The sequence below is a fragment of the Lycium ferocissimum genome, chromosome 5 (genome assembly GCF_029784015.1).
Source record: "Lycium ferocissimum isolate CSIRO_LF1 chromosome 5, AGI_CSIRO_Lferr_CH_V1, whole genome shotgun sequence".
NCBI lineage: Eukaryota > Viridiplantae > Streptophyta > Magnoliopsida > Solanales > Solanaceae > Lycium > Lycium ferocissimum.
This window is the reverse complement of record NC_081346.1, coordinates 64,628,554-64,700,642: the sequence shown is the minus strand read 5'-3', so window position 1 is coordinate 64,700,642 and position 72,089 is coordinate 64,628,554. Positions and strand designations below refer to the sequence as shown.

Here is a 72,089-nt window from a genome sequence, read left to right as displayed (position 1 = left end):
AATAAAAGTAACATAATTGACGGAAAGAGAATTGAAGAAAGAAACCAAACGTCGGTTGCTTGGAGATGGTGGTTGAGGAAAAGTTTACATTGCAGGAGAAAATAGCTAAAAGTACAAGAAGACAACTTCATAATTTTGATAAGATGAACTTTAGGCCATTGACCTGAAGTTTAAACATAGTTCAAATTTCTGGCCATTGGTCTGAAGTTCAAACTGCAATAATTGAACTTCAAGCCACTGGCCTAAAGTTTGAACAACACTACTATTTCAAGTTTGAATCACAATTGAAGAAGAAGCGCAATAATGAAGTGGTTAAAATATAAATACATTTTTGAGAGTAAATATAATTGAGTATTTATGGTACATTTGCAATTATGGTAAGATAGGAATTATAGTTCTATTAGAATAGAGTTACTTTATTAGACTAGGAGAAGGAAAACCTTACTTCTATATAAGGAAGTCATTATGATGAATACCAGAAATCGGTGATACCAGCAAAGGAATCGCTAGTGAAGAAAACAAAACCCAAAGAAAAATAATCTCTCCCTACGACATTACGTCGAATGATAACTCTAGAATTGTACTGACATAAGTCCAATTGAAGGGTGAAAATTATGGAGAATGGGCTAGATCCATGAGGACAACCCTAAGAGAAAGAAAGAAGTTCGACTTCATCGACGGTAATCAAGAAATCGGACGAAGAGTTGCCGAACTTGGAAGATTGGTGGACTATAAACTCACTGTTGGTGTCGTAGATTCGCAACACCATAGAACCAACGCTTTGCTCAACAATTTCACACAAAGAGGAAGCGAAAGAATTATGGACGAGCATCCGAGAGCAATTCGCTATTATTAACAGCCCTCAGATGCAACAACTAAAGGCGGAACTTGCAGAGTGAAAGCAGAAGGGAAGGACCATAGCGGATTACTATGGAAAGCTCACTAAGCTGTGGGATGAATTGGCGAATTATGGACAGATTCCAACTTATACGTGCGGGAAGTGCATGTGCAATCTAGGAACGGTCCTAGGAGCCAAAAGAGAAGAAGAAAAAGTGCATCTTTTCCTCATGGGATTGTATAAGACAACATATGGTATGGTGAGGTCAAACACAAGAACTGTTGCCATCACTGAACAAGGTCTATTCAAAGGTGGTGCAAGAAGAACGTGTGAGAGAAATCACACAGAAAACGAAGGACCGGAGTGAAATCTTGGCTTTTGCTGTACAAGGAAGAAATCCTTATTGTGACCTAGTTAAAAGGAAAAATGACGGTACATTATTTACACATTGCAAGAGATTCGGACACGTTGTAGAAGGATGTTTTCGACTCATTGGTTATCCGGATTGGTAGCTAGGAAATCAAAAAGGAGACGAGAAAATAGGAGGAAGAAGACGAGGACAGCAACAACAACAGAGGGGTGGACCTAGATCCGATCGTGGAAGAGGCAACTACTGGGCTAACACCGTGGTTGTCAAAAAAGGAACTCAAGCGAAGACAGGACCGGTGAACACAGGTGGGACATGACCTTACAATTTAATCGACAAGATCCGGAAGACTGTGATTCAGGTGTTGAATTCCCAAGGAATAAATTCAAATGGAAAGATGGAGAGTAAGACCGAAAATTCATCATGGATATTGACTCTGGAGCTACCAATCGTATGACAGGTAATCCGGAGGAACTAAATGATCAGTGGGACATTCTTAAGTGTCCGAATGGAAGTAGCTCAGTGGCCACGAGAGAAGGAACAACTAGGCTGAATGACAGGATATGGTTAAAGAATGTCCATTATGTTACGGATTTGATATGCAATTTAATTTCTGTATCATAACTAGTTGATTATTTAGACTGTGATGTGACATTTAATAGAATCATTTCTGTTATACCGGACTCCACCATAAGGAACTGATTGGAAAGGGTGAGCGTCGAGGTGGACATTACTACATTTGGAATGTGCCATTGATACGAGCTATGAAGGCAGAGGCAGTTGATTGGTTCAGCTTTGGCACAAACGGTTGGGTCATCCTTCAGCACAAGTAACGAAGTTTATTACGACATTAGACTTAAAAGAGAGTGGTGATAGATTGGATAGAGAATGTGATGTATGCTAACGGGCAAAGCAAACGAGAAGTGTCTTTCCTTTAAGTGATAATATTGCTTCAGATACTTTTGAGATGATTCATCGATTTAAGGGACCATATAGAAAACGTTCCTCTTGTGGTGTTTCATATTTTTTTTTAACTATTATTGATTTCAGGGTCATCTTCCGATCAAATTCTGGGGAGAATGTGTTTTGATTGCGGGGTATTTGATCAATAGAACACCGTCTTCAATTTTGAATGGAAAAACCCCCTATGAATTTTTTTACAGGAATGCGCCCTGGTATGATCACTTAAGGTTGATAGGGTCACTATGCTACACACACACAAAAAGGGAAAAACGAGAGACAAGTTTGAGAGTCAGAGTCGTAGGTGTGTTTTGTCACGACCCAACCCCGTAGGCCGTGACTAATGTCCGAGTTGGACACTCATACGCACTTAACACTCAGAATTGGCATACTATCACGCATAATCATACATAATCACATATGGCCTCAGATTGTCGCAAAATAGCAAACATATGTCGTAATGTACAGAATCTCATAACATACACAAAGGCAAGCCAACTAGGCTGCCGCGGCGGGTGGACCGCCCAAAACACATAACACACACACACACATAGCCGGTACGTAACCGTATCCGCGTACATGTCCACGTACCCTAAACAGTAGTAACAAAATCATATGACGGGACAGGGCCCCGTCGTACCCCTGAATAAATATGTACATATGCATCAGAAAAGTATATATACCAAATACGGGCTCCGGACGAAGGAGCGCTCTCAAAAGCAGAGTAGATGCCCTAGGCGGGTGGGTCTTCAAACTGAGCGTCGGTACCTGCGGGCATGAAACGCAGCCCCCGAAGGAAGGGGGTCAGTACGCCATATGTGATTATGTATGATTATGCGTGATAGTATGCCAATTCTGAGTGTTAAGTGCGTATGAGTGTCCAACTCGGACATTAGTCACGGCCTACGGGGTTGGGTCGTGACATGTTTTCTTGGGATACCCTACGGAAAGAAGGGTTGGAGATTGTATGACTTAGATAACGACAAATATTTGGTCTCAAGAGATGTGGTTTTCTACGAGACTACGTTCCCCTTCGCTGTAAGATTAGGCAACTTGACAGATAGTATGGAAGCAATACCAAACGGAGGAGAATCTTCCGAACAAAGTTGTGTTAACATAGATGAAACGGAGAGAGGAATAAACCAACATACTTCAAAGAAGGCAGGACTGATAATATAGGTACGAACAAAACTTAGAGGGACAGAGTACGGACACCGGATTCGAACCTATGGATCAACAGGATTTAGACCTGATAGAGGCCGGTGCGATAGAGATAACATGGAGGAAGTACAGTCGAAAAGTATCCGTACCAATGAAAAGCACCCGGACGAACAACTGGGTCGAGGTAAACGTCAAAAGCATGAATCAATCCGGTTCATATAATTTTTTCTCGCAACATTAAAGGTTCCTTGCGGAAATTACCATAGGAACCAAACCAAAAACCTTTTCGGAGGCAATGGAAAATAGCCATACGTTAAGAGATCCAAGCGTTGGAGGATAGTGGAACATGGATGCTAGAAACTTTACCACCAGATAAGAAAGCACTCGGATGTAGATGAGTATACAAAATTAAGTACAACTCTGACGGAACAATCGATCGATATAAAGCTCGTTTGGTTAGCTTCGGAAATAAATAGGAGGAATTAATTGATTACAATAAAACTTTTGCTCTGGTTGCTAAGGTAGTAACTGTTCGGACCTTCATGGCTGTTACAGCTGCGCGAAACTGAGAGTTACGTCAGATGGATGTGCATAATGCTTTCTTACACGGAGAGCTTACGGAGGAATTTTATATGAAATTACCACCGGGATTCCATGCTCTTAATTCGGGGCAAGTATGTCGACTTCGGAAATCTTTGTATAGTTTGAAGCAAGCTCCATGGTGTTGGTTTGCGAAATTATCAAGTGCTTTGATGAAATATGGGTTCAAACAGTCGTACTCGATTATTCTATATTCATTGTGTGCCGGAAGGTATTTAACTTAACGTCTTAGTCTATGTGGATGACTTGATTATCTCCGGAAAATACCGTAGTGCCATTGAACGATTCAAAGACGATCTCTGCACCTATTTTCACATGAAGGGTTTGAGCTCTCTAAAGGACTTTTTGGGAGTTGAAGTTGCATATGGACCAACTGAGTTGTTTCTTTGTTAACGAAAATATGCCTTGGATATAATCTCTGATTCCGGTTTACTGGGAGCTAAACCAGTCAATACTCCTATGGAACAGAATTACGGTTTAGAATTGGCCAAATGAGCCACTTTAAGTGATCCGAAACTGTCACAACCCAACCCCGTAGGCCGTGACTAGTGCCGGTCAGCACCCATACCACTCATTAACTTGATTCGGCATACAAGCGACTCGTACATATATAAAGATCGGACGTGGTTCGAACTGTATCGCATACAAACATATACGCACGAACGCTGACTTCAAAGGTGAAAGCCGTAATATACATAACATATCGAAGCATACATACACGCGGCCGACAAGGCACGCTGTGTGACGCCCCCGAACACAGCTCAAACGAACACAACGGACGATGCCTAATCACAACCCACATATATGTCTACAGACCTCTAAGAGTGACAACATAATCATATGACGGGACAGGGCCCCGCCGTACCCCTGAATATACATAAGTATATACAATGAAAGTGTCTGTACCAAAATGTGGGCTCCAAGGGAGCACTCCAAAAGCAACAGAGTAGGTGTCTAGACCTGGCGGTCGCCCAAATCGGGCGTCTCGCACGGGCATGAAACGCGACCCCCGAAAAGGGGGTCGGTGCGAAATATATGTAAGTATGCAAGCACGAAATACAAGACGAGGTCATAACGAAGTAAGAGGTACGAAAGTAAGCATAATAACCCCGAGAATGCGTTGCTTGCATCCGAAATACAAATCACACATAAGAGGTACGAACGGAAACATGATAATTAGAATGCCAAAATGTTCACCCCCGAAAACACAAATCATGCGTATCAATGTCATGTATCATATACTTCATAATGGGCCGAGTGACATAAGCAAATAATCCTCATATACATATCGTACCCGGCCCTCTAATGAGGGACTCGGTAAATAGAATCATCATGTCATCACATCATCGTATCATCACATCATCATGTCATCACATATCATGTCATCACACATCATATCATATATCACATGTGGTCCGTAATGGGACCCGGCGGACAGAATGTGGTCGCCACTCCATCTTTGGCGCCACAACACATCGTACTTCGAATATTGCATATCTCCGAACACATCATACTCCGTATCACATCATACTTTGTCATCATACTTCGTATCACATCATATTTAGTATCACATCGTACTTCGTAAAACACGTCATACTTCGAATATAGCATAGTGCGCACGATAACATAACCGGCCCGGAGTCGGCGAAAGATGTAGCAATAGTATGCACGAAGCGAGTCGTGAGAATCATATGCAATTTTAAACATTTACAAAGACTCAACGGAATAATCAAAACAAACTATCATTTAAAGGCCAAGACAATAGTCAAATCAAGTCTCTTCCGAATGTCACTCGGGAACATATCAAATAGAACATTTAGGAATCATAGTTACATATCAAAATCATATAAATAAGAATTCTCATTTCAACCTCAACAGATAAGTAAGTAATCATACTCGTGGGGTCGGGATGATAAGCATATTAAGTTCTTTCAAAAAGTCGTTAAAGCTATACAAAGGAAAGTCGCGGGACCGACGGACGAGCGTCAACCCAATCCGGGCCCGCCTACGAAAGTTAAAGTCATTATACGCTATGAATCAATTACGAGCATATCAAGGCAATCCCGGTTCTGTCTATGAAAGTTACGGACACTTTTAGACATAGATCTTTAGGAACAAAACCGTTTGTACAACATTTCAAATCCAATCAAATCAAAGACATACGGACCATATTTCTACTACATTGAGAATACCAACATCAAGAAATGAATAGGAGTCGTAGGCACACTCGGATCATAGGAATAGAGTTACCCGAGGCTCGTGTCATAGCCTACTTATAACTAAGACATGCCAAAAGAAGGAAAGGATAAGCTTTACATACCTCGTCCGCTCTCAAAGCTAGTCCAAACTCAAAACTCGGGCTCCCCAAGATCTACAATAACGTCATTAAATACCAAACATTAGCTAAAGATACTTAGAATTCAATCCCAAGCTAGCACTTAATTCTACGAAATTTGGGCGGCATTTCCTCTGTAGTCCAACAAACCCCGAGAACTCAGCTCGGCCAAATCTTCAACAACAATACCAACAACCATACTAACAACATCAACAATCAATTCAAAACGCATTCTAACATTAAATACTCTTTTCCATATAGTTCATCAACATTCCAATTATGTTCAATTCAACTACGTACATTCGAACCAACATCAACGCTTACTTGTTCAAGTACTAATCCGAGAGCATTCAAACAAGATTCAAGAACACTTTAAACAACCCACACCATATTCAAGACAACCAACCAATAACCAACTTTACCCGAAAACCACCCCAAACCCGAGAACAACACAGACCACACATTCCTCTATCCCGATTCATGAATTACACCAACAATCCACACTTTAACTATGTCATTCTCATAAACATAAAAACTACATTAAAAACATTAACTTCCAAATCAGCCCGCAACTACAACATCAACTTGAATCATTAAACTCGTCATTATCAACATAGAATCAGCATAACAACAACAACCAAAACTCTAAATAAAATTAATTCATTCCTTGCCATACGCTGAGAGGCTATATTCGGCTACACCACCCCAAACTAAATTCATGATTTTCATTCATTTCAACACGCTACAATAACCAAACATGCTAAATAGAATTAATTCATCACTCCTACACAACACACACACCTACACGGCCACACCCATCCACACCTCCACTTCACATGCAATATTTCATGAGTTTCATCCATTTTTACATACTACAACATACACAAATCATCCATAACATGTAAAACAAGGTTAAACCTTACCTTTTCCTTCAACTTCACAACTTAGCTAGGGTTTGCAAACGACAAAACGAATGGTTTAACGACTCTAACAACTATCTCACGTTAAAGAGGACCCTTCAATTAGTGGGTTTGCTAGAAGGAAATATTTTTGTGATGAAGATTTTTGGTCTTCAATTTTCTCACCATGGCGAATGGTCTGTATTCTTCTCCAAGTTTCTTGATTTTTTCTCAGTGTAGAAGATGAAAAGAATATCTTGCTAGTCATCGAAGCGTATACATATATGAATTATACAAGTGTCCACTTGCCCACACATGGGTTGGATCAATTAAGTTAGGCCAGACCATGTGTGGGAGACCCGCGCGAGCCACATAGCGACCCACATGGCAGTTTTCATGAATTTTCAACTTCTAAGCTTAATTCACTTTTTAGCCCCAAATTTCCTTAATATTTCATGCCACAAAATTATAAGCAACTTATGCCTTAAAACAAAATCGTGGTTAAAAGTCTCGACTTCGCATCCCGGAATAGTCTTGTCCCTAACTTATCATGGTTAACCCGGATTGTCCCAATGTACAAATACGGGATATAACAGAAACCATACCGACGTTTGGTCAGTAGACTAATATACCTCTGTTTCACGAGACCTGAGTTGTCGTATTGCATGCATGTTCTGTCCCAATTCATGCAGCAACCAAAGGAAGCACACTGAAACGCGACTCTCCATGTAGTGCGGTACTTAAAGAAGAACCCAGGTTAAGGCATTGTGATGAGAAAAGATTGTGATCTGCAGTTGTACGGATGGTGTGATTTGGACTGGGCCGGATGCCTGTTGACTCGAAAATCACTTACAGGTTAGTTTATCTCCTTCGGTAATTCACCCATGTCATGGAAAATAAAGAAGCAACATATTATCTCCCGCTCGTCAGCATAGGCCGAATACTGATCGATGGCAATGATTGTTTGTGAATTGATATGGTTAAAGGAAATTTTGCATAGTTTGAGCGTTGAACACCAGTCTCCAGTTAAAATGTACTATGACAGTCAAACAACTTTGTACATTGCACGAAATCCGGTATTTCATGAATGGACTAAACTTATAGAAGTGGACTATCACATATGTCCAGGATGCACTTAGATCCGGTATAATGTTCCCAGTCATGTATCAATCATCAAACAATTAGCAAACATGTTTACAAAAAGCTTTGGGAAATCGCAGCACAAATATTTACTTGGCAAGTTGGGCATTCGAGACCCTCATGTTTCAACTTGAGAGGAGGTATCGAGAGTAAATATATAAAATTATTTATGGTACAATTGTAATTATAGTAATATAGGAATTATAGTTTTACTAGAATAGGGTTACCTTATTTTACTAGGAGAAGGAAGACCTTATTTCTATATAAGGAGGTCATTATGATAAATACAAAGCAGAAAGAATTCTTCCATTATTCTTGTCTCTCTAAATTCTCGTCTCTGTCTTTGATTTTAACATACATAATAAATAGTGGTTGTGACTTTTTGGGCCAAACTATTAATAGCATATACATTTGTAGACTAAACTATTAACGGAGGATATTTTTGTTCAATTTTGCACATTTTGACCCTTTTCCATATTTTCTTATATGGGAGATTAGATTAATAGAACCAGATTAAGCCAATATTGTTAAACAAACAACAAAAAGGAGATTTAAGTGTATAATTATTGTTCGGAGAAAAATAGGGAGCATTCCATTACCGGAAACCGGAAAGAATGCCACAATTCAGAACACAAGAGTTAGAACTAATTTTAATATTTGGTGTGAACTCAGCTGTTAATTTACTTTACTTTTTGAAATAAAGGCTTTACATATTCACGGATTACATATTATACTTTAATATATTAAACTTTATGTCCAATGAGGTACAACTTTTTAATCAGAAGGATGGAGTACATACTACCTTACCTGAATTGCGAGTCAAAAAATCTATAGTCCTTTTGAAATAGCACATCGATTTACTGAAATAAAGTTGTCATGTTCGTAAAATAATACTATCAAGTACACTGTGTCACTGTTTTCTAAATTAAATTTGTTTACAAAGATCTAAAAAGTTATAGAGAGAGTAAATAGAAAGCATAATAATGTTGGGCATAATGTATTCGAAAAATATAAAGTATGCAGTAAAAACAATTTTGACGCCCTTGGTTCTGCTTACGTAAAAATCAATTGAAGAGCAACTGTTTTGACTTGATAAGAACAAGAATGAACCAAATTTCGAATATGCATATTCCATTACCAGCTAAGTAGGGAAGAGTAGAATAGTATATTCAAGTTTAGGTGCATGATCCTAGAGACGCAATGGAATCGTAGGTGGGGAAGTTTCAGAAATATATAACAATTAAAAATATTTATCAGTGACTAGCCAAACAATCCTAATTATAAGTGGCTAGACTAACAATCTTATTTAATTGTTAGTTTTTTAGTGTGGTTGGAATTCATTGAAAATACCTTGGCGAAATTATATACAAATTTTGAGGAAGATTGACGGCGATTTGGATTGATCTGGAGTCAAAATTAATATTTGAGATCGGCTCGGAAAGAATCATTGCGATTTGTCAAGCGTATATCTTGTATGTATATCGAATTTTCATGGATATATCATAGATACAGATAATATACAGGAGTTATATTGATATATTGAGAAGATATATAATGACATATAAACAGGAAACATAGATATACATGGTGATATACACCGATACACATAGCTTCAATCTTTTTTTCGATGTACCCACTCAAAATTTCTACTATCCAGTATCAACTCTCCAAATTAACCTCATTTGAGCTTAAAATTTAGTATAAGCTTCACACAAGTATTAGCAACCAGATTTTAAACACCGATGTTGAATTACAACACTTTTCTAATTTTACATTTATAGATTTGAGCTCGACAATGGTGGTTTTTAAGGTCTTCTTCCAAATTCGATAATCATAATGGGTATCTGATGGTGTTTCAGTGATTGAAAATGGCGATAATATTAATGGTGGTGTTATTGTGGTGTTACTACTACGTGGTGGAGGAACGATGGGGAGGATATTCAAAAGTAATAAAAAATAGTTGCATATTCAAAAGTCATTGAAAAAATAGCCATATTTTAACATCCAGGATAAAATTTCAACGCTTAAAAAAAGATAAAGATCAATTTTTTCGGCTTTTTACTTTTTTCAAACTCTAAACTATTGTCATTGAATTTAACTTGTTAGAATTTCGAACTTCAGTATTTCTTTGATGAACTTTAACATTTTTTTCATCAATTCAAGCCTTTTTTTTTGTGAACTTCAGCATTTTTTTCATGAAGCCTATCATTTTATTTTATTTTTGAATCCTAGCATTTTATGAACCCATGCGCAATATGTTGGAGTTTTTTCTATTTTAGTTTAGGGTAATCTTATTCAAGATTTTATATCCGCATTAAAAAATAATTAGTTTCACAAACTCTGGCTATTTTACTATAATTATAAGACCAAAAATTGTTAACACACGCTATTTTTTCTTTGATAGAATAAGTACTTTTTCTTTCTTTGCCACGTGATCATTTAGGGAGATAACAGTTTCACTCTGAATAAAAATAGAGTTTAAGTTTGGTGCATTATCAGTGTATAAAATATTTTACACCATCAGTAACTTTGACCTGCTATAGCAGGATATCAAATTTTTCTTAATTTTCTTTTTTTTACTCCTTTTTTTTTTTTTTTTGGTAAAAGAAATTAAACACTATTCTTTTCTCTCTCTCTCTCTCTCTCTCTCTCTCTCTCTCTCTCTCTCTCTCTCTCTCTCTCTTCTCTTTACCCTCGTAAACAGTCCAACCACCATATCTGCATCTCTTTCTCCTCCTTCCAAACACACATACAAATTCATTTTTGTTTTTGTCACGATCCATTTTAGGACCGCGCGGGCACCTACCTTTCCCACCTCGGTAGGCGAACCCTCCATCGAATAGCACATTAATCAAGTAAAGACAATTTGAATATTCCAAAAACTAAGTACAATTAACATAGGAAATCAATTGCCTAATAAACTCCAATATTGAAAATATTTACAACTGTTAATAGATAAGACTCTTTTCAAGTTCCCACGACCTAGTCTAGACTAGCACAAGAGCGACTAAATGATACGGATTACGACAGCACTATAAGACCCAATCCTCCGTCTCGGAATGAAGTGGGAGGAGGCCTCCAGATTAGGCACTGCACATCTCCGATCATGTTGCAATCAATCACACAAACATTCTACACCCGAAAAGGTGTAGCAAGAGCAGTATCAGTACAATCAACGAATACTGAGTAAGTATCATAGGCCGACAATGATTAGAGGCACATATCAGTAAAAAGAAGTCACAAATAAACATGATCAGCAACTAAATCAAGTACCACCATCTATTTACCGCACAATGTGATACCAATACCCTTAACTCATTCACCTCCCGCTAATAACCACAAACCAGATCCACAACAATATCACAACAATCATATATCATTAATACCATTCTTTTCTAGTCTACGAGTTGACTCTTCACTATGAAATCTTTAGTCTACATCCCTTAGAGGCCAAACACACCACTGATCCAACGAGCGAACCACAAGATAATCCAGCCAGTAAAAGTCACGGATAATCGAAGACAAGTACACATCATCGCCTAAGTGGCATCTCATCCCAATAATGTCAAGTCTCAATAAATTAATCCAAATCCAACATCACAGGTAAACACCAAATCCTCTCAAGCAAGCCATAAATGCAATGCAATGCAAGATGTATCAATGCAATCAAACTCTATCACATATGAATTCTATGTAAGAAACCATGAATAATGATACCTATATTGACTATATTCTATTCGGGTAAAAAAAAATCCACTCTTGAATTTAGACAAAAAAAGGGGTCTCAAGGGCAAAACGAAAATTTTATGACCAAAATACCAAATTCCATACCAAAAGGTCAAAACCCATTACTTTAATGATAGGAATACTCAATTAATTCTCAAAATCATCATTTATATGAAAATCTCCAAATTTGGGTCTAAGAACCCTAACTTTGATTCATGAATTCCAACTCTAGCATGGAAGATTATTGGTTAACAAGCCTAGATGTATCATTATCTAGCAAAAATAGCAACATTAACATCATATATTCACAATCTAGGAAGCTAATTCATTTTGAGAACCTTTTCAAGAAAACCCCCATAAATCCTCTTTGATTCTATGAGTTCTATGGTCATATTGATGATTAGAAGGTGAAACTAAGTAAGTGTGAGGTTAAGAACTTTACCTTAGGATGAAATTCACCTTTCTAGCTTCGAAGTCGCCTCTTCTATGCCTTAGAACGAACTTATAATAGATGGGAAATGTTTAAGGGTTTATGAAATAAAAAGGGTATTTTGGTACAGTTATGCCGCTATAGCGGCCATCGTGCCACCCCAACGGTACTGCACCAGCGATGCTCAGACCGCTATGGCGGTCTAACTAGAATTCAACTTTCCTTTTCCGCACGATGGTCACAGTGCCGCTACGGCGGGCACGACTTCCCGAGAAATTTTCCCAAGTTTCACCATTTGATCTGATTTCCCAACTAGTTCCCGAGGCCATCTACTCACATACCATACACATAGACACACATAAGATCACGCTACGAACGCGTCCGTGGCCTCGGAATTTCCAACGGAGCTCTCGTTGACCGAGTCAACTTTGGGTCAACTCGTTTTCACTTTAAGCCTATATTTCACAAAAGTTGCCCGAATCCCGATCTAGACACCTCGGGAAGCGTGCCAACGGTTCCCTCGGGTCAAAATGAGTTAATCACTGCTCGACAAAGGGCGTAAATATCGAAAAGGCTATAACAACCAAACGGGTCGTTACATCAGATACCAATTAAACAATCGCTCGTCCTCGAGCGAAGAACGAGAGTAGGACAAGCTTACGGTAACCAAGGAAATCATATCACAGAGCAAACCCAAATCACAACTCGTTCGCACTTAGCCAAAAGACCCAATTACAATACCTCTAAAACAAATACGAATCTCGTATACATAAATCAAATAGCACGAACCTTTAGACATAACTAAATCATAAAACACTCAGAATTGGTAAGATATTCCGAGCTAGCTAATCCTTTTGATTCACCCTTTTTCCAAGTCGTTCCTTGAGTCATAATTTCTTAGAAGTACACAATACACACCGAAACTTACTCTTCCCAAAAGAGAATCCTAAATCTTCCAAAAACTCTAAGCTATTTCAGTGCAACTTATCTTCCACGTAGCCAACTTGGTGAGTCTTAAGTCTTCTTAACTCCTCAAATCACCTATCTAGGAACTTACCATCGAGTACCGCATAGAGCAAGATTTGCCAACATCCAATTATCAGAACGGAGCCTTATCACAATCCATGAATCTCTCCGAAGCACATCCATTATCATTACAAATCATTGTACTAATCGAAAGGCTGACGTTGGTGAGATACCATAAGGACTACTAATAACAAACCTCAGAAATCAGGCGTCCCTTATCACATCCATTAAACTGATTTACTTGGAACCCATAAGTTCTCTTGGAGTTACAACCTCGATTTAACCATTTCCATTTAAACCATAATGAATGATGGGTGTAAATTATTCATGTAATTTTATACATAAAAAAATAAGTTTTAAAATAAAACATGAATAATTATATCATATTCTCACATAATTTCTGACAGAATCTTGCAGGAAAAAGAATATCTCAGAAGAATGAAAAATAAGTAAAATGCCAAAGAGATAAGAAAATATTTCATGGGTGCAACCACAAGTCCATGTTCACAACCGTGAAATTTCACATGTGGGAATTACATAAAGACAACATTGGGAGAAGTAAAATCCACGGGTGTGATCGCCACTTTCATTCTCACACCCATCAAGTGTTGAAATCCAGGGGTGTGACCACCACTTTCATCTTCACACTCATTAAGTATTGGCATCAAGAAAGGAGTTGTATAATCCACGGGTGTGACCACCACTTTCATACTCACACCCGTCAAGTATTGAAATCTAGGGGTATGACCACCACTTTCATAGTCACACCTGTCAAGTATTGGCATCGAGAAAGAAGTCGTATAATCCCCGGGTCTGACCACCACTTTCATACTCACACCCGTCAAGTGTTGAAATTCACGGCTGTGACCGCCACTTTCATACTCACACCCGTCAAGTAAGGTCACGGATGTGAGCACTACTTCAAGGAATGCATTCGAAAGGGGAGACACTATATTTTCCTATAAATAGAGGCATCACTTTGCTTAGAAGATATCTAATCCAATCCCTGAAAAAGACATAAGAAATAGTCTTTGTTCTATTTTCTCTTCTTTTTATTTTATATTTGTAGGAGTAGTATTTTATTTTTAATTTCTTTCTTACATACTCCTTAATGGAGTAGTTTCTTTTTGTTGGGATATTTGAAGAAGTTTGGTATGATGTTATAATAATTATCTTTACTTTAATTTTTGCGCGTCTTGATATTCAAATCTTTGATCTTGGTTCTTTTAGTCCTAATTCTCACAGAGGGATTAATTCAAGCTAGTTTATCGGTTCAAAAATTTCAATATTAGTTCTTTTAGTCCTAATTCTCACGGAGGGGCTCAAATAAGTTTAATGATTTGAGGGGTCTCTATTTTATTTCTTTCAGTTCTAATTCTCGCGGAGGGACTGATTCAAATAAGTTTATTAATTTTAAGGGCTAATCGCAAGAGAGAGGTCTTTATTCCTCATAACAAAAATCAAGTCAAATAAGTTTTTCTATTCTTTTGTGGAATTTATTTGAATGAGATTTTGTTATAATTGTACCAAGCGGATTCAACGACTCCCAACTATTTTCTTTTTAAATTTTCTAATAAGTTGTTTGTTTTATTTTAAGTAATTTATAATTTCAAAACCTCTCCTTTCATCAATTTGATTCTCTCAAATAGTAACCAAGACAATACGCATCTGTGGCTTAGGTGGTTCCAATCTCTGTGGGACGATATCTTAAACTATACTAGAATTTGACAGAGTACGAGCGAATTTTCCGATGCACTTTGGCCTCGTCAATGACCTACAATGAACGCACCATTTCAGAGTATATCGGTAACTACACAAACTGATTCCAAGATCCGAAACCCATCACATACCGTGCATAGCAAACCATAAGTTACCGCTCTTGACTCTAAAAGCTGAAACTTATCCAAATTGTTCTCATGGTACCGGATAACTAAATCTTGTGAATGCAACCTCAAATTCCTTAACATTACCCAATATGCATACGTGGTACAACCCGAATTTTCCGACACTAAGGACATATATACTCATAAATCAATATTTTAACTATCAACCTTTCCATTGTAATACCTCAATAACCCATAATACATCCGGAAGCATCGAAAACCTCATAATCCCTTGCGCTAACAAGCATAATCACTTCGGACCCATAATATTCGAAGTCATTCCGTCAATGTTGTTCATAACATAAAACACTTAGCACAACACGATCCTATCTCGGAAACACTGATAGCCATAACACACTAAGAATTTCTACAAATCCTCTCTTAAACACACACTAACTCATTCACTGCAAAGTACTACGAAACTATCCAAACGGGTACCATACAAGCCACTTCATATAAACCCAACATGTCGGTTATCTAAAATCTCACTTCGCACTCAGCCACTGGTCACAACTTCTTATCACTTACCCATTCCGTAAACTTACTTTCTCAAAATCACACAACAACCACAAGCTCGTCTATTCCATACTAGACAACAATACCACCATTCAAATAGATTCAAGTGCTCCTAAGGGCGTACCTAATTCTTGCCACCCTTGACTAACACTAACCAATTCTCGAAGCCGCTAGATCAATTACCGCAAATCATAAGTCTTGCACACTACCGAACCAACCTTGGAGATAGAATCACACCACACACTTTACACATTGGAGTTACCTTTCAACACATCGGAGTCTAAACCGACTAAACTCTAAATCCAACGAGGCACATACTTGGTCTACAATAACCCACTTTACTTTACCAAGGTTCTCTTATTCCATTCCTTATTTTGAATTCCAAAATGATCCACATAGCTCGAATAAGTTTAAGCCTCATCTCTGATTCACTAAATTAGAATGTCTCCATTGTCGAACCTAAACACACCTAACCATTTAAACGACTATACCATCAACTCAACCGGACAATAACACCGATAAACAAAGAAAACTCACCGAAGCCACACAACAAGTACAAAGTCTCTCAGCCTCAATCCAATACTGGACATAACTCCTAGCAATTGCTTGGTTACTAGAATCTCACTCTCGTAACAGTCACAAACACATTCTCATAAGCATGCCAGATACCAATTATTTCCTTCTTAGTGTTTAAGAATTTTCTATCCAAATCCTCTTTATTACGACTCAATTCTAGGTACACAACAAGTACCCATACCAATCCCCTTAAGAATTCAGATTCTCTATGCTCTCTCACAATATCGTCATGTTAGTACTTACTCTCAACTTCTCTTATCTACAGCACACAATCACTATACTCATCAAATGTGGTAATCCCTAGCAAACTCATTCTCGTCCTCGCATACCAATACTAAAAACTTAACCATTGCGAAATCATTGTCTGCCCTAAGTTCACCTATGCCACGCACACTTATCACAAACCTCATTGAAGTTGAAACCTTCTTCCCAAGCTAGAACTGAACTAGGTCACGCATTTAAACCGAGATGACACCTCTCATACCATACCACCACATAATGTACGAGATCAAACGCATGAGAACGAGTGTTCGCCGTTTGAGAGAGGATGAAACAAGGATACACATATACTAATTGGAATCGCCTAGATACCAATTGGACCTGCCGAGATACCAATTGGACCGAAGTAGCATGAATAGAAAATGAAGGGAGTTTTTCTAAGATGCCTCATAGCCTCTCGTGGATGGGTACAAACGTCTCCGTACCATTCCACGAGACTCTACTACACATTGCTTTTGTACCTAGTAGACTGGTAACCTAGGCTCTGATACCAACTTGTCACGATCCATTTTAGGACCGTGCGGGCACCTACCTTTACCACCTCAGTAAGCGAATCCTCTATCGAATAGCAGACTAATCAAGTAAAGACAATTTGAATGTTTCAAAAACTAAGTACAATTAACAGAGGAAATCAATTGCCTAATAAACTCCAGTATTGAAAATATTTACAACCGTTAATAGATAAGACTCTTTTCAAGTTCCCACGACCTGGTCTAGACTAGTACAAGAGAGATTAAATGATACGGATTACGATAGCACTATAAGACCCAATCCTCCGTCCCAGAATGAAGTGGGAGGAGGCCTCCAGATTAGGCACCGCGCATCTCCGAACATGTTGCAATCAATCACCCGAAACACTCTGCACTCGAAAGGGTGTAGCAAGAGAAGTATTGGTACAATCAATGACTACTGAGTAAGTATCATAGACCGACAATGGTTAGAGGCACATATCAGTAAAAGAAGCCACAAATAAATATGATCAGCAACTAAATCAAGTACCACCATCTATTTACCGCATAATATGACACCAATACCCTTAACTCATTCACCTTCCACTAATAACCACAAACCAGATCCACAACAATATCACAATAATTATATATCATTAATACCATTCCTTTCTAGTCTAGAAGTCGACTCTTCACTATGATATCTTTAATCTACATCCCTTAAAGGCCAAACACACCACTGATCCAACGAGCGAACCATAAGATAATCCAGCTAGTAAAAGTCACGAATAATCGAAGACAAGTATACATCATCGCCTAAGTGTCATCTAATCCCAATGGTGCCAAGTCTCAATAAATCAATCCAAATCCAACATCACAAGTAAACACCAAATCTTCTCAAGCAAGCCATAAATGCAATGCAATGCAAGATGTATCAACGCAATGCAAGATATATGAATGCGATGAAATGCCATGCAAATGAGGTGTATACATGTACTCCGAAAGAAAATATCGACGTCTCGGTAGCACAACCCAAAGGTGATTGGCTAAGTCTAAGTGCCACCCGTCCCGAATCTTTGCCCAATAGACAGACGGGACCCTGGCTAATTGCTCACAGGGGGAGTCTCACCGGCACCACTCTGGGGGACCCGCGGAGTCCATGCACTAACAATAATTTCGGAATAACATCGGAATCGACCATGCAACAATGATTCCAGAATTGATCATCGGACATTGGTCATCTCACAATCACTCCTGTAAAAGAGTTTTATCAAATATCAGTTTCACACAATCAACGATTTCGAAATTGATGATTGGACATCCGCCATCTCACATCACTCAAGTAAAAGAGTTTTATCAAATATTAGTTTCACTCAATCAACGATACCGGATCATCATCGGGTATCGGCCATGCATCATGAAGGGATGAGAATGCGTGCAATGCGTGTATCAACATCAATAATCAACTTAATATCACAACGATATCGGATCATCACCGGGTATCGGCCATGCATCATGAATGGATGAGAATGCGTGCAATGCGTGTACCAACATCAACAATCAACTCAATATCACAACGATACCTAATCATCACCGAGTATCAGCCATGCATATGAATGGATGAGAATGCGTGCAATGTGTGTATCAACATCAATAATCAACTCAATATCACAATGATACCGGATCATCACCGGGCATCAGCCATGCATCATGAATGGATGAGAATGCGTGTACTGCGTGTATCAACATCACAAGTACCAACCGTGGGGTACGCCAACAATGTATCAATATCATAATTACCAACAGTGAGTATGCCAACAATATATCCGAATCACAAATACCACAGTGGGTATGCCAACAATATATCCGAATCACAAATAATACAGTAGGTATGTCAATAATATATCCAAATCAAAACGAATATCCGGATCCAATCTCTATTACAACTCATGGCTTCAAGCCAACACAATAGAACGGTCAAACACAACACAACGAGGTGGCTGACCCCAACACACAACAAGCCAATCAATCGATATATATTATTAACACTTCTCTAAATCAGCCTATTAGCTTAGAACAAGTAATCTTACCCTACACCCACAATCATTTGTCACAACTCATTTTAGAACTCAATCATAATCATTGGTATATTTTATCCTTCTGTTTATCGATTGAATCCACTATCAATAGCATAACACACTTAATCACATATTATGAAAATCCTCATCAAAAGATACAGAAAATAGGTATCACATAAAGCCCACCAATACTAACAAACATCCTAAAGAATCTACAGGCCACAAGCCCGAACATACAAATCACACAACAGTACCATCCTAGGATTCCATCCTAAATCTTCACATTCCTACACATGCATTCTCCGTTCCTTCTAATACATAAATATGGAAAACTAATCGAAGTCTACCGAAAGGGAAGCTGTAACCTACCTAGCAGCCAAACAAAGCACGAACCCACATTTTATTTCGTCATTCAAAGCATCTCCAAACAATCAAACTCTATCACATATGAATTCTATGTAAGAAACCATGAATAATGATACCCATATTGACTATATTCTATTCGGGTAAAAAAAAAAAACCCACTCTTTAATTTAGACAAAAAAAGTGTCTCAAGGGCAAAACGGAAATTTTATGGCCAAAATACCAAATTCCATACCAAAAGGTCAACTCAATGAATTCTCAAAATCATCATTTATATGAAAATTCCAAAATTTGGGTCTAAGAACCCTAACTTTGATTCATGAATTCCAACTCTAGCATGGAAGATTATTGGTTAACAAGCCTAGATGTATCATTATCTAGCATAAATAGCAACATTAACATCATTTATTCACAATCTAGGAAGCCAATTCGTTTTGAGAACCTTTTCAAGAAAACCCCCATAAATCCTCTTTGATTCTATGAGTTCTATGGTCATATTAACGATTAGAAGGTGAAACTAAGTGTGAGGTTAAGAACTTTACCTTAGGATGAAATTCACCTTTCTACCTTCAAAGTCGCCTCTTCTATGCCTTAGAACGAACTTAGAATAGATGGGAAATGTTTAAGGGTTTATGAAATAAAAAGGGTATTCTGGTACAGTTATGCCACTACAGCGGCCATCGTGCCGCCCCAGCGGTACCGCACTAGCGATGCTCAGACCGCTATGGCGGTCTAGCTAGAATTCAACTTGCCGCTGTAGAGGTAACCACACCGCTACAGCGGTGCCGCTACAACGGGCACCAGACACCAAAATGTTTTTCCAAGTTTCACCATTTGATCTGATTTTTCAACTAGTTCCCGAAGCCATCTACTCACATACCATACACATAGACACACATAAAAATACGTTATGAACGCATCCGTGGCCTCAGAATTCCCAATGGAGCTCTCGTTGATCGAGTTAACTTTGGGTTAACTCATTTACACTTTAAACCTATATTTCACAAAAGTTGCCCGAATCCTGATCTAGACACCTCTCGAGTCAAAATGAGCTAATCACTGCTCGGGAAAAGGCAAAAATACTGTAAAGGCTATAACGACCAAATGGGTCGTTACAATTTTTTTGTGCATTCTTTTTTCAATCCCTGTTTAGCCCCAAAAGAGAGCAACAATTGAATTTGTACGCGGTTTAAAGGATATGCGACCAAGCTTGTTAACAAGATAAAACGAATGAATGAAAAGTAAAGAATTAACGTAAAATGGAGGAGATAGCCTGTGAGTGTAAATGATGGGTCCGAGTGAGGAAAATTATGTCTCCTTGCTCAGACTAAAATTAGTTAAAGACGAAGCTTTTACAATTATCGAGCCTTTGCTATTAGAGATATTAAGAGAATTGATAACATGAGATGAAGATGATATGAGTATGACGATGCCCTCTAACGGGGCTGGTACACATGCATATATAGTGCTATTTTCCTACTCTAATTAAAAGACACGAACTCCAACATGGGTAAATAGTTTCTAAAATATCGAGCACGTCTGTTGAGGGCGTGATTCTCGGAAATAAATCTGTGCAAGATAAAATTTTCATAGATTGGGACTTATCTTCTCGGACTCCCTTGGCGTGGGTTCAGTTTGTTCCTTCTGTCTCCTCGGACTGACCCTCGATAACCACACTGTAGGTGCATCCGGTGAACCGAAGAGAAATTTCCAAGTAGTCCCTTCATTTTTTGGAGTAAAGAAATGGATGCGGGAAATAGATTGAAAAGACATTGTTCTCCCCCAAGATAGTGCTCTACTTTGATTGCGTTACTGACCAACCTAAGTCCAAGCATAATTAATGTTGTGCCGCTGTCTTGCCTTAGAAACGTGTGTTTGTCAGAATTCTTTGGCCTTCCGCATTCTAACGTTACTAGAAACCTTTTCAAATTCATCTTCCTTGTTATATAAAGCCATGCACTGCATCAGTTTTTCACATATTCTGAAAATCTTGGCTTTTGAAGCTTGTTTTCTTTTCTTCCCCTCGTTTATGATGACTTCTTCTCCATTATTATTGACCGATACTGCCTTGCCTCTAAATTCTCCTCCTCCATCTCCTACTGAATCTTTGCCCCCACAATCTCCTACTGAACTTGCTAACATGAAAGAGCTCGAGCTTCAAGCGGCTGAAATCGTCCCGATCGGGTTCAGATATGAGGACGACTGCAAAATTGGCCACTGCTACGATCATGTGGGGCACTTCGAATCTTTTGTTGTTGATGCCACAATTCCTATGGTTAGGAGAGAGTGACATGTAGACGACGGTGTTGAGATTTCACCTGCTGGGCAGGGTGTGCAGATTAATCACCACATCCCAGGTTATTCTCTCGTATACACTTATCTATTTGCTATCGGCTTCACGCTTCCGGTTCCTCAGGTGATCGAAGATTTTTGCCGACATTATCGAATTTTCATAGGACAAATTGCTCCTCAGATATAGCGACTCGTTTATTACATCCAATTTTTAGCCGATATGGCCAGAGTCCCATTTACCTTGGAACATTTAATCTATATCTACATTTCCCGGGTCATCCGTGGGGGCATTGTGCATCTGATCCCTCGGGGCCTTCGGGGCTTGATCCAACCTGAGGACGACTTTGATTAGGGATGGTTGCATTGGTTCGCTATAATGAGAACGACCCAACTGCAATGTGCCAACCCCGATCTTTTACCGAAAGAGTGGAATTCCGAACTAATTGTTGTTGAACCCGAACTCCTACCCGGGATATGCGAATGGTTAAATGCCATGTTAGGTGTAGCAAAACACGTAGGCCATTCTTGGAAAGATCTAGGCCTAATTGGATGGAGGGGCAAGAATCACGGTAAATCCCATTCTTTTGCTACTATTATTTAAGGTTTTTCAACCTAACTTGTTTCTTCTTGTATCAGGGCTTCCGGTGAAGAAGGCACCAATGGCAAGGGCTGCCACAAGAACCCCGAAGGTGTAGCCCAAGGAAGCGCTACTGGTTCAGCTAAGGCGCCGAAGAGAAAAGACATTCCGGAAGCATCAGCCGGTGGTCCGGGAATTAGTGCCAGGGTCAAATCTCGCCGAAATTAGTGCCCAGGCCAAATCCGATCGTGGAGATCGAGGACGATCCCGAAGAAGAGGCTATTACAAATCCTCGTGACGATATTCCTCCAGCCCGAACTAAGGAGAACTTTCTCGAGCCGACTTCGGGCAGAGAACGATTGGCTTAAAGCAGCTTTATCAGAAGATGGCGATGAGCCCAAGGTTGACGAGGTCTAGGGGATCGAAAGTTTAGGATTTTATTTTGTACAGTCGTATTGACCGACGTCAATTCTAGTTGCTTTATACGGTCGTTTTGACCGATATTAATTTTCTTGTTCGGATGCTTAATTGAATTGAAGTTTCTGAATTGGTTCGTAGCTCGACTTGTCTTTTTCGAACTTAATTTTGCTCGGAGAGACTATTAAGCAACTCATTGGGAATACGTGAGAAATCCAAACGTCCCATCACGTCACTTTTTATTGGCACGGGGGACGTGTCGATTCCTGATTGTCCGCCACGGGGCACGCGTCAGTCCCTGATTAGTCGTACGAGAGGCAACGAATCGGAAATGCTCCCTTCCCCTCTATAAATACTCATTCACCCCTTCTTTTACCCATTTACCTCTTCTGGAATTTCCTCTTCTTTACTCAAATCTTCCAATATCTTCAAACCTTCAACTTTAAAACCTTCAAATCAAGCTTCAGTTCTTTAAAAAACTTCAGAAGCTCTTCAAAAAAAACTTCAAAAACTGACTTCAAATCTTCAACAATTCCTTGTTTGTTATTCACATTTTCTGCATCCCTCTGTTCGTTTAGTTCATATTCCAACACCCAAATTTGTTCCTTCCTAAGCTGATATGGCTTCAAGTTTCAGACCTTCCTTTTGTGAAAATACTCCAGTCGATTTCCCTCGTACCGTCGATACTGCTTTCGAAGTAGATACCGAGGCGGTCCCTTATGAACCTCGAGAAAGGGATGTGATGCCATTGGCATATAACTTCGACTCGAAATTTGCTCCCGAGAAGCCCCTGAAAGGAGACAATGCGGACCGAGGTTACAACGTTAGGTGTTATTGTACAGCTATCACCAAGGCGGTCCTGCCAAAGGTCCGAGCCGAGTGTGGTTGGAACGTCAGTCCAATACCACCTCCTGCAGGTGAGTGGAGATGCCATCCTTCGGAGATCGTGATCCGGGCCCCAATGAAGACATCACTACATACGTGGAGGGATATTCAAATGTATATACCTTCACTTTCACGTTCAATTTGAACCCGGCAATTGATGAAGTCATTCTGGATATGTGTCGGACATACCAATTGTGCCTCGGGCAGATTGGACCGAATGTATGGTGCGTAGTTACATGTATTCGATTTTTGGCTAACGAGGTCAATGCTGAATTTACTCCTGATCATTTGATCCGTCTTTACTCGCCATGTTTCTTTCGTGGGGGAATAGTGAAGCTACTGAAATGTGAAAAGTTCCCGATCCCTTCCAGTGTTAACGATAAAGATCGGGGATGGCTCGTGCGTTATGTCTGTGTCAAGACCGAGGAAATTATTCCTCCGAGCCATCGTCCCTTCCCCAAGAAGTGGAACAAACGACGTGAGTAACTTCGGTGTTTAAAATTTTCTTCGGTTCATTCCCACGCATCTATTTACGATTTTTTTCTTCTATTTTATAACCAAAAAATAGGATCCCCGCTTTATTGATAACTTCGAAGAGTGGCTCGAGGACCTTATGTCCCAGTGCCCCCATGTACTACGATCTTGGAGCCATTTGTCGGCAGGCAAATGGGAAGTAAAAAATCACGGTGAGTATTCTCGGGCTTTACGCCCCCTTTTTTTAGCTCGTGATTTTTTTTTTGTATTCGTAGGCCTGAAGTGGAACAAGACCCAACTGAGGGATCCTCCGCCCCCATCCCCCAGGGAGAGTTCGATGTTCAATCTGATGGACACGGAGCAACTCGTCGTCGAGGTGGCCCCCAATAGAAAACGGAACAGGTCTTCACAACATTCATCTCCACGGGTCCAAAAAAGAGGAAACTCGCCACGGCTCGCAATGAACCATTATATTCACTGAAGGATATGTTCGAAAAGGACGATGAGGACTTGATGATTGCCTTCCGTGTTCAATAAACTGCACCTCCTGTGGTTAGCCCTACTATGGCTGGCGTGAACCTGCAGCCTTCACAAAGCCCAGTTCGGATCTCGTGCGATGTTATTGCGATTGAGAACGATCAATCCGGTGAGGAAAGTGCCACTGATGCGACTAATTTACCCAGGGCTTCCTCTTCCCTATCTTTGCATGGGGAAGACCTCGACCTTGATACCATATTGGAAGAGGCTGCCCCGACTGATATTGGTAGGGCTGATCTCTCAAGTTTTAACCTATCGATCCCTCAAGGTAGGAGACGGCCTATGCATATTACTGAAATGAGTTCTCGGCCCCACCTTATAGGCACATTTCCTAAGCTAACTGTTTACTCGTGGAGGATGAGATCTACCGTCATTTTCGTGCCGAAGGATACGCATTTTTAATCTCGCCCGGTCGGTGTAGCCAGATACCTCCGACCTTTGGTGTCCCATGAAGATCGGGAGAAGATGGATGGTGTATCGTGGCCGTGTCTCTTGAACGAGAGTATGCACGCTTCCAACCGGGTATGTACTGGTGAATTATCCGTTCATTTCCTTTCTATTTTTCATATTAACCTGTTCTAAAATACAGGCCGTGCGAAGTCAGCTTGACGATACCAGGGGTCAATTGGATACCCAGAGTCGTGAAACCCACAAGTTCGAGACCCTTCTGCGAGAGGCTAAAAAGCGGCTATTGGAGTCCCATGTTGCTTCCATCCTCAAAGCCGAGGTCGACACCGTCAAGGCCGATAATGTTTCCAGGGCCGAACTCGAGGTGGCAATAACTGAGCTTTCCCTTGCTAGGGAAGAGAGCCTCCGAGCTGGGAATGAATTAGCGGCCATGGCCGAGAAGTACACCATTCTTCAGGTGGACAAAGAAAGGCTAGTTATGGAGGCCTAGATATCTTCCGAGGGCTGCCATCTCTGACCTTAGGCAGGAGCTTAATGCTCTTAAGGCCGAATTTGAAAGGTTGATAACCGAGCGTTCTGCACAGGGTGAGGCTCTAAAAATGGCCCAAAAGGTAGCGGCGGATCAAGCCAAGGTCATGGCAAATCCGACCACCCAATTGAACCAGTCTTTGGCAGCTCGCCTTCAGATCCAAGATCAAGTTATTGCCGATGTTCAGGCGGCCACTGACCGTTCCATTCTCGGGTCGAGCACATAAAATGGCTGACTCGGGTTCATACTCTTCGCGAGATTCAGGCGTAAGGCCTCGAGGGCATTGGGGCCAAGATCGCTCAGGCCGAGGAGATGGAAGCAAAGACGAACAAGGCCGTAAATGGTGCAAGCTCTGGGGATTACCCCTTGAACTCTGAAGATCTGGCCTCCTCGAAAGATGAGTAATCCTTTTTTTGTGTAAAAATATGAATGATTCGGTATATTTTGGACCGATGCACATATATATATATATATATATATATATATATATATATATATATATATATATATATATATATATATATATATATATATATATTGCGCACGGGCCGAAAGCATCAGCATATTTTATAACCCAAAAACTCTCACATATATTCCTATTGCACGTTATATGTATGTGAGAGTTTTTGGGTTGTAACCTCAATTCTTTTGATGCTTTGATGCTTGGACCGAATACAATGCGCATATTTTCGGACTGACAAATTGAAGTAAGGTCATTCCTAGAGCAATGTGAACTTCGTCTTATTTTTCGCTCGTGTATCCGGATGTCTCCGAATTAGCACGTTGAGCATTTTAGGTCGATATTTTTCGACCTCAGAAGCACTTAGATAGTGATCAGGCTTAGTCCGACCTGTTAACGCCTCGTGGTTTATTTTCTCTTATTGTAACGGTGAGTCCCTTAAGAAAAGAAAGTAAACGAAAATATGAATAGATCGAAACTTCATAATGTTTGAACCGAAGTGTTTTTCTCTTTTCAAAATCATAAATGATTACAGAACCTGAGGGCATTTATTCGGGCATGACTCATTCGGTCGTTTGGCCCTTACAAATAATCTATCCGGGCACAACTCATTCTGTCGTTTGGCCCTTACAAAGATAACAACACAAAACCCTTCGATGCCCTTGGTTCCACATCTCACGGGGTCATATGATGTAGTCCCCCAGTGTTTTATGTTCAAAGTATGAGAAGAAAAACACTATTGTTGCTACTGGGGAGTCCCTACTCCCCGCTCGTAGCCAGTCTTTGACATTTTTAAGTAACATGCTGCACATTGTTGCCTCATTAAAAACCTTGCCAGAAAACCGAAGTTGGGACAAAATATGGCTATCACCGCTTCAGTTGTGTTTATTACCTGCAAGGGTTAAATAACAGGTTTAAGAAATTACCAGGTTTAAATACGTACCTTAGCAATAGTATCTCTTTAGGTGTGCCATATTCTAATTGTTCGGCACATATTGTTCGTCCATTGCCTCGAGCTGATAAGACCCTTTGTCCGTTATCCCGGTTACCTTGTACGGTTCTTCCTAATTTGGCCCGAGTTTACCTTCGTTGGGGTTCTTCGTATGAAGCGTTACCTTTCAAAGGACCAAGTCCCCGATTTGGAAGTGTCGGAGCTTCGCCCTTTGGTTGTAGTATCTGCCCATTCGTTGTTTTTGGGCTGCTAATTGCACTAAAGCGGCTTTGCGCAATTCCTCCGTTAAATCGAGCTTTATAGCCATGGCTTCGTCATTTGATTCTCTCGCAAAGATATTGGAACCTGAAGCTGGGCTCGCCTACTTCTACCGGGATTAAAGCCTCTGTGTCGTACACCAGAGAAAATGGTGTTTCCCTGGTACTCGACTTCGGCATTGTTCTGTATGCCCATAATATCTCGGGGAGAACCTCTCTCCATTTGCTTTTAGACTTATCGAGACGCTTCCTCAAGCTCTGAATGATGATTTTGCTCGTGGACTATGCCTGTCCGTTTGCATTCGGGTGATACGGAGTTGACATTATTTTCTTTATTTTTAGTCCTTCGAGGAAATCATTTACCTTAGTTCCTATGAATTGTCGACCATTGTCAAGTGAGATCTCGGCCGGGATGCCGAATTGGTAAAAGATGTGGTCCCATATGAAATTAATGACCACTTTCTCTTGGATCTTTTGAAATGCCTGTGCTTCAACCCACTTAGAAAAATAGTCAGTCATAAATAATAAAAGCGAGCCTTACCTGGTGCCGATGGCAAAGTTCCGACTATATCCATCCCCCATTTCATGAACGGCCATGGGGAAAGTACCGGATGAAGCAATTTGACCAGCTGATGTATCATCGGGGCGTGTTTCTAGCACTGGTCACATTTGCAGACGAAGTTCTTCGTGTCGTTTCCATATGATCCCAATGGTAACCTGCCCGGATCAACTTTCGAACCAACGATTCTACTCCGGAATGATTGCCGCACGTTCCCTCATGTACCTCTCGCATTGCATAGTCGGCTTCCCCGGCCCCTAAACATCTAGCGAGGGGGCCATAGAAGGAACATCGGTATATCTTACCGTTGACTATGCAATATCTCGCTGCTTTAGTTCGTAATGCCCGTGATTCCTTCGGATATGTTGGCAGCTTCCCATCCACTAAATAATCTATGTACTTATTTTGCCAATCCCAAGTCAACCTTATTGCGTTGACTTCAACTTGGTTGGCTTCTATAACTGAATTCATCAATTGGACAACAGCACCCGAGTTCAGTCCCTCCGATTCCACCGAAGAGCCTAAGTTTGCCAAAGTATTTGCCCCGGTGTTTTGCTCCCTCGGGGTATGTTGTATCGTCTATTCTCTAAAATGATGTAGGACCAAATGAACCTTTTCGAAGTACTTCTGCATTCTGTCCTCCTTTATCTCGAAAGTCCCATTAATTTGGTTCACGACCAGGAGGGAATCGCATTTTGATTCAATGACTTCGGCGCCCAATCCCTGGGCTAACTCTAAACCTGCAATCAAGGCCTCGTATTCGGCTTCATTGTTAGTCAATTTCGACAATGTTCTTATAGACTGACGTATAATCTATCCAATCAGACTTTTTAGTACGATACCGAGCCCGGACCCCTTTATGTAGGATGCATCATCCGTATTTAAGGTCGAGTCTCCTGATGTTTTACGCGAGGTTAGCAATAGTTCTTTTTCAACCTCCGGTAGCATTGCGAGCGTAAAATCTGCCACGAAGTCTACCAAGAGTTGAGACTTTATGGCTGTTTGGGGTTTGTACTTGATGTCATACCCGCTATTTTCAACCGACCATTTTGCTAACCAACAGAATAATTCTGGTTTATGCATTATGTTTCTTAACGGGTAGGTAGTTATTACACATATAGGGTGATATTGAAAGTATGGTGTTGACACCCAATTTTGTCCCGCCTTCCTTAAATATTTATCTACATTTCTATTATTTTTGGCAATTTAAAAAATAACTATTTATATTTTACTATAATTATTATCTTTTATTAATATCGGCGTTTCAGTACTCTATTTTCACCAGCTGTTATTATTATTATCATTATTGTTATTATTATTATTATTATTATTATTATTATTATTATTATTATTATTATTATTATTGTCATTATTATTGTTACCAGTATTATAATAATTCGCATTTTTATCATTTCAAAGATTTTTATTATCTTATGCACATGCATCACATTTATTTCGCGCGATTAAATAATAGTGTTTATTTACTGTTGAACTTTCAAAATATTATTGCACGGCTATTACGAAATCATATAATTTTATTTTATTATCTGAGTACTACTAATTACATATTTTAGTCCGTATTAATTCAGCCCATGTTTCAATTAGCAATTCGGTTGGCTTGTGACTTAATTTGCCCAGCCCATTTTTCGTATACCTCAACCCCAACATTTCAAAAATAAAAACAGCCCACTACCGCCATTACCCTACGATTCGATTTCCGACCCACTCGTTCCAACCAAATGAAACGAGTAGGGTTTCTCCCATTCTTTCCATCAATCCGCCTCCATCCTCTCTCTCCTCCCTTCTCTCCCCACACCCGCTCCTCTCTCTCCTCACTTTTTCGTCTCTTTCATCGACCAAAACAGCGAAATCACAGTCACCTTTCACTTCCCTCAGGCCATGCATGGCCGGATTCGGGAAAGAAGTTAATATTTGTACCCCCCTGCCAGTGTTCAACTGGTTGCGATTTGTCGTCTTCCTTTATTGACTGTCATCGATCTGAAACATCCTTAATAGATTTTTGGCCATTTGTGAGTTGAAATTCATCTTCATCAGTTCTTTTACTTGTCGGGTACGAAATCTTAATGGGTTTTGGCCGTTTGTGGATTGAAAATTGATCTCCTTTGTCTATTCCGTTGTTTTTCAAGTACAGATTTTAATGAACATTGTCTTCTTCTTCTTCTGGGTATTCTGATCGACGACAGAACCCAACGTTAATTTGAAAAAGGGTCAATTTAAATCCCGCCCAATTTCCAGTTGTAAAACCCTAACAAATCCGCTATAAATATTCGTTTTGGAAAGTAGAAGAGGAGTCTTTTGTGCCGCCTGGAACCCCCCCTAAAATATAAGTTTAGTCGTCTAGAATACCAAAATATATCAGTTTGTAGTAGTCATATGTTTGGTGATTGATAAGAAATATACTACATCATTTCCTCTTTTTTTGCCCCGGGTATTGATTTGGACCTATACGACCCCAGCGTGGCGTTCGAGTAGATATCGAGACCTTCGCCTACTTCGCCGCACCCGGAAGGTCACCAAACACCCCTTTTATTTATTTATCCATGAATTGAGCACTTTCGCTTTGTGTTATGTGTTTTATATGCTTTGCGCGCTTGTCAAGTTAAGCAAAGATAATGTCGATAGATGTAATTCCCGTTCTGTTTAGATTAATTTGATTTAGTTCTTGTCTAGTTTAAGTTTAGTATGTTTCACTCTTTAGTGGATGATTTGGTCCTCGTTATGCCGTTTGAATATACTAGCATGTGGTTAGCATTTTTTGAGGCTGTGTGTGATCATTACCTTCTCTCGTTTCTCGTCGGTTTAGGATCTTATGTGTTTCGTATTAGTTCAACTATGATCCATTAGTCACTAGTTTAGACATACTTATCCATGTTTCAATCCTATTTTAGACACGCGGATCTCGTGTTTAATTTGTAACATTGGTTTGAACCCGTTGGGATTATGTGGGCCGCTCGGGATATTTGGACAATGTAAATAGCCTATCTTGTACTCTAATGTGTCATCTGTTTTGACCATTGTTCTCCTAGAATGTATATTTCTTGAGTGTGTTTTTCCCTTTGTTATCATAATCTTTTAGGCCTGATGTTTTGTTCTATACGGTCAATCTTGGCAAGTTGATAATTTCTTTGAAAATTATGTTTCGAGTCGATGCACCCTCCCATACGCTTGTTTGGTAGCTACTAAAGCCTTTGGCATCAAGTCGTTTTGAGTGTTTTCTCGCCCCCGTTCTTTATCAAAGATCGCTTTAAAACTAAGCAAATTTTCAAAGGAATCTTTTCATTTCGATCACCGTCTTTGCTAGAAACCGTGTTGAGTGCGGGTTCCGTTGCTTTAAAGTATTCAAGTGTCATCTGCTAACCCAACATGTCTAAAATAAAACCCTCGACGTCATGAAACCGGCCTCGATTCACAAGTTGTTTTGTTTGGTTTTGATTCCGTCCTAGTCGCATTGCTTTCTCTACACAAAGGTTAAGTTCATACGCGCTATTACCCCGGAGTCGAGTGCCTCCGCCGTGATCTTATAATGAATAAGGCTCGTTTGCTTTCAACCGATTCGAACTTAGTATGGAATATGTCTCGACTTAATAAGGGATAATATGCTAGTACGAGTATCTACAATTCTATGATATGTGATGCTTCTCCTCTTTAAAAGATACTGATAAGGTTGGTTGAGGTTGGTTTTTGTGTAAAAAAATGGTCCAGGATTGGCCTTTGAGTATGGTGTCATGTCTGCTGATAAATATACACTCATACTTCCCCGCTAATGCCATATTTCGTCTTGTATGAACTCTGATAGTACCTATACCATTAGTCATTTCCGCATTGCAAAAGTAATATGGTGCTAAAGTAATACTCCAATATGCACAGCATGTATATAAGTCGTTGATAGGTTTAGTGAAGTTTAAGCTGAGTTTACATTGCATATGTTTAACATTGTTGATTGTACACTAATCTTTTCTTTCGTTTCTTTGCATGAACCTCGCATACGAGTCCGAGGGACTCGTTCCTCTTCCACATTCGATGTTGGGCTAAAAGCCCAATATGATATTATCGAGTCATTCCCGTGTCAACCCATCCGCAGCAAAAAAAAATAAAAAGAGTTTCTGGGCTAAGCCCAAGAAAGACGCATGATCGCAAGAAATTCAAAATGGGCTGAGCCCATTTATTTATATTTCTTGTGCCTCTATTTTTATTTTATCTTTCTTTGTTTATTGCATCTAACTTGTGTTGTTTGACTAACACTTTATTTTATTTGTCTCCTAGTTTAGATGAATTATAGGAGAATTTAGTGGGGTTTAGTTTAGTAATGGATAGTTTAATTTAAGGAAAACTAATAATCAGTTCCATAAGTTTCATTTTCTTCTTTTATATTAAAATTACTTATAGTATTTATAATATTCACTCTTGGATTTTCAATAGTGTAAATTGATATTTTTGAGTTAAAGGAATCATATTATCTTGGGAATTCCAACACCACTAACACGCAAATAGGGATCAAAGAATATTCTGTAGACATCTTTTAAGGTTTATCCAAATTATGCATATTTTTTGCCAAATGTAGCTAATAAAATATAATCTTGTTTACACTCTTAAATCGCAAAATCAATTGATATCTCACCATTTGAGTTGTTTCAAATATTCATTAAAACACTGCATAAACCCGCATTTTCTTTTATTTAGATATTTTATGCAAAATCTTATTTTTTTTAAATAGCATTAGCATTATTATTTAAAGTCTTTACAACAGTTATAAGTTTATTCTAAATGGCATTTGAAGTTTCCTTTTTATTATATTTTTACAAAATCTCATTCTAAATAGTATTTTATCTAAAGCCTAGCAACTTTTATAAGTTTTATTTTTAAATGGAATTTAAAATCTTCCTTTTTATGTAAATTATTATATTTTCTCTAAATCTTATTTTAAGTAACATTCTTATATTTTCTTAAAATCTTAGCAACACTTACCCTTTTTTTCTTAAAATCTGAAGCATTTTGTTTAACTTTAATTAATTAACCTAAGTTTGGCCGGATAACCGTAAGTTAACGGATCCTAAAGGATGCCTAACCCCTTCCCTTTAGGATAATATAGAACCCTTACCTAGAATCACCGGGTTAAGACTATTAACGGAGGTTAGTTTTACCTTAAGTTAATAATTAGGTGCCCTAATTCACCTTAAAATTAATTAGGTGGCGACTCCTTAAAATCAATCAATAGGAATCACCAATACGTTAGACTCCTAATTTAGCCCGGCTAAAATGGGGTGTAACATATGGTTTCAACTTTCTAGACGCACTTAACAATGCTAAAGCAAGCTTTTCCGAGTGGGGGTAACACTTCTCAGCGTCCCCTAAAGTTCTACTCACATAATAGATCGAAAATTGTGTACCTTTTTCCTCTCGGACCAGGACACCGCTTACCGCGACCTCAGATACGGCCAAGTATAGGTATAACGGCTCGTTGGCTCTTGGTGTGTGCAGCAAGGGCGGGCTTGACAGAAACTGTTTCAATTCTTCCAAGGCTTGTTGACATTCGAGCGTCCATACGAAATCATTTTTCTGCTTAAGCAGGGAGAAGAAATGATGACTTTTATCGGAGGATCTGGAAATGAATCTGCTTATAGCCGCTATTCTCCCGGTTAGTCTTTGTACGCCCTTCACATCTTCGACCGCCCTGATATCTTCAATGGCTTTTATCTTGTCCAGGTTAATTTCAATTCCTCGGTTTGATACCATGAACCCGAAAAACTTGCCCGACCCTACTCCGAAGGCACACTTCTCCGGATTCAGCTTCATGTTGTATTTGCGCAAAACATCAAAGGTTTCCTGCAAATGCTTTAAATGGTCCTCTGTTTCCAGGGACTTAACTAGCATGTTATCAATATAAACTTCCATTGTTTTTCCTATCTGTTCTTCGAACATTTTTTTAACTAGGTGTTGATAGGTGGCCCCGACGTTTTTTAATTCGAAGGGCATAATGTTAGAACAATAAGTTCCATATCGAGTTATAAAAGATGTTCTCTCCTGATCCTCTGGGTTCATTCGGTTCTGATTGTACCCGAAGTATGCGTCAAGAAAACTTAACAGAGCATGTCCGGTCGTCGCATCTATCATACGATCGATGTGAGGAAAAGGGAAAGAATCCTTCGGACATGCCTTATTTAAATCTTTAAAGTCAATGGACATTCTAAATTTGTTACCTTTCTTCGGTACGACGACGATGTTGGCTAACCAGTCCGAGTACTTAACTTCCCGGATGGACCTTATTTTTAACAACTTCGTTACCTCCTCTTTGACGAACGCGTGCTTGACTTCGGACATTGGCCTTCGTTTCTATTTTACTGAGGGGAAACTTTGGTCCAAGCTTAACCGATGAGTGGTTATTTCTGGTGCGATTCCTGTCATGTCTAAATGGGACCATGCAAAACAATCTGAATTAGCTTTAAGAAATTCAATTAATTTATTTTGAGCTCCGGGGTGAGTCCCGTGCCCAGGTATACCTTTCTCTCCGAGAGATGAACGAAGAGGACAACTTGTTCCAGTTCTTCTATTGTTGACTTCGTTGTATCAGATTCATCCGATGACACAAAAGATCTTGGTATGCCGAAGTCATCTTCCTCCTCGGTCGTCGCATTTTGTGATTGCTATTTGTCCGCATATGAATGTTCAAAGGCGACTTACTGTTGGATTCTTCGACGTGGTTTCTTTTGGTGCTGCTTCTTCGACTGCGAACATTTCTTTGGCAGCTGGCTGATCCCCCCGGATTATTTTTATCCCGTCTGGGGTTGAAAATTTCAGCATTTGGTGTAATGTGGAAGGTACTGCTCTCATTATGTGTATCCAAGGTCTCCCGAACAAGGCATTGTACTTCATGTCTCCGTCAATAACGTAGAACTTTGCGTGTTGCACAACTCCGGCCATGTTCACGAGTAAGGTAATCTCTCCTTTGGTGGTCTTACACGCCATGTTGAATCCGTTCAAGACCCTGGTCGTTGGTATAATTGGATCTAACATACTAAATTGTTCGACGACCTTCCATCGAATGATATTTGCCGAGCTACCTGGATCAATTAAAATATGTTTAACCTGAGTTTTATTTATAAGTACAGAGATTACCAGGGCTGCGTTGTGAGGCTGAGTGATGCCTTCTACTTCCTCATTGCTAAAAGAAATAAACCCATCCTGTACATAGTCCCTGCTCTTCTTTTCCCTCGTATTAGAGAATTTTGTTCTCTTCATGACAGGTCCTCGGGGTATTTCAACCCCGCCAATGATCATGTTGATTACATGCTAGGGTTTTTCTGGCTCAACCTTTTTGTTGCCTTCTCTATTCTTATAGTTACTCCTCTCCCGTTCACTCAAGAATTCTCTGAGATGGCCATTCTTGAGTAACCGGGCTACTTCATCTCTTAACCCCTTACAATCGACAGTCCGATGCCCGTAGGTACCATGATAGTCACATATCAACTTCGAATCCCGCTGGGAAGGGTCGGTTCGGAGTGGCTTTGGCCACGTCGCCACTTCTAGCTTTCCAATAGCCGCCACCAGGGCCGATGAGTCGACATTGAAATTATACTCCGACAACCTAGGATTTTCTCCGGAATGTGAGACAGCAACGGTGTTGGTTTTGTACTGGAGGCTATGCTAGACGAACCTCGATCAATCCACCTGTCTCATCGGTTGATCCGCCTGTCACCTCGGTTCATGCTGAGACTGGGGTTACTCCTGCTTTTCTCCGACCGAAAGCCGGGCCTTATAGATAGGTAAGGATGATACCTGTCTCGAGGGTTGTATTTCGGTTCGAATACCTTTTTTGATCTGTCGTTCCTTGTCTAGGTTACTGGACTCGGTGGGAGCCCAAGCTGATCATCCTCTACTCTAATTTTTGATTCGTACCTGTTGTGTACATCTGCCCAAGTCGTAGCACTGAATTCCAACAGATTCTCCTTCAATTTGAGAGACGCGTTGGAACTTCTCGGATTGAGTCCATTCGTGAATGCTTGGGCGGCCCATTCATCAGAGACCGGTGGTAACAACATTCTTTCCTGTTGGAATCGGGTAATGAACTCTCTGAGTCGCTCGTTATCCCTTTGAAAAATCTTGAATATGTCTGCCTTCCGTGCCTGTACCTTCCGTGCCCCTGCGTGAGCTTTCACGAAGGCATCCGCCAGTAACTCAAATAAGGGGATGGAGTGTTGGGGTAGTGAACAATATCACTGCATCGCCCCTTTAGTCAATGTTTCACCGAACTTCTTTAGGCTCACTGACTCGATCTCGTCATCCTCGAGATCGTTACCTGCTATAGCACATGTGTAGGCAATAATGTGCTCTTGTGGATCGGTGGTTCCGTCGTACTTCGGTATATCTGGCATTTTGAACCATTTCGGGATCAGCTTCGGTGCTGCACTCGGAGGAAAGGGCCTTCTCACGATGTATTTGTTTTCTTGACCGGTGAGAATCGGAGGCGCTCCCAGGATTTGATCCACCCAGGAATTATAGTCATCCACTTTTTTCTCGTTGGAGTCTATACGTTTGGTCAAAGCTTTAAGCATTCTTATCAACTCAGATGACTCGCCATTGACCGGATTGTCCTGACTGTCGCCAACCTCAATTTCCCTTCGAACTTGTTCACATACCCGATTCGGTTCTGGTGCCAACGCATCGCTGAGATCCCTTTGGCCCGATTCGGTTCTGGTGCCAACGCATCGCTGAGATCCCTTTAGAGTCGGACAATGGCCTCCTGCTGTTGCTGCATGGTGACGTGGTGTTCCTACAATAAATTATAAATCACACGTAAATTAATTTCCTCTGCCTCCCTTCCGGGGGCTCCACGCCTATCCGCTTCATCAGCACATGAATTTTGGACGGGCTGATTGCCCACTGGATCAACGGCGGGTGCATTGTTTGGTGGCACCCCATCGAGGTTTGCGTTGTGTTCGCTAGATTCATCTTCGTTGAGATGAACGGAGTGGCTTAGGTTCGACATGATTAGCCCAAAATCAACAAAATGAAAAAAACAAGTGAAGGTTGTCTATATAAGCCGTCACTATTATCCTTAGCCCCACGGTGGGCGCCAAACTATTTACCCCCAAAAGAGAGCAACAATTGAATTTGTACGCGGTTTAAAGGATATGTGACCAAGCTTGTTAACAAGATAAAACGAATGAACGAAAAGTAAAGAATTAACGTAAAATGGAGGAGATAGCCTGTGAGTGCAAATGACGGGTCCGAGTGAGGGAAAATTATGTCTCCTTGCTCGGACTAAAATTAGTTAAAGACGAAGCTTTTGCAATTCTCGAGCCTTTGCTATTAGAGAAATAAAGAGAATTGGTAACATGAGATGAAGATGATATGAGTATGACGATGCCCTCTAACGGGGTTGGTACACATGCATATATAGTGCTAGTGTCCTACTCTAATTAAAAGACACGAACTCCAACGTGTGTAAATAGTTCCTAAAATATCGGGCACGTCTGTTGAGGGCCTCGGAGATAAATCTGTGCTAGATAAACCTTTCGCAGATTGGGACTTATCTTCTCGGACTCCCTTGGCGTGGGTTCGGTTTGTTCCTTCCGTCTCCTCGGACTTACTCTCAATAACCACACCGTATGTGCATTCGGTGAACCGAAGTGTCCAAGTTCTCTCCGCACACAATCCCAATTGCACTTTTCCATTTCTTGTTGGATAACTTCTTTTGTTCTATGTTTTCTAGGATTTATTGGTATTATTCCATGAAAATTAAGTGTTTTTAAGTGTTCGTGTCATTTTCCACTGTTGTATGCTCCATAGAACATGGAAGATTTCTTGGATAATTCCTCCATCTTCCGGATCTCTTTCAACCTCTTCTTCATATCAACTAATTCCTGCTTACACATTATTATTCTTATAAATGCGAATGTCGAACTAGGTTTCTTGAAACATAAAAATGATAGATGAATGTAATAATTTAAGAAAACGGAAAAAATAAAAAGAGGAAAATGGAAGAACTGCAACATCGTCATTTTCTGGCGCTGCCATGGCAATACCAACGAGAAGGAGAGAAGAGTGGTAGATTGAGAAAGGAGATAGTTTTAAAACTAAGAAATTATTTTGATTACCGTATAATTAGAATTCAAATTATCTTTAGGTTTTTTTAAATTTATAATTGTAATTTTTTAAAAAGGCCCTAATATTACTTAAGATAATTATGAAAGTTACCTAATGGTATAATTCTTTTTGTACACTGACGATGCACAATTCTTTTTGTACAGATGCACCGATGGTGCACTAAACTTAAACTAATAAAATCAGGAGAAGTGACGCCCTCTAAACTTAGGTGCAAATAATTTTTTATTTTGACGGCAAAGTAAAATATATTCCTTTTACTATCGTTGTGTCATAATTCCTAAAAAAATTGTATATAGTCCAAGAAATTGTTGGGTGATCGACATAAGAAAAAAGCAGGGGGTAGTATAGTAAATTGAAAGGACAGTGATTCAACATGTGGCAAAACCTTGGACACACGTAGATCATGCGGCGACCTACTGTACTTGTTCTTCTATTCAATTCAAATCAATTCATTAAAATACAAAAACATTGCCAATGTAACGTAATCTTCTTCTATATGACCTACATTTTCCACTCTGTCACCTTCAAGCTTCTTGTCGGTTATCCGTTTTGTGGGACCCCCACATCATCTCAATCTTTGACCCTTTGATAAATATAATACTTTTTTTTTTTTTTTAATTTCGATTTCTCATTCGGTGTTCGATATCTACATTGGAGTCCGACTATTCCAAATTTGCATATCGTAGTGCCCAGTCGAGGAAAGTGCTTCTTGCTAAAAATATTTTCATACTCAAAACTCAAACCGGAATCTTTTATCAACGGATGAGAAACTCCATTCGATGCACTACATTCTTTGGTAATTACTAATATATGCTAAATTCCACCCACCTTACGTCATCACTCTAAAACAACCTACCTTTTCTTTCTTTTACATTTACTTTTTTCTTTTTTTCTCTTTATGTCATTTATTACTACTTTCTTTTTTGGGTATGTAAAATTTTGTTTCTTATGCCAAGTTTGTGTTCAAATTTGCATTCTCTACTGGATTTGGAAGTATTTGTTTGTGTAAAGCATCAAAAATCTGTAGAAACAGATGAATGTTACATTGTCAGTTTGCTCATTTAAGGTTCGATTGAGTTTCAAACAAAAAGTCCTAAAAAAAGTTAGATCTCTACTCCCTCCGGATCAAAAAGATTGTCTATTTAACCTTTTTTTCTTGAGTCAAAAAGAGTGTTCACTTATCAAATCAAAAAAGAATTAACCTTATTTTTTTAGATTTACCCCTATTAAGTATTATGTGATCAAATCCCAATATCTATTTAATTAGGATCAGTTTAGTCAAATTACCTATTCTTTTCTAGAAATTAATTTTTTTTTTAAGCACGGTGTAAATGACTAAGTGAACATTCTTTTTTATCTGGAGGGAATAATCAAGTTCTGGAAGAAAAAAAAAAAACTCAAGACTAAGGAATTTCGTTATAAACTGAATTTGGATAAGGTCCATTTCGTAATATTGTACATCGTCTAATTAACCACCTTAGCATCCACTGAATCGTCATATTTAATACTACTGTAATGTGATAGTCAATCAAGTAGTGGTCCAAAAGACGAGTAAGCAATAGGGAGAGGCGGTTCACAGAACCAAACAAGAATCGAAAGAAGATGCAAATTCGCGTTATTCATGTGAGTGCTTTTGTCTCTCCAAGATAACAAAATAAGAGCCCGTTTGGCTTAGCTTATAAGTTGCTGAAAACAATTTATAAGCTGTTTTTAGCTTTTTTGAGTATTTGGCTGACTAACTTATAAGTCATTTTGTGCTTAAAATAAGCCCAAAAATTAATGGGCGGTTAGCTTGGGCATTTATCTAAAAAAAGCAGTTCGAAAAATTTTTTATAAGCCAAAAAATATAAGTTGGCCCACCCCATTTTTTTTTTTTGGGCTTATAACCTGTTTTCAACTTATAAGCTGCTTTTTTAAGCCCATCCAAACAGACTCTAAAAAGACTCTTCATATCTCGATTTCAATTTAGCATCATATCCAGTCAAAAATTTCTATAGTTGTCATTTATTATAAAAACATATCACTATAATGACTTGATTTTCTTCAGATCCAATTTTTCACGTTATATTTACTTCCCTATAACAGCATTTTACCTATACATCATTGACATTCATTACGACGGTACACTCTTTGTAAAATTACCTCTCTATAACAGCTATACTCAAATATTGGGGGTGAGATAGAGCCTCAACCTACTGCTACTTGGGATGAGATAGAACAGTCAATTGTTACGCTCTTAGACAACATTCAAGGGGAAGCTATTTTGAATTTCCTTTTGCTAAATGTTTGGACAAAATTCTTCGTAAATTCAAGCGTTGTGATTGGAATTTACGAAACAACCTCCAATTATAGAATTTTTACGTCAAACTTGAAATATTTAAATTCTTAATTAATTTTAAGTGCATATGTTACTTAGATTTTAATTCTTTATCGGTATGGTACAACTAGTTATGAATTTTTTAGTAATTTATTAGTCTTTTCAAAATTTTAATAATGAGATATGAAAATTAATTGAGATTTTAAAAGTAACAAATATATTGTTTTCGTTTGTAAAAAGTACAAAAAAACAATCGTTTGCTTACATTGTTTATAACAGCTGAATGAGATCTAATTATCAAATGTCAGTATACATACATAATAGCACCTCACTACAGCAGCCATGAAATTTTCAACAAACGAAGAACGCTATTATAGAGAAGTTTAACTGTATATCAATCGCTCTAGTGAGTCTTTATTTGTGGGTGTGAAGGGTGAGGGGATTGTCACCGCATGATAGAGACAGAAACGAGAATATAAGAAATCAGAGTTCAATTTTAACGGACTCAAAATATCATTCGAATGATATTTCTCTCATGGTGGGAAGAATAAATTATACAATGCCTGTTTTAATTAATGAGGTATACTAGTACGTATCCGGATAGATCCTTCTGTTTCTTCTCTCTCCTCTCTTCTCTCTCTCCTCTACTCACCCTCTCCAACGGTAAGATTGTCCGCTCCCCCCCCCCCACCCCCACTCTATTCGTCCTCTCGTCGATCGGCCGACACCGACGACCACCGCGTACGTTTTCCGGAGGCTTAGAGCTTACTCTCTCTTTTTTTTTTTTTTTTTCCTTTCTCTTTCCTCTCCGCCTACCGACCAAAATCCTCCCAGTGGGTTCAGGTCGGTCCGTCCGTTAGTACGCAGTATCCCGTGCTACGGTGGCGAACAGTGATTCTCGACGGTGAACAATATTTTCCAGCTTGAACAGTATTTTCCGGCGTGAACTGGAATTTTCGGCCCCGGATTCTTTTACCTTGAGTGGTACCTCCAAATAGGCGATATCATTTAGCCTTTCAAATTTGCCCACTTTACTTTATTGTATATTTGTTTCACTTTGTTGCCTTTAGCTTAACTTGTGCTTTAGTATTGACCTCTATTTGTCTTGGATAAACCTTTGACTAGTGTTTGTTTGCTTTAGTGGCTTTAGTGAGGGATGGTAGACTAGGGTCATGTTCTCGGTCGGGGACGGGGGCTAGGGGTAGGGGGGTTAAGGGAGCTTCTAGGTTGAGAGTAGGGTCTTGGAACATTGGGACTTTAACGGGAAAGTCCATAGAGCTAGTTAAGATTCATAAGAAGAGGATGATTAATATTCTTTGCGTCCCGGTGAGACGAAATGGGTAGGACACAAGCTAAGGAGGTGGACGGGTATAAGCTTTGGTTCTCGGGTAAGTCGGGAGACAGGAATGGGGTAGCCATCTTAGTTGATAGTGAGCTAAGGGATCAGGTGGTCGAGGTTAGAAGGGTTAATGATAGGATGATGATGATTAAGTTGGTCGTTGGAGGGTTCACCCTGAACATTATTAGTGCTTGTTTAAGTCCGTAGTGGGCTTGGACGAGGAGGTTAAGAGGCGTTTTTGGGAGGATTTGGATGAAGTGGTGGGAGGTATACCGCTTGCGAAGTTATTCGTAGGAGGAGATTTCAATGGACACATTGGGTACATTTCAAGGGGTTATGATGATGTGCGTTGGGTTTTGGCTTCAGAGACAGAAACGGAGGAGGAGTCTCACTTCTGGATTTCGCTAGGGCTTTTGGCTTGGTGGTGGCTAACTCGAGTTTCCCTAAGAAGGAGGAGCACTTGGTAACCTTTCGTAGCTCGGTGGCTGCGACACAGATAGACTTTTTACTCCTTAGAAAGGATGATAAAGGGCTTTGTAAATACTGCAAGGTCATTCCGAGTGAGAATCTTACGACCCAACATAAGCTATTGGTGGTGGATTTGGAAATCAAGAGGAAGAAGAAGAAGAGGTCGCCGATGACCAGGTAGATAGGATCGAGTAGGGAGTTTGACTTTATCTAGTGCCCAAGAATTGGGGAGAAGTTGATGGCTTTGGGGCGTGGGAGTAAACTTGGGGAGATGCGAGCGAAGTATGTGGGATAGGACATCCCTTGCATTAGAGAAGCAGCTAGAGAGGTTCTAGGAGTCTCAAAAGGTCGCCGTGGTGGGCACCGAGGGGATTGGTGGTGGAATGGGGAAGTCCAAGGTAAAGTGGAAGCAAAGAAGCAGGCATATGCGGGCTTTGTAGACAAAAGAAGGATGACGAAGAGAGAGGGACGAATAGGGAAAAGTGTAAGATGGCGAGAAAGGAGGCGAAGTTGGCGATTGTCGGCGGAAAACGGCTTGGTTCGTTTAAACGCCTTTATGCGGTGAGGATACTAGAGGACGAAGCGGGATAAGAAGAAAATTCGGGCTTGCCAAGGCCGGAGAGAGAGAGGAAGGCACGCCACCTGGATCGAATTGAAGTGCATCGAGGATGAGGATGGCGAGTGTTGGTGGAGGAAGCTCTCATTAGACGGAGATGGCGGTCCAAGTACTTCCATAAACTCTTGAACGAAGAAAATACGGAGACTTTGTGTTGGGAGTTTTGAAGTACTGCGAGAGGCATCGCGATTGTGGTTGTTGTAGTGAGTATAAGGGTCGACGAGGTTAAGGGTGTTGTCCGTAGGATATGCGAGGGAAGAGCGACGGGGACAATACAGATTCCTGTGGAATTTTGGAAGAGTGCAGGAAGGGCAGGCTTGGAGTGGTTGACTGGGTTGTTTAATGTCATTTTCAAAACGGCGAAGATGCCCGAAGAATGGAGGTGGAGTACAATGATCCCTTTGTACAAGAACAAGGGCGACATTCAAAGTTGTAACAACTATAGAGGTATCAAGCTGCTAAGCCACACTATGAAAGTGTGGGAAAGGGTGGTAGAGATGAGGGTGCGGAGAGACGTGTCTATTTCAGAGAACCAGTTCGGATTCATGCCGGGGCATTCTACTACTGAAGCCATTCATATTGTTAGGAGATTGGTGGAGCGATAGGAGCGGAAAAGGGACTTGCACATGGTATTCATCGACCTAGAGAAAGCTTACGATAAAGTGCCAAGAGAGGTTCTGTGGAGATGCGTGGATGCTAAAGGTGTACCCCACGTGGCGTACATTAGAGCGATCAAGGACATGTATCGTACGACAAGACCAGAGTGAGGACTATAGGAGGAGACTCGGATCTTTCCGGGTTCCCGATGGGTTTCCATCGTTTATGAGTAGCCCATTTCTATTTGCCTTGGTGATGGATGGATTGACGCGACAAATTCAAGGTGAAGTGTCATGGTGTATGTTGTTAACGGATGACATAGTCTTGATAGATGAGACTCGCAGCGGAGTCAACTCTAAGCTAGAGGATTGGAGACAAACGTTAGAGTCTAAAGGATTCAAGTTGAGTAGGACCAAAACAGAGTACTTGGAGTGCAGGTTCAGTGGTGTACCTCAGGAGGCTGACGTGGAAGTGAAGCTTGGTACCCAGGTCATTCAAAAGAAAGGAAGTTTCAACTATCTTGGATCTTTTTTACAAGAAAATGGAGATATTGACGATGATGTCACACATCGTATTGGTGCAAGATGGTTGAAATGGAGGCTCGCTTCCGGAGTGCTATGTGACAAGAAAGTGCCACTAAAACTTAAGGGCAAGTTCTACAAAGTGGTGGTTAGACCGACTACGTTGTACGGGGCGAGTGTTGGCCGACCAAGAACTCTCGCGTGCGGAAGATGAAAGTCGCGGAAATGAGATGACGCGCGTAGTGGATGTGTGGGCACAATAGGAGAGATAGGATCGGGAATGAGGACATCGGGGACAAGGTGGGAGTGGCGTCGGTGGAGGACAAGATCCGGAAGCGAGGTAAGAGATGGTTTGGGCATGTGAAGAGGAGAGGCATAGATGCTCCCGATAAAATAAATGGAGGTGTGAGAGGTTGGCTTTGGACGGTTTTAGGAGAGGTAGAGGAAGGCCAAAGAAATATTGGGGAGAGGTGATTAGGCAGGACTTGGCGCTGTTTCAGATTACCGAGGACATGACCTTAGATAGGAGGTTGTGGAGGGCTCAGATTAGGGTAGAAGGCTAGTAGGTAGTCTCGCTTTTCTGTCGCACTAGTAGGCGTAGCTTTGCTCTACTTTTTATTGCCTATGTTTTCCTACTTTTATGTGTTAGATCTCTTGTCTCCAATGTATGTCAGTTTTTATCATGACTTCTTTGCCCTTATTTTTTCTCATTTTCGCATTGCTTTGATTTGCAACCATGGATGTCGACTTTTCTCCCCTTATTTTCTTGTTATCTTTTCGAGTAGAAGTTCTTTTGGAAAAAGCCTCCTCCAGAGAGCGGGGGAAGATAAGAAATCGTACATTTAACACTCAAAATATCATTCACTGATATTTCTTTCATTTGGGTATGTTATTGTTGTTGTTGTTTACTAGTACGTATCCGGTAAAATAGTTCAATGCACAAACTAATATACCATTATTATTTTAAAAAAGTATACGTAGGTGAATTGCTTTCCTTTATATATCCATAAATTCTCACTTGAAGAGAACTTCATATGATGCCTACGTTATATAGATTTTGGAGTGACCTTTGCATTATCCACTGTTAAAGATAAGATTAGATGTAATGCGAAAGGTTGACGAGAAAAACGCCAAGTCGATAGGTCCTTATAATATAATAATAAATAAAATAATCCAGTACACTTATCTGGTACCATTACTGATATCTGACACCACATTCACAATAAAGATTTGTAATCATAGCACGCATCAACAATACTTCTTCTCACTCCTCCTTGTCCTACTTAAAGGAGAGAGATCATATTTTACATTGTGAAATAAATGTGATTAAAGGCGAATTTAAAATTTAAATATAATATATTTAAAGTAATGAATTTCTTAAAAACATGGATGAGATTTCGTGAGGTAGGAGATAGGATGTCAAAATCGAATGACTAGAAATCAATTAGACTATTCAGTGATATATCTATAGTATTAACCCTAAAACTATACTGTAGGTTTACTTGAAGCGGCACTGAATCAGTGTAGGAATTTTTTTTTTTTTAAATATATAACAAAAAAAAAATATGATCAATAAAATTAACATTTATTATTTATATAAAGAAGTTAACTTTAATATATAGTGTAATTTTTTTAAACAAAAAGGTTCGAATAAACTACCTCCACCTCGTATTATAGCTCCGTCCAACAGTCAATATTATAGGTCAGTTGCTGACAGAATCATCCAAGTTTTCTCTATTTCAAGTCTATCCGTTCACAAATCATGAATGCTATTTCTTACACTAATTAAATATTTTTTTGGGGTTGAAGCCGTAAGTTTAACTATTTATTTAAGGGAAAAGGGTCAAAAATGACCCTCTATTTTGAAAAAAGAGCTAAAAATATCCTCCATTATAAATTTGGATTAAAAATACCCTCCCATCGTTAAAGTTTTCAAATATATCCCCTGTCTTAACGGAAAATCCTCCAAAATAACCCTATTTTATTTTAAAATCCCGTTCATTTAAATCCGACCCAATTATGTAAAAAACTCATATGCGACCTACTTATTCTTGAGTCCTACATCTGAAGCCACTAGGTACAGGAGCAGGTAGCACACATGCGTTTTTTATTTAGTTGGATCGAATTTAAATGAAGCGGGTTTAAAAATGAAATCGGGTTATGTTGAAAATTTTCTTAAGACAGGAATATATTTAAAAACTTCAATGACGGGAGGAACATTTTTTATCTAAATTTATAATGGAGAATATTTTTAGTTTTTTTTCCAAAATAAAGAGACATTTTTACCATTTTTCCCTTTACTAAATCGAGCAGAAAAATAAAAAGACATACTCCAAATCTAGAAAAAGACAATCCTATCGAAGATTTTCACTTTTAAATATAAATGGGCAAATTATTTTATACTATCATGTTTGCAATATGACAAGGTGATCAGCTGTACAGTAAATAACGATCATATCAAACATGCGAACAATTAATAAGTTATATGATTATTAAGGATTAAACCCTGTACGTCCTGCATCTTTGATCTGTTGAGTTAATCAGGTGAATGGACGTATCTCAAAGCTGCAAATCTTATCCTACCAAACGCAAACAGGATAGTCAAACTCAAACTGTATTTGAATTTTGGAGTTTACCTGATTCACCGACGAGAACAAATTGGTTTTAAAAGGTGTTACCTATATATCTCAATTTATGTGGTATTTTTTGATTTTTAAGATATTTTTTACAACATTTTTCTTACATGCTTTTTAAATATTTTTAATTGTGAAGTATTATGACTTATAATACTTCTTGCATAATTTTTAAATATGTAATTTTTTTAAGAAACTTAAATATACTATGTCTGAATTCACGATCAAAATTAAGATATTTGACTCTCAAAATTCAAAATGTGCTATATAAAATGAGACTGCGGGGGTAATTCCCTTGATTCCTCCCGACTTGAGCTGCTTAGGTTTTGAGAGATTAGGAAAAAGGAAGCAAGAAAGAGGATAATAAAATTAAACCTATTATTATTATGCGGAGAATATACGGAAACCACAATATAAATGAAAGGATGTAAACGTAAATGTAGTTGAGCAGGTGAAATTAGAAAAAAAGAAAGTAAAGTGACTTTATTTTTAAATGTTCTACAGATTAAAATCCTATTTTCTTTTTTTTCTTTTTTCTTTTCAGTATATACAGGTATCACGTCTTTGTCCCATCAGCCAAATAATAGTACTCGGTTACAAGCAACTAATTATAGTCATAATAACTTCCATGCACTGTACATGTACACAACCTTTTTTATAGCTTTGCTAAAGTGGAGAGTGAAGACGAAGACCCTACCTATTGGTGTTTGGTCCGATTAGATAAAATGACAAGCTTACTCTTAAACTAGCTTCTCCACCTTGGGAAAAAATTAATGTATCCTTTAAAAATCAAATTATATTTATATATTATCACGAGAAAGTGATAAATTATAATGGGAATTAATACACACTAATTACTCATGATTAAATACCAAAAAAATGTGTTATATTCATTGCTATAAAAATATTGAATGTGAAGTTAGGTACTAAGAATTATTTGAACGAGGTCAAGTTAAGAAATTACTTGAGCTAAGATAAGACTGACTTACTAGAAGAGAATTCTAGCAAAGCTATATATGTATCCCATATGTTCGATAACATGCCTTATATAAATGTTGTTCTTGTGATTTAGCTCTCAGTCCAGCATAACCTCACTCGGTTCAATCTTATGTAAGAATGTACGAGTTGTACATGCGTTATTATTCGTCTTTCATGACTTATGATTTAACTGTCTCAGCTCTCAAAATCATACACAATTGCACGACTCATGAAACATTACATGTCATGTGCATTGTATTGTCACATTCATGCTAAATTCATATTCAACTACTGGTGTGATCACTCCACACTCAAATGGGAGAAGAATTGACCGAACTGATCCCTTGCCTAAGAGCCAGGAGGGCCAAGAGCTTTGTAACGGCCCAAACCATGGTCTGGGCGTAACAGGACATTCGGTCCCTGATCGCATGTGACCGAGCCAACCACATGGCTTACTGAATCAACATGGGACGTGTACTATTACAAAATGTGATTTAGAATATGATTTAATAGTAAGAGCTGAGTGTTGCATGCAAGTAATAATAATACTAAAATACTGTATGTAGATATAAGTGTGGAAATAGTCTGAAAATATGACAACATAGCCAACATGGCTAAACATGACTGAATATTTAACATGACATACTAGGCTAGTCCATGAAACCTCTGACATGATTCTAAATACTAAACTATTACCGAGGCAAGGCCCCAGGCATACCTGACTGCCTAACATGACATGAATACTGAAAATAAGGACAATATCCCGAATGGAATGAGGCTCACCAGATAGCTGATCCGCGTGAATCCTAAGGTGCGGTCTTGTCATCCTGTAAATCAGTACATGCATCGTGAAATGTAGGTCTGGGGCAAAAGAGACGAGAGTACTCTGGAATGGTATCGTATGTAAAGTAACTAAATGAAAGAATAGTAAGGTGGGTGCTCTTGAATGGGTAACCCAAATCAATGAGCATGAGTACATGAAGTAATACAAAACTGAAACTGTAATTGTAAGCTGAAACTAGACATGAACATAATCTGACATGAATATGATATAACATGAGTAAATCATTTTAAGTGGGAGAGCCTTAGTACAACCGACATGTAACCACCACGTGAACACGTGGCATTTGTTCTCTGCCTGGTCAGCTAAGCCATCTCGTATCTTATCAGGGTATGAGACATGAACATGACATGACTAGATCAATAGAATAACCTGTAATTGGTAACATGAAGGAATCACCCCTATCCGACGATACGACCCTTATCTTACATTGGCATACGTAGTTTCAGGTCTTAAACTTCTCGGTAATCTGTAATACTCCCAAAACATGAACAGGGGTATAGGTGTATTAGAAGCCAATAGATTTTATAACATAACTTGTATTATAGTTGTTGACATGTATAGTATAGTTTTTCATGAAATATGAAATCATATTAGTTCATCAGATATATATAAAAACTCATGGAAATCGAATCATGAGTATACATGGATTACGTGCAGGGTTTATGAAATTAAAAATGATATATCATGAACACAAACAACGGATCATAGTCTAGTTATAGCGTAGTTTAGTATTTTCATGAACTAGGGAATAACGCTCGTTAGAATGCGAATTTCGTGGAAATATGAAATAATAGCGGCATGGGAAAGAACAATGATGTTCCCACACGTAGATAGAAGATCTACATACCTTAATCGCTCCAAAACTCGAAGAAAAATTCAATCTTTGAAGAAGAAACCCTAAAACTTTCACTTGAACCTTTGAGAAGGGTTTTTCTTGAAAACCATAAGATAGTAGCGTAGAATCTTGTTAAGACTTCATGTATACGTGTTAGAATTACTTAGGAATACATGGGAGAGACTTACCTTGATGTGGGAGGACGAGGAAAGGAGAGAAAATTCATGCTACGGTTTGAAGAAGTGAAGAATAGAATGAAAATTAGTAATAAAACATACTTAAAAATGTTGCAGGGGTCGCACATCCTGGAGGACGCATCGCTTGCCCAGCAGCGTGGGCTGCCTTGCCTATGCGTGCGCTCGCGCTCACAATGGGTCTCACTTCGCTGCTTGGACGCGTGTGACACGGCTTTGGGATGCCAATTTGCTAGCGTCGCGAGACCGCGGACGAGCACGGCTGGCAGCTCTTTAATAAAACGTACATAACTTTTTGTATAGAGATCCGTTTGACTTGATCCTTATATGTATGCAAAGATATTTCGAAGGGTCATTGCTTTTATCATGGAAGGTTTCCCAAATTCCCAACTAATAAGGGGGTAATACTCGCTTTCAGTAAGGCCTTGTGCAAACTCACTTGAAAATATGGTCTGTAGAGTAGCTTTCAAATTTAATTTGTCCAAAGACTCTTCTTGTACCTTTTTATAGGTTTCAAAACACTTCGTACACTTCTCATCTTGATTGAATTATATCCCCATACACGGGTCAAACCTTAGCTCGAAGGTACGGGGTGTTACAGGTTAGGTGTAGCTCACGCTCTTAGATGCCAAATTGCATGATTGTAGGGGGATATGCCGACACCCTCCATGCGTGTTTTCAGATTTCATACACATCGAGTTCACATCATGAGAATCTTTTTGATAAGAAAATCATTTGCTTTCAAAATTCTATCTGCATTCATGTGCAAGCAAATTACTCAGTTTATAGTTCAGCTCACAGTCTAGTAATATTGTCAACATACAGTCTCCAGTCGTCAATTCTTCTTATTTGTATATGTCAGTTTTTAGCGTATGTTAATCTTCTTGTTCTTGCTATTTTATACGTTTATCTGAAACTCTCCCTCTGACAAGGTAGTCTATGAGACTTATATTACTAGGTATTCTGTTGGAGATACTTGGCCCATGAGAGTCCACTTTCGTTTTTCTTGGATGCAGATATTGCGGTTTACATTTTAAGCATGACTGGATATAGGTCAGACTCTAACTCAGATAACTTCCGTCATTTACTTCGGTGGGAGCTCAATTTTTATCATGTGAGACTTAAAATACTGGGAAATGCCTCGAGAATAGTGTAATTTTAGTATGCTTAGAAATTCATGATTGGTCTTGGAGGATATTCATGAATTTTCATTAACTTCTAGTTTCAAACTCGATAATTTTAATTTTGTTAATTGAGTTGACCTTCTTAGTTAAATCGAACAGTTCAGTGATATTATATATCATGTTAGTCAGCCCAGAGTTCGTTGGACAAAAAGTTAAGTGTCAAATATGAATCACGTCCCCTCTCAACTTTGGGTACAACAATTATCTCTCTTCTCAAGTGATTTTCAGAGCATTTTCAATTTTCGCTACAATATTATTTCATGCAAGGGAATCATACAATGAGGTGACCATGTGTTAAATAGTTTATACTGCCTCTTTTAATTTGGGTAACGGTGTTTGATCGGGTACACAAAAAGTATAATTCTTTGAGATTTGTGGTGTTAAAATTTAAATATGTTATGATATTTCTCTAGCTATTAAAACATGTCATTAAGGATAAATGATAAATGAAAAATCAAATTCTTTTACAATATAGAAATGTCTCTCTCTCTCATTTTCCTTTTTAACAAACTAATAAGAAAATGGCTCCATTCAAAATTACTACCATATAGTCAATTCAAAGGAGAGAAATAACTTCGAACCTTAATAAGGATATCTGAACTATCAGATTAATCTGTTTTGAGAATCGAATAATACTTTCTCCCCTTCAATTTATGTGTCTAACTATTCTTTTAGTTTGTTCTAAAAAAAATGTATTTTCCTATATTTGATAAGTTTCTAATTTTAACATTTCCATTTCATCCCTAACGACACTTTCGAGTAAAAATAACTTCACAGATAAATCATAAGATTCATGAAGTAATTTTTGACATGTTATACACGCTTTTAATTTAAAATCCGAAGTTCAAACGACTTAATTGCATTGGGCATGCATGGTATGTACGAGCACAGAATATTTACTCTCTCTGTCTCAATTTATGTGGCACAATTGAAAATTATAGATTCAAACATCTAAATTTTGACCGTGAATTCGGACATAAAAGTTTTAATTTGTTTGAAATAAGATTTATATATTTAGAAGGCTTAATGCATATGTGACTCAACTTGTACTTTTTTTCCATTTTGGCACCTTAACTAAGTGTTGTTCCTATTGAACTCCTGAACTTGGCCTCAAGTGTATATATCAAACACAATCCGACTTACATAACATATATGGTGAGTTTCAATTTTTTTTTAGCCTTGCGCGTGAATGTCAATCGCATCCTACGTGGAAAATTCAACCAATTAAAACACCCCACACATTTTAATTATACACATCCTACGTGGGTAGGGTGTTTTATTTGGTTGGATTTTCCACGTAGGATGCGATTGACATTCATACGCTAGGCTAAAAAAATGAGACTCACCATATATATGTTATGTAAGTTAGATTGTGTTTGATAAACAACGTTGAGGCCAAGTTAAGTTATGAGCAATTTTGGTTGAGTGTCAAAATGAAAAAAAGATCAAATTTAGGAGGTTGCGTATGCATTAAGCCTATTTAAAAATTACATAAAAAATATTATAAATCGCGATAATTAACGACTTAAAAGACAGATAAAGAAACTTATTGACTCTGGACATCCCAACGGTAAAACATAACTTTGGATGTGAGAGTAATTTTTTTTCTTAACTAATTAAAGGGGTGTGGGGCGCGGGGGCGAGGGGTGTGGGGGGTGTTTGTTACTGTGGAGTAGGTTGTTCGTGGCGGTAAAAAATAGTAGGTCCCAGTAAGCAGATCCATTAATCCACGTATCACTAATCTGTTTGATTTTCCCAGGTAGGTCCCAGGTATGACTTTTTTCAGAAAAAATAACGCCGTGTAACCGAAACTGAACAACTGCATAGAAGCGGATATATCATCGGTCAACAAAAATAAAAATAAACAAATCTTCAATCTTTTTTTTTCTTTTTTCTCACATACTACTCCCTCGTAAAAAAAACTTTAGCTGTATCGAATATTTACCCTAAATTAATTGATACATGTTATATGTATGAATATATAAATAAAATTATTTAATCATAATAAGTAAATGGATATATCTACTACTTAAAATTACTTAACTACAGTAAATTAACTAATTTGGTGTAATTACCCAGTGTGGGTAAGTATTTACCCCTACCTCATTTCATTCTAAGCGTCTTACTTTTATTCTTTGTTTATATTTAGTAAGTTAACAATAAAATATTATAATCATATGATTTTAAGGCCATTTGAGTACAATATCCACATCTCTAAATTAAAACTACAAAATTTAAAAGTCTTTCTTCAATTTTTAAATTTCGTACATAATTAAATTAAGACACTTAAATTAGAACAGAGGATTTTATATAAAAACCAAAAAAAAAAAAAAATTGTTCAATGGCGACAGTTACAAAAAGGCTAAGGCAGTTTTCTGGGCCCTTTTTTTTTTTTTTTTTCTTCACATACAATTAATTAAAATTGCGTCGCCCATCTTTTCACGTGTCTTTCTTTTTGTATTTTTCCAACTTTATTCTTTCCTTTTTCCTCTGTTTTCTGGGGAAGAAATAAAAAGCTGTGGGCCTTTACGTTTTATCTTGATCCTTTTTTTTGACGGTGGTTTTCCTATATAAACTTAGTTGAATCTTGTCAAATTTCAACAAATAATTTTCTTGAAGGAAAAAAAATAAAAATAATGGAAGGAACAAAAAAACCAACAAGTTCTTCATTTACTTCTGATCTTTTTGGTTCTAAGGAAACTTCTAATTCTTCATCTTCTGGAATTTTTGGTTCTATTTTCCCTCCTCCTTCTCAGGTATGTTTTTTTTTTGGTTATATGATGAATTTTTTCTTGACCAAATTTGGGTTTGTGATAAATTTTGTAATGAATGATTGTATTTTATGTTGTCGGGTTTTGTTCATTTTTTCCATTTTGCTCTGTTTTTCTTTTTATGCAAGGTTTGATTTTTTTTCTTGACAAATTTTGGGTTTTCAATGAATTTTGTAATGAATGATTGCATTTCATGTTGTGGGGTTTTGTTCATTTGTAAGGAATGATTGTATTTTGTGTTGTGGGGTTTTATGCATTTTTTTATTTATTTTGCTCTGTTTTTGTTATCCACAGATTTGGTATACATGTAAATGATTAACATTTGTTTGTTGTTTAAGAAGAAAAAAAGATTTTTTTCTTGTATTTATTATTGTGTTACGACCCTATTCTTTGTTTATCTGTTTCCAAGTTTGTATTTTTCTTGATATGTTGTTGTTTGATAACAAAATAGATTTGGTGAAAATTGAAAAGAAAAATTAATAGGAAGAAAAGAAAAGAGTGGGGCTTTGAGGATATTGTAGCCCCGATTCCCTTGCAGAATTTTGGATTTTTATGTTAAAGTGACCTAATTGGTTAAAGTTGTAGAGGGAAATGAAGAGCTTACTCAATTTGAGAAATTTTTTCTATGATAGACAGAATCTTTTAGACAAGAATAGAATATGAAAAAGCAGAAGTTGCTATATTCTATTGGTGTACTTTAATTTAGTGATGCCTTTTGACAAAGATAATGCCAAACTTAAAGGAGATGCTAGAATTTGGATGGGAATGTTCTTTCCAAGTATTTTGGATCTCATATTTGGCTATGTTCTCATATACCTTAATTCCTTTCTTGTTAAGGGGCATGGATCAGTGAATTCCGAGCAAGCGAAGCAAGATTCTGTGATTCATGCAAGAAATGCTAAAGGTTAGTGATGTTATAGCTTTGGGGTTAAGGCTTAATATTCTTCTTACTTTTCTCTAAGATTATCACGTTCAAAATCCTGTTATGTGCATCTGATTTATGTGATACCATGAACGTGTATACGCACATATAGCTTATTTTTACATGTCATATCCAGGGTTTGTGAGATTATAAGCGCTCTATAGCTGATGAATTGTTACAGCTTCAGTTTGGTTTTTCACCCTGCCACGCAGTGAAAATATTACCATATCTCGAGTTAAATAAACTGACATTGCAGGAAGAGTGGGATTATTGTGACAATTTTACTAAACACTAAATTCTTTTTCTCTTCAAGTGAACAAAGATACATAAGAATGAGGTGGTTCATCGGTAAATACTTATCCACACCTATAGTGGAAAATTTAACCTTAGCAGATACAAATTAAAGTGAGAATACATATAACAACCATGATTAAGTAATAAATGCGTACATGAATGACACCTATCTTGCATTTGTTGGTTTGATGTAAAAGTGGGCGCGGATAATTATTTACCGTCTTTCAAAGGTCTCTTATTTTGCTAGCTTTGTTTTCAAAGCTGAATTTCCCTCTAAAGGTGGCGCTTTCCATAAAATCCGAGCTAGTTCTTGTGTATTTGATTTGTATTATGTTGACTTCATAAGAGAACTGAGAGAGATCAATTGTTATTCCTAATTGAATTCCCTGAAATTGTTTGGCAAAGTTCCATTACTGTCTGGAAGGATACAAGGATTTCCGAAATATCAATTCTTAGTTTATCTAAGGGCTTTTATATTTTTCTCTCTGAAATTGCATCCAGATTCATAAGTTTCAAACTCTTTTTGCAGGAAGTACTCCTAACAATGAAGCTTCCAGCCAGGCCGCACAAAACAAGCAGCCTAGTTCGTTTTATCAGAATGAGAAAGTACAGCCATGCCATCTTAGCTCATCGATATACTACGGGGGTCAAGATGTCTATTCATTTCCCCAAAATAACCAGAACTCTACATACACAACTGTGAGTACATATTCACATGTAGTCAAAGAAAACAATGGTGCCGTAATTTGATCTATTAGTGCAATGCTTCTGTGTTTACTAATGCTCCTAAACACTAAAAAGGGCAGAAGGTTCCTTTTTTAATGATCTTTTGATCCTTGCAAGATGATGTAGTTTTAGAACAATAAGTGTCTGTATTGTGTTATATCACATGATAAAAGTATCTTAGAGGCAAATTTGGAGTTAGAATCAGTGGGGTCATACTTCATAGTGGTTATGTTCGATTATGTACATTGTACATTTACTATATATTCACTATATTTAATTTCATATACATGCGCAAACACGTTCAAATCAAAAGAGTGGGTTCAATTGAATGTGTTTGAGAGTTATATCGATAGGATTAATATTCAAGAACGTGGAGGAAGCCTCGATTTTAGGTGCTGAAGCTGTCATTGAGGAAATAGATGATCTGTTTTTACTCCCTACCAGTATGAGGGCACTTTAAAAATTCATTGTTAAGCTTATTTTAATTAGAGTTATCTATGAAAAAAGAGAAAAGGTATAGTCAATTAGGCAAGGCTAGAACCATCATCTGGATAGCAATATTTGTTTTAAAGGCTATTGCTTGCTTATTCTGATGTTTCAAATTTTTTCTTCTTCAATTTCGTTTGCGTGCAGTTCAACAAAGATAATGGAGAAGATGATTCCGGAAGTGCGTCTCGAGGGAACTGGTGGCAAGGTATGTAGCTTTGGGTTTTTTTTTTTTTTTTTTTTTTTTTTTTAACCAAGAAATTCCCGAGGGCCAGCTGACGCACGGTTTGAAACTCAGTGGATAATAGGCCCATCTCTCTGCCATTATCCACTTAAAATATAACTTTTGTCTACGATAGAGTTCGATCCACTTAAAATATAACTTTTGTCTACGATAGAGTTCGAACTCGTGACGTATGCCGAATGTTCTTATATGAGTATTGATGAAATCTCATTCTTATCAACAAGACATGGTTTTTCATTTTGCAGGGTCTCTTTACTACTAAGAGCTGACCACCAAATAGCATGGATGTTACATATACTCAAGGTATACAAAGGACTTGGTTATATTCTCTTATTCTTGATAAGAGTTCCTTTGGTCTTTTTACTTTTTTTTTTTCTTATCAATGCTACCGCAAATTCCAAGTTTCAAATTCCTATAGGCATTTGCTTGTTGGTTTTAATCTTATCATAATTCCCATACACAATTTTTTATTATGCTGGGAGAAACATACTAACAGAACTTCATTTTCTTTTAATTTTGTATATGTTTTTCTAATTTTTTCTAATTTATCTTCTTTTTTCTTGTGGCAGGAAGTTAAATATATATAGAGAAGCAGTTATCTACCTCAATATTAAAGGAGGACGATTACTAGTAATTAGCTAAATATATAAACCACTAGTTGGTTGGACTTTACAGATTATTATAATTATTAGTATATGTAATTGTAGTTAATTAGTGTTTTTCTCTTACTTTCCTTGTAAAGGACTATAGACCTTGTGCACTTACTTTTATAATGTAATGTAAAGACGTTCTGTTTAGGAACTATAGCTTACAACTTTTGTGCTTTGAAGACTTCTTTTTGGACTTCAAATCCTTTTCTTTTTTGTTGAAGAAAATATGATTTTATACTTTCTAAAGTTCCTAATATCCTGTCTAATTGTAGTTTATGGTTTTATTTAGGGCTGGGCATAAATACCGAAAATTGAAAAATCAAATTAAACCGAACCGAAACTTCAACAAATCGAACCGAACCGAACTAGTTTGGTTCGGTTCGGTGTTTGGTGTCCATCGTCAAAAAATTGAAACCGAAATAGCCGAACCGAAGTTTGATAAAACCGAACCAAAAAATCGAACGGGCACCGAAATTTAATACATTATCTAAAAAAATTAAAATAGTCCAAGCTCATTAAGTTTAAAGCAAAAAAAAAAAAACCCAATTGTAATAAGTCCTCTTTTGCATTTGTATCCCTAATTTTCCACTTCAATTGAAAAAATCAAATATTCTTAATAAAGAAAGGTAACTAGGATGTCTCTTAAGGATTAATGTATGTCCTTTATGTGTTTTCTTAATTATTTTTACGGTATGCATATAACACCTAGTAATCCTATGTCATGATTATAGTTTTCTGTTCTTGTGTATCCTGTTTGTTTGATTTTAATTTCAATTTATCAGTTTTATGTTTTATTGCTTTTGAGAATATGAATTAGTATCAATGGAATCGCTTCTAATATTATATTAAAAAAACCGAATTGAAAAAACCGAAACCGAACCGAACCAAACTTTAAAAAATCGAAACCGAAAGAACCGAACCGAACTAGTTTGGTTCGGTGTTTGGTGTCCACCTTCAAAAAATCGAACCCGAAGTAGCCAAACTGAAGTTTGATAAAACCGAACCGAAAAACCGAACGCCACCCCTAATTTTATTGATGTATATATTATTCTACTGGAGTCGAATTCAAAGAGATTGAGACTACACAGGAAGTATCTTGTGGTTTGTGGAATTGTTTGTGTCCATTCCTTTATAAGTGTTAAATCAAATCCAATGAATGTGCCCCATGAGAACACGTGTTATGTTTGTAACAAGTCCAAGAATTTGTCTGAGAGCTGTCTACTGGGAAAATCGAGTCCGGAACAAAAATGCCTTCAAAAAAAATTATTTGAACCAAAATACCTTAACAAAAAAAACTGTTATAAAAGTACATTTAGCGCAGTAAAATACTGCGCTAAAGCACTTAACCGTAACGGTACCGTTAAGTGCTTTAGCGCAGTATTTTACTGCGCTATAGTAGTTAGCTTGAAGCACCTTTAGCGCAGTAAAATAATGCGCTATAGATAGTTGGGTTTTATCTATAGCGCATTATTTTACTGCGCTATAGTAGTCCGCCATTTTTCAACTTACATTTTCACTCCTTTTTACGTAGTTTAGCCGTATATTAATCATGCTTTGAGACTCCGGAACTTCAATATTTTATATAGAATCCTACTTATATTTGTACAATTAATAAGATAGGCTCAATACATAAAGAATACGCAATACTTTGGATTGTCGTTTTAGTGGTTAAAAAGTGCTCGAAGTCCTTTTTTGTTTGAAGACTTGTAGTCATTAACTTTACGTTATTTATCTTTTAGGGTTTCGTCTTATTTTTAAATTAATGCTTAACTTTATTTCGAACGTGTCACCTTTTTTTTTTTTTATCAATTTAGGATGTGAAACTATAAACAATAATAAAAACTAAGATAATATGTATAAATATGCAAAAAATATATAATATTTACGATAAATTGTATAACACTAATGTATATACACTATCGAGGATGGGTTCCACATGTAGTATGCCGGATACTATCCCTAGGCCTAAGGCTCATGCCATCCCCACCGCCCTCGCCATCGTCTCCATCGTCCTTCTTCCTCTTAATAACCGGGCGCTCCAAGTCATGATCATCTCCTCTTCCCCTGGCCCGTGCGCCCTTGACTAGAACGTGCTTCTTCTTGGGATCTGTTGTTCCCACCGGCACGCTCGTAACCTCGGCCGAGATAGGTCTCGGAAACTCGACCTCTTCCTCGTCGGGAGTCGCCACCGCAGGCGCCGAAGGATGAAATTGAAAAGTATATAAATATTAGTACCATTTCTTATTTATATTGAATACATTAACGTTATTTATTTAATCAAACCTGTGTGTCAACGGGCGCCCGAGTAGGCTCTGAGATGGGTCCGTAGGCTCCTCGGATGGGTGTGGTGGTGAATATGAGGTAGTCTCTCCGGACGAGATCTTTATTCGAAGTCCAAGTAAAAGTTATAAAAATTAAATAAATATTTACCTTATATTGAATAAAAGTAGTTTTAAATAAAAAACTTACGCGCCTCGGTAGTCTCATGAGAAGACACCTCTGCCTCGGCAGGCTGACGAGAATGCTCCTGAATGGGTCGCTCCTGTGGACCCACTGGCGCCGAATCCTAAAATATCAAAATAACGAAATAATAAGTAACATACATATTTAAAATAAGTACTTTAAATAATCAAATATATATATATATATATATTAAATATTGACCTTATGTTGAATAAAAGAAATTTTAATAAAGAGCTTACCTGTGGCTCAGTGGTCATATGGGAAGACACCGCTGGCTCGACAGACCCATGAGAAACACCTGAGTGGGTGGTGTCATACCCTATTTTAAACAGGGTCAAAATAGTTTACAACATCCCGGTAATTCCGGGGTTATTTAAAGTTAAGGAGTCGCCACCTAATTATTTATGGTGAATTAGGGCACCTAAGGTTAATTAAAGTAATTATCTAAAGTTGATTTTAAAAGTCTGCGAAACTTAAAATTCTGGGTACGGGTTCAACTAACCTAGAGGGAAGGTATTAGGCATCCTCTAAGTTCCATTAACAATGGTTAATCCGACCGGACTTATAATTAATTAGGCTAAGTGTAAGTATGACATTTTAAAAATAACTTATAAATATTGCTAAAGTTTAAAGTAGGATGTAATAATGTAATTTAAAATAAAACTTGTAGAAAGTATGATAATTTGCATATAAGTAATAGTTTTTGAGATGAGATTTTAGTAGTTTTGAACTTTGGATAAACCATATTATAGCAATGTAGAAAATCTAGATGTATAAATAGGATTCAAAAAAGAAATGAGTTTTCTTTTCCCTTTTTATTTTTTATTAACTATGCTTAGCTAAAAGTCTACATGATTGATTCAAACTTTGAAAAGTTATCTATAAAATATACTTGAATTTATACTTGCATATTTTGGTGATGTTTTGAAATTAAGATAGTAATAAATAGGACATAACTCCTTTAACTCAAAATATACTATTTAAAGATCAATTATCTTGAAAATAAATATTAAGATACCATAAATAACTATAATATAACGGGAGAAAATGAAACTTATGGTATTAATTGTTAGTTCTTCCTACCCGTTTACTAAACTAAAATCCTTGATGTCTAGAATTTATCTAAATTACTAAAAAGATAAAATGTTAGTCATACAAAACAAATAAAAACACATAACAATAAAAATAAAGAAGAGAGTAAAAAGGGTAAGTGGATTTGGCCCATTTATTAGGGCTGCTGTTGTCCGTTCACTGTTGGTTGTTGGGCTTTGGCCCAACTTTTCTTTTCATGTTGCTGCGGACAGATCTGGACAGAGGAAGGAGTGGTGTTTCGTTGGGCCTTGGCCCAACACCGAATATGGGAGAAGACGACGAGTCGCTTGGACCCGTATGCGAGATGTCATGCAAAAAATAAAGGAAAAGGATTAGTACGTAATCAGTGAATAAAGCTAAGCAATGTATAATGTAAGTTGGAAACAACCAATGGATTACGCGTATATTGTGTCTATGTAAGTATGCCTCTTGTGTGCACATTTATAAAAATATACTAAACCTTTACATACTTATACATAGTCAAAAGAAAAGAAAAGGTAACAGACATATTATGGAGCTTTCAAGCGCATGTAGTCCAATCTTTAGAAAAAGCAACGATTATTAGCATCAAACCATAATAACGAACAGCCAACAATGCAACCTCGAATAACCAAATTCACAGTCAAGAAATGTAAAACTTCGAACCAATAACCAATTATAGTGGAAGATAATTTCAGCACGCGTTCAAAGAGTGACAGTATTTGGCCTCAAAATTAACCAAACTTTAGTTCAAAACAATGCTACAGCCGACGGTTAAGCCTAGAGAATTCTATGAGTATGATTATGCTTCCTAACATTCAACATAACAACTTAGCAGATAAGCAGTACAGCAGTAACTATCGACTCGAATCATAACCCTGTGGTAGTTTAAAAGATAATAGGAACAACACAGAAAGGCCGGGATAACTTACTTTGGTAGGCCAAGACTTAACGACAAAAACAAGGAAAAACATTTAGACTTAATGTCATCTATTGATGGCAGATCTATCAAACAGGACTCAACCACATACCAAACTGATTGAAAGTATGAAAACGAGCTGATTCAAGGGATAGAAACACATAATACGCGAAAAGGAAAAATCGGGCAGTACGCATACCAACGCAAATTTGGTTGTTCATGCAAACAAAGAAAATAAGAAACAGCGTAGTGTAATAGTAAAGCAAACGCGGACAGCAACCTTTCTTTAAATAAGTACTGAAACAGAGGATCGACCCAGCCAAGAGAATAAATACTTGTTGAGAGTTTGTGATAACTGAGTCAACCTAAAGCGATTTCCACATTTAATACGGTAACAACTAAACACAAAGCTAAGTTCATGTAGTAAGGTGGATATAGAAGGAGTTACGAAAACATGCACAAACAAACAAACTAAACTTGGTCAAAGTACATGAAAACGATTACTATCTATTCGAATTCGAAATCACTCTCGTACCCCAACTCCGCAAATCTCATTTTACTCGCTTAGAAACTAGACTGATGGGTTACGACATTGTTTTAGCCATATCAGCGATATACAGAAGATATATACACCAATGAGATGTATATCTGATGTATATCGAATGTATATCTTCTTCCTACTTTGATAATCTATTGTATATCCTATGTATATTCGACTTTAAAAATAAGTTCTAAGTCCTGGAAATTCAGTCCAAACATTCAAGCTGCAGTATATGTCTTTTCAAACTCATTTTAGCAGTCCACATCCTATCCTAACAACTCCCAAACATCAAGCAAACAAAAGATGACGACAAAGAATTACATACTACTAAAGATACAGCAGAACAAGCTAAAATTTCTAACTAAGCAGAAATTAAAGACGACAAGTAACAGGCGTATCGAAGTTTACCTTTGTTGTGTGCAGTGAAGTGAGGCGTCGAAGTTGTTGAATCTACTCTCGTTAGGAACAGGTTAGGATTCGACACAGATAAGCTCTGAAACCGCTGTCGCGGTTAAAGTTCACCCAGACAGAATGGAACGTTTAGACGATCTTAGAGTTTAGAGTGGTAAAAATGAGAAATTGTAAAAATATGCTAAGGATTCTGATAAAAAATGTTCAAGACCAGATTAAAAAGAAAAGGAAAACTCAAGACTTAGTAAGAGAAAATGTTCATGTCCCCCCAAAAATTCCCCAATCCGTCCTTTTCGGCTGAAGACTATGTCCATATTTATAGTAGATGACACTAGGGTTTATCACTCATTTTTAGGCGGGATTTGAAATTGAATGCCTTTCAAATCCGAACGTTGGAGGCCTTCACGTGGTTGATTCAGCCTTTACTCCAAGTGGTTCGAATTTTCCCTGGTCTTTGAGGGGTTTTAACTCATTTGAAAGCGGAAAAAGGAATGCTCTTCTCTGTCAATCGACAGAGAAGCAGATAAGGAGACTTGTTATACGGAAATGGGGAGGCACAAATCTGGAACAAAAAAAAAGGACTAAACTTTTGCCTAAAATGGATGAAGGAGAGAGGAGTTGAGCGTGAAGGGAGAGAGAGAGGGAAACGGCTGAGGCAAAGAGAGAGAGATAGGGATTTAGGTTTTAAAAATGGGCCGGGTCGGTGTTGAGAGGTGTTGGCCTGGTCGGGTAATTGAGAAATGGGCTGGTAGTTTTAAATATATGGACCGATTGGTTAGTTTGGTTGAATTTCCATGGCCATTTCTTCCTTTAATTAACTTCTTTCGGGCTTCTAATTTGATAACTAATACAATATATATTATGCGAAGATAATTAGTAGTTAATAAGGTTTTATCAAAATGTTGTCTTGTAATTAATTTAACGAGTTCGAACCCGAAAATGAAACGATGACTAACCGTTTAAAATTTGTGACAAAGTAATGCTCATAATGGTTGAAAATAAGAGTAGAGATATTAATAGTAGTAGTAATGAAAAATAAGGTATTTAGCTTGTCAGTAAATTTAGAAGCCCGAGTAAATTAAATAAAGGAGGGACAAAATTGGGTGTCAACAGGTGGCTCTGGTGGACCCGCTGGCGCCGAATCCTAAAATATAAAATATTACTAAATAATGAGTAACATATATATATTTAAATAAATAATTTAAATGAACAAATAAGCATTTTAAATACTAACCGGATAAAAAACTCATCGAAGTCAAGAATCTGGGTCCCTCTAAATTCCTCACGGCCGCTCATCGCCCAATGAAGCGCGTAACGCCGCCCAATCAACGTTATCACGCCCTCCACGTATGCATTCTCGCTCGGCCGTGATGACGACCCGGGCATCTCGCAAGCAAGAGCGCCGGCGTAAACGTAGGTGAGTCCCCGGGTGAGCCGGCACCGGCCCGGAACGGCCGCGATGGACTGACAGCCGAACGCCCGCCGGAATGGGGATCGGCCTCATCCGCCTCGTCTACCGATGGTGTCCTCCACCACCAAGTCCTCCGGCGCGCACCGCGGCCTCTACGCGCACGGTGTCCCCCGGCGGACGGCGTCCTGCGCGGCCAAAGACGACCACCTCTCTCGGAGCACCCGGTCCTCCTCCCGGCGTCGCTCGATAGTCGCCCTCCCGGAATGTGCTCCTCCCCCGCCCCTAATCTCGCCCTGCCCGCCGGATACCATCCTCCGATATCCGTACCATCTCCGCCGCAAGCCCCGCAAGTCCAGGGTACGGCATATGCTCTAACCCCAACATGCGTAAACGCTGTACGGCCACCAGCTGCATTTGTGTTCAACAGAAAAAAAAGTTATTTTTTAAAACGTAACATTCAATGCGATTAAATAAATCTAAATACGATAAACTTACCAATACCTCGTACTGCCCGGCGAGTGCTGAGTATCCAACATCCCTAGGACGCAGCCGGGTTGCCGATCAATCGGCGTGTGATCCGATGATACCGGCGCATGTAATGTTCAACGGGAGTCAAATGGCCGACCACGGCCCAAAGTGCCCAACTTCGTGTTCTCACCCGGAGTCGAACATCCATGAAAGCCGTAAAATCATCATCAACGGCGGCCGATCGTCCCGCTAGTGGTGTCGGAGCTCATGACGGACGTCGGGGGGTATACTGCGTGCGCCGCAAACCGTCGTAAGACACGCTTGGGCATGTGCTCCCTACGATGTCCGGGTGTATCAATGGACACCGCGACCTCCAAACCCCCGACCGCCCTACGTAGGCGCGGTAAACCATCTAATATAACGACCGTACGGCGTCCATATAAATAGCTGCATAACATATACATACAAATCAGTGATCACCAAGTCGAAAAGACGTTTAATTAAATTATTAATGTAAATTTAAATTGTTTTACCGCATCGTCCGTCATGTGATCAAGCTGGTCCCGGAATGGTAGAATATTGTGGTGCGTATTCACATCCCGATCAAAACCCGCTGTCCACCTCCTCGCATAAGGCATGTCAATCTCGAGGTGATGCCTAGGTGTGGGCTGAAAAGACAGCATCCTCTCCCATGCCCATAACTGTACAGCGATATTAGAAAATACGATTTTTAAGTCGTCATTTCAAGAGTTTTGTCTACATTAAAGGAAGGCACACTTAAAATATTACCTGGAGAACAGCAAAAAATCCACACACATCTCTGACAACACCAATAGACGCTCGGCACAGGCATCTGTAAAGATACGCTAAAACAGCCCCCCCCCCCCCGGCTGTAGTCTCCCAGGCGGTCCAGATGCTCCAAGAAAATCAAATAACGTAAGCTGACAAAGGCATCCGATGAATTCGGGAACAAGATACCCCCGAATATAATAAGCAGGTACAAACGGGCATGACGATCAATAGCGTCCTGCGGGGTGTCGTCATCAACCGGATCAAGACCCTCCAAATAAGTGCAAAGTGCACTAATCCGAACCCTACTCTGTCCTGAAATCTGGCCCTGGGCAACAGGCACGAAGTGGGTGAGCCTAGTCAACTCTGTCGCCCACGTCTGACCAGGAGGAGGCTCGTACCGAGTGTATAATGGCTCTCCATCTACCCGCAATCCAAAGAGGACCTCCACATCCTGAAGTGTAATCGTGGCCTCACCAGTGCAAAGATGGAAGGTATGTGTCTCTGGCCTCCACCGCTCAACCATGGCTGTGATTAGCGCCCAATCATGTTGTACCCGACCAACGAACACGCAACGGTAGATGCGCCCCGAAACAATATCTCCAAGACGCTGGGGTGGCGGGGGTGCTCGCGTAAAAAGAGTCCAAGCTCTGCACCTACGGGGGCGGAGCCTAGGTAGATATCCCTATCGACCCATAATAAGTCGACCTATGATTGTCTTGCAAAGACAATGCGATCTATCGAGGGTCCCGGTGAACGAGGGCCCCGTGAGCATCGGGCCCGAGGGAACATCGGGGCCGGGGGAACATTCGGATCCATGAAAGAGTCCTCCGCACAAACTAAATTAGTCATTATTCTTGAAATGAAAGATAAATTATATTAACTAATTAATAATTTGTAGGGAATATGTGAATTATGTAGTATTATATCTTGTGAATAATTAACATGAGATATGCGAGAAATTTAATATGTGATAGTAAGGACACATATGTGATGGCAAAGACTTTTAAGTTAATTACTTTTGAATTATGTGATGGCAAAGACTTGTTAAGTTAATTAGTTTGAGAATCGAAATTCAGTAGTAATATTTGTTTAGAACTCTATTTTGAATATGTGATATATTTTTAGTTGACCAAATAGCCAACACAACTACGATAAAATTAAACTAAAAGAGTATATTCGTCGACCACATATTTTCCTACAAACTTTACATTTTTTTTGCTAGCTTATGTATTTATGAAAAGAAGAACTTTAACTATTTTTTTTTAAGATAATCTTTTTTTATTTAACATATATATATCCATGCTTTTAAAATTATATAGATAACAATTCATAATGATTTACAACTTATCTGGATGGTTGTTACCTATTGTATTATATTATGTTGTTAATTTAAATACAATGTTTGTTTTGATTGTTACTTTAATATTATTTTTATGTAACGACGAAAGGTCCTATTTTATGTAACCACTGATTTGGTCCTATACAATATGACACAATACGAAAAATGTCAAAACAATACATAACAATCATCCAATCAAAGTGTTAAAAACATAATAATTCATTACCAATCAATTTCTTTCAATTCATAAACAATATTTAACAACTAATAAATTCATAATCAATATTTAACAAAATAATAATTTATTAACAATTCATAAATAATTAACAAATTAACAACTCATAAACATATAACAAATTAACAATTCATACACATTTAACAAATTAACAATTCATAAACATTTAACAAATATTGAATTAAACCAAAAAAAAAAAAAAATCGGAACGGTGGCAAAAGCCATTGCCCAGTCCGAAAAAGAACCAATTTTTTTTTTTGAAACATAGCAAGGATTAAATGTTAAGCATGCTTAGAATATAATGTATATAACAAAATAATAACAAAAGTTGATAGTAGAAAACCTTAATCGAAGATTTTTTGTAGAGTTATTTTAATCGAATTGTACGCCGCTTTTTCCCAAAATTTGAACTTAGAATCTTGCTCCTCGACTTGAATATACCGAGAATCTAAACTTTCCGGACGAAATTTAATAGAAAATGACGTTTTTGGATGTGGGACCACCTCATTTTTTGTTCGTCAATGGCGGTTTCTATTTTTTTTTTTTAAACCACTGGAGGGACCAGTGGTGGAACCCGATGGGTTTATGTTGAAGGGTATAGCGCAGTATTTTACTGCGCTATAGGTGAGAGAATAACTATTATAGCGCAGTAAAATACTGCGTTATATGTGAGAGAACAGAAGTACTATAGCGCAGTAAAATACTGCGCTAAAGCACTTAACGGTACCGTTACGGTTAAGTGCTTTAGCGCAAGATATTTCGCGCTAAAGGTACTTTTGTCACATTTTTTTTGTTGGGGCTAAAGGTACTTTTGTCACATTTTTTTTGTTGGGGTATTTTGGTTCAATTTTTTTTTTTTTTTTTTAAGGCATTTTTGTTCCGGACTCTGGGAAAACCATATAAGATCCTATGACTTATGAGTTGAAGCCACGTTTGTGACTCCAAATGACGACAACAATTGTCTCTTACACTTGTCACCTCTGGTGAATAAATGTGTTCTGATAAGGTTTCTGCAAGGGCAATAAAAAGGGTAATTCGTGTTAGCGCTGAAAAGTCCGACTTTAGGGTACAGTTTTTTTTTTTTTTTTAATATATTTTTTGCCAAAATGAGCTTGATCATTTTTAGGGCTCGAATTCGAGACCAGTAGTTAAGAATGAAAAAGTACTTATTAGTGATAGCAATGAAAAAGACTCGTTTCTTACCAAAGACGATTTCATGCTTAGAACTCGAACCTAAAATTTCTGGTTATGAAATGGATCCATCATAAATTGGTGGTGACAATAGAAAAGATTTGTTCCTTACTATAGGAGATTTCATTACGGGGCTCAAACTTGAGATTTATAGTTAAAAATAAAGAATATTGACCATCTCATAACAACTTTTATGGTAGCAATGAAAAAGACTTGCACGCTCCTCATAAGGAAGGAGCCAGGGACTAAGGTACAGGTTCGATCGAATTAAGTAACTTTTATCTAAATTCTATGTTTTTCTTAAGAAATTCATTTAATATGTTCAAATTATACAATTAGAACTTTGTATACATCGGAAATATAACATTACACGTGGCATGCAGAGGAAGGACATGTGGCAGACCGGGGGGGGGGGGGGTCCAACAATGGTGTGATGTTTGATTTAATCCGGAAGGAATGATTTCGTACAAACCCGGGTCAAATGTTACAGAGCAATTGATACGGGTCATTTATAAACAACAAATGTTACGTAATCAGTCTGGATTCGGAGCTAAAACGTTACAATTCTGCATCAAAAGTAGCATTTATTGGTTATTATTACTCATTATTGGGCTTGATTTACAACTCAAAGCTAGCAATCATCAACTATAAAAGGAGCATAAGCTCAATGTAATAGGCATCAAGAAATATACATCTTTCACATAGTTATACAATTTCATTATGATTATTAACAAAATTGTTCTTTTGTCATTCTTTTTTTTTCCGAATCCATAAAAGTTTCACAAGGCTAAGTGTTTAACCGGAGGAACATTCATCGAAGGATTTCGTCCGAGCTCATATGGCCGAGGCTTATTTTATTATTTTCTTGCTTTAAATTCGCTTGATTTCATTACTAATTGCTATTATTTTGTACTTACTTATAACAAATCAATTTACGTATCCTTTAAACCACTAACAAATTTAATTGTACCTTTTTGGGGTAAACAAACCTATTAACTTAAAAGGGAGATTTGAACCATAAACTTTAAATTCTAGCTCCTTACCAATGAAGGCTTCATTATCAGGACTTTGAATTTGAATTGTTTTCGTATAAAACTTGCTCTACCAAAAGCAACTTCATTTCTAAGGTTCAAGTCTAAAATTTCTTATTCAGGATAGGAGGACACTTATCAGATATTATCCCCACGCCAATGAAAGAGACTTTAACATTTGGATGTTAGTATAGTCCTGCTTCTGTGGGTATAGGTCAAGATCAACCTTATCTATGGATATTTTATTCTTGGCAGTTCTCTTTGAATATCATTTTGGTTACTTTGTTATCTTTAACTGTAACATGAAAGCTTTATTTGCTTCTCTTTTTGGTTCATTGTCCAATCAAGATTAGACATCATTATCTGTTCCATTTCAAAAAACTCAAAAACTATGCGTGCAGATAGAAAACTCTTGGTTAAATACTACTACAATGTTACTGTTGGAAGTTAATTGGAATCACATGTGCTTTCAATATCTTATCCATTTGTTGGTCCACCGACTAACCGTCTAAAACTGACTTATCTTTTATGGATAGCTTTAACCGAATTGTTCTATCCCCCTCTAAAAGTTTTCTTAAAAAAAGACAGGTTAATATGAGGACAAGAGAAAAGTCCAATCAAAGCTTAATTGCTAAATATCTGTATATGTGTCGATATATTAATATCCAGCATTGAATATGTTTTTTTTTTTTTTTAGCCTAGAGTCTATTCGAAAACAACCTCTCTACCCCACAAAATAAAAGAAAGGTCTGCGTACATCAATTCTACCCTTCTCAAACTCCACTTATAAATTACACTAGGTATATTATTGTTGTTGTTGTTTCGATATACTAATATGTGTGTTGTTTGTTGTGTTAATATGTAGACAGCGAGTCAAGACACCGATCAAATTAAAATGAGAATACATATCACTTACCATATCCATATGAATTGTGAGAAACGTTCAAGTATAGAGGTTTTGATTATTGCATATATATATATATATATAGAAGCATAATCCATATATATATTTGAATAGAAGCATAATATATACATATGTACTCAAGAAACTGAAATTTGTAAGAGTATAGCACAATGAGCTAAGCCGCTATGTCACAATGGAGCAATCACTTGATGGTGCTTTTTATTATTTTCTGTAGGCCTTTTTCTTGTAATCAGAAAATTTTCGAGGCCCAGCTGACGCATAGTTTTAAATTGATGGGATAATTGCTTCATCTCTTTATTCTTTTTTACTTAAATATCAATTTTTTTTTATATATATACATATATATTTATATATTCACTAGTCTTTATGAACGTGCAGTTGCACGTTATTCCCAAAGAATCTCAATCATAGGAACAATTACTTTAGATAATATTATTTGTAATGATATATATTTATTATATGAGTTACAAAAATATTACTATTGTATAGAATTGTATCTGCTTAATACTTCTTTGCAATTGATGTTCCCAGTATTTATTTTTTTCTCCTTTTATTCATATAGAAAATATGTTACAATTAAGGTAATTCAATATTAGAGATTAAGTGACCATAATATTAATTTAATTGTCATTTACATATACAAAAGTATTGAAAATCGTTACTAAAAAATTACTATAAGAATATCAATCAATTTTAAGAATACTTAGTCAAAAGTAAGATATAATAATATTTTCTATTAAGAAATCAAGTACATAAAAAAAAAAAAAAAGGTACATCCAAACAAACCATAAATAAGTATATATCAATTCACTTATATGCTCTCCATGAAAAATAAGTTAACGTAACTAAACAAACCACAAAATACAGATATAGGAAAAAAAAAACTCATACCTTATCCTACGCAATGCAGATTGTTAAATTTTTATTGTGTGCTTACAGATAGCAGTGAAATCTTTTATATATGAGCAAAGAGGTTCTAAGAATTTGACTCCCATATAAACTTTCATATTCCCGGAAGATTGAAGCATAAAAAGCTCCAAGAAAAAAAAATATTAAAGTTAGAAAGAAGAGAGGGAACATAATGCTAAAAGCATGCCAGAAACGTGAGCTATAATGACATAATTGGGTAATTTCTAGTGTTATACAAACATACAATTAGAGATTGTAGTGTTCTATTCAAGTTCCAGTTAGTTAATTCCACAATCTTAAAGATCATAATTGAAAATATTGGTTTACCTTATTATACAAAAAAATTTAGCAATGGTTATACCAATAATGCCTGCAACATAAAACAAAATCACGTTATTAGAAAACGAATTAATTACTTCATATTGAAAAAACCACATTATTTGAGAGTAAAAGGCACGAAAAAAGAAGAAGAAAAAAATAGGTTAAAAGCTCAATATTATACGAGTTTAAGTTTTGTGCATCGTCAGTGTACAAATTTTTTTACACTATCAGGTAAATTAGAAGATAACCATGGTAATTTTATAACTACAATCTAAGAAAAATAATGAAAGACCAATAGAGTCCTAATCGTATTTTAACTAAATCAGTTCTTTCCTTTTCTTCTGAGGTAAAATTAATTTCCTTTTTTAACGTAGATCAATATCTAATGTTCTCCATGGTTTTTTTTTTTTCTGAACTAAATCATCATAATCAGTTGGGAAAAAAAATCATCATAATCAGTTTAAGTAATCAAACAAGAAACAAGGATTGTTAAATTTTTAAAGTGTTAAGTAATTCTTCAATGCTTCAAATATTGTGAACAGTAATTCCTCAACACCTTAACTATTATTGACCATATATAGGGAGCTTCTTCTGTTGTAATGGTTTGCTATTCCTCCGATCTGCTATTGCTCTTCATTTATTTTTTGATACTCTTCATGTGATTGAAATACTTAATGCGTTCTAAGATTTATAATGTAGATACTTATGTGATATTTGTTGGTTAATCATATATATGCTTCTCAATTGCAAAAAGGAAAAAGAATGAAAATGGTTTAAAACATGCTAATACGGATTACAAAGACCATGAAATAAAGAGACCATGGAGGGAGAGTTTGTAGGAGAGATAGAGTTAGATGAAGGCTTTGAAGGAGAGAGACTAGTGCACTTCAATATTTAATTTTAGAAAAAGAAAAAAGAAATATGGAAAAAATGGTTAACCTGCAATAACAGGTAAATTTTACCTGATAGTGTAAAAATTTTGTGCACTGACAATGCACAAAACTTAAACTCATATTATACATACATGCCTATGTGATGTTCATATGATTAGTTACACCAGAGAAGTGACATACTTTTACTATTAGTATGTTATTATGAGGTTGAGAAAGCTTATTCTAGCAAAAGAATATCCTGAAACATATGTCAGCTCCAAATTGACTGTAACCAAAGGTACTTCATCCAACATACATAACAGCTATCTAACTGATAATTTTCTAATCAAAGAATATGGCAAGTTGGGCAGCAAACGTTAGAGCTCCATTACTGAATATCAATTGGCCTGGCTACACAAAGCATGACTACACAATGAAAAGATTCCACGCACAGAATGCAGCGAAATTAAATT

The 72,089-nt window shown here is 37.9% G+C and overlaps 1 protein-coding gene and 1 long non-coding RNA gene across 2 annotated transcripts; one reads left to right on the top strand and one right to left on the bottom strand.

Annotated features, from left to right (window-relative positions):
- Positions 1-53,181: 53,181 nt before the first annotated feature.
- On the top strand, positions 53,182-56,954 carry LOC132057075 (uncharacterized). Its single transcript, XM_059449512.1, has 6 exons — positions 53,182-53,380; positions 54,233-54,299; positions 55,141-55,310; positions 55,971-56,031; positions 56,313-56,370; positions 56,637-56,954. Exons 1-5 carry the CDS (start codon positions 53,261-53,263, stop codon positions 56,327-56,329), a joined length of 435 nt encoding a protein of 144 aa, XP_059305495.1. The 5' UTR covers positions 53,182-53,260; the 3' UTR covers positions 56,330-56,370; positions 56,637-56,954.
- Positions 56,001-56,338, bottom strand: LOC132057076 (uncharacterized). Its single transcript, XR_009415065.1, has 2 exons — positions 56,195-56,338; positions 56,001-56,154 (listed from the first exon to the last, which is right to left on the bottom strand). It is a non-coding gene; the product is annotated as an uncharacterized LOC132057076 (long non-coding RNA).
- Positions 56,955-72,089: the final 15,135 nt, after the last annotated feature.

What these genes read in the sequence shown, in the direction of transcription:
- LOC132057075 (XM_059449512.1), top strand. Translation starts at nt 53,261, where the DNA reads ATGGAAGGAACAAAAAAACCAACAAGTTCTTCATTTACTTCTGATCTT. An exon ending in TTTTCCCTCCTCCTTCTCAG is followed by an intron (nt 53,381 to 54,232) that starts GTATGTTTTTTT and finishes TTTCTTGTTAAG; the next exon opens with GGGCATGGATCAGTGAATTC. An exon ending in TCATGCAAGAAATGCTAAAG is followed by an intron (nt 54,300 to 55,140) that starts GTTAGTGATGTT and finishes CTCTTTTTGCAG; the next exon opens with GAAGTACTCCTAACAATGAA.